This window comes from Pinus tabuliformis, chromosome 8 (genome assembly GCF_031772625.1).
Source record: "Pinus tabuliformis cultivar Carrire ecotype Pingquan chromosome 8, CPIR1, whole genome shotgun sequence".
In the NCBI taxonomy this organism is placed as follows: domain Eukaryota; kingdom Viridiplantae; phylum Streptophyta; class Pinopsida; order Pinales; family Pinaceae; genus Pinus; species Pinus tabuliformis.
The window spans coordinates 1,333,066,926-1,333,139,014 of record NC_142294.1 but is presented as its reverse complement, the minus strand read 5'-3'; the positions used below and the strand labels follow the sequence as shown (position 1 = coordinate 1,333,139,014).

Below are 72,089 nucleotides of genomic sequence, written 5' to 3'. Positions count from 1 at the left end.
GCGCAGTTGTTCGATATTGATTTTCTGTTCCTGGAGTACTTGTTCAGCGCGGCCGACCCTGGCACAGAGCTCCATTGTGGCGTTGTCCTGGAGTTGTTGCAAACTTTCGCGTGGTAGAGCAGCCACGTTTAGTCCCAGCCCTGTAAGTCGTCCTAGCACAGCTCGGTCCTCCGCATTTGCGGTGATCAATGCTCCTATTGAAATCATGATGGAATGAGCCATTTGGGCCTTCAACAATGGTTCAGCGGCAGTCATACCAGGAACCCCCTGAGTAGCACTAGTGCCTATTGGTGTGATCCTTGTTCCAAGTTCCTATAGCTACGTGCGGAGTTCCCCCAACACAATCTGCTACTCTGACATAGCCTCGTCGACTGCATCCCGAGCGGTGTCCCGAACGGTGTTTTCTATGTCATTTAGGTCCCCCTCGGTTAAGGTGGTCACTCTGCTGTCTGTTTTGGATGCCTTTGCCCTGTTTCATGGCTTCGGCCGTTCTGGTTGCGCTGGCCATTTCAAAGGCGAATCCGTGCCAGTTGCTGGTGGTTCGTCTGCGACCGTCTTAGTAGGTGCCTTCTAACTGCTTTTGTCCGTTGTTGATGCAGCCCCTCCTAGTGGTGTCTTTCCTGCTACCGCCAGCACTGCCTCCTGAGTGGCCTAAACTTCCGCGGTGAGCTGTTCATTTCGCTTTTGTTGTGCGACATGCTTAGCTTCCTCCTTTTGATGCGCGCCCTGATGTAGATACAATGTGTGTCTACTTTAAACTCGACAATATGCTTCATGCTTTCATAGATCCCGTCGGACAGGCGGGGTAGCTCATTAATCCATTGGCACACATTCATGTCCATCAATATCCAAAAGATTTTGATGTTTTGAATTCATCCAGCGTCCCTGGTCGCCCAGAGGGAAGCATATCTAGCGGCTTCCGGCCACTCTGGGTCCAAGAAAGGAAACTCGCTGTCTTCGGGTAAGTCAGTGGCGACCAACATGATGGACAAGAGCAGCCACGCATAATGGAAGGTCTTGCCCTCCTCCTGAACCTCTCGATAGTTGGTCAGAAACTCTTCACAAAAGAACTGTGACCAATTGAACCGTACTCCAGCTGCACATTCCTCAGCGAGGGCAATGACTACTATCGGAACCTTAGTGCCATGGCATTTCCTCATTACTTTCCCTGCCAGCAACTGGGTGGCGATGCAGACTACATTATCTGAAATGCTATCAATGATATACCCTCGCTGCCCCTTCACGAGCTTATACTTCTTTTTTAGGTTTTCTATCATCACGACATCGCCACTTCTATCAGCAATTTCCTGAGGGTCTCTTCCTTCGTAGGGAAGGTGCGAAACCCAATGAACAAGTTCAGTTGTGATGCGAACGGGTTTGCTAACCCATAATATTTCCTCATGAACCAAACAGAGCAACTGATTTATGACCAACATTATGATAGGGGGCTGGAGAAAGTGAGGAATAGAAAAGAGACAGAGCAACCTGGCTTTGTCCACCTTCCACAGCCACTCCTTTGGCTGTAGCATTATCACCATCCCTTCAACACTCTGCTCCATCAATGCGTCTGTCGCCAAGTGGGGAAATTTTACTGTATCTGCGAGGTCCCAGTCTTCGAATTTCATTGTCGCAATGCGGCCAACCACTGAGCTTTCCACTGGGACTGCTTTTGGAAGAGACGGGGTAACGAGTATAGTGTCGACTTCATCCAGGTTTGTAGGTACCTTTGCCTTCCCCTTGCTTGGAAACACATACTTGGGTCATCGCACTGGCTGGATGGGATCCTCTTTAGGGTTTACTTCTTCGACATATGTGGGAGAACCTTCTGCTTCCTCGTTGCTTTCAATTGTGACAGTTTTACCCTTTTCCTCCATTGTGAACTTGCTAAAGTGCAGGTGTCGTGGCGATATTCTTACTGATTCTGGAACTTGAGGGTCCTTCCTAGTCTTCGATGTCCGGGGTGATTTAGGGAGCTCGGCTGCTTACGGCATGGCTGTCTGTGGACTATCTATGGTAGGGTTTTTCGCTTTGAGGATTGCTTCCCAGTAATGTTTTGGCAATGCCTGAAACCACAGACTTTCTTCGAGTTGCTTGTCACTCATCTTGCGCTTATCTCGGACCCAGGGCGGCTTTCTTGCAGGACGATAAAGCATGGTGGTGTGACCCTTACTATGATTATATACGATTTCAAATTTAAAATTGGTTGTTCGCCCTTGCGGCAACTCATAAATGTGGTTTTGGCGGTTATTCTTCTGCCTTAATTTCCCGCCACCCACTCCAATGTGCCTTAAATGGGCCATCATATCATGAATAATACCTGCAATGGTCGCTTTCCATCTTTCCTTCGCAGCAGCAAATCTCCAAGGATGTAAGTGTGGTCTTTGTATGTCGAGCAGCTTCGTAGCAGCCTATTTTATAGTCTCGTGCCCTCTTCCAACTGCATGGGGCGCTGGGACTGGGCCTCCTACGAATAGTCAGGTGGGCAAACCCCTTGTGCGGGTCTTTCATTTCTCGACTAGCTCGGGTTGTGAGCACCCTTTGTGTTCCCTCAGTTTTGCTAACAGATTTCAGTGTGTGCATCCTTGTCCTCCCAGGTGCAAGCGCAACCATGCTAGCGGGGTCACTGCTTGTAGTAGGGTAGGAGAGCCAGCCATGTCCGTTCCCTTTTCTAGTTCCTTCGCATAGTCCATGGTGGTGACTTCTAACTGCAGTTTCTCAATTGCTTCATCTAGCTTCGCACTCTGTGCTCGGAGTCTGGCCCCTGTTTCTTCTAACTTACCAAGTTGCCTTTTACCATGAAAAATGGTTGCCTAGAGCTGCTGAATCCTTTCGCGAATGTTGTCACCAATAGGGTGAGCTGTATCTGTGCTGGTTTGTTTGGTCGTAGAGAGACTTCCCTGCCCGGTCGTGCGAGCCTTCATTCCGCGCAGCTCCGGTTGGATTGAGGGTCACCCGATGTGCACTCATACCCTTCATTGTTGATGAATGACCGCTCTATACCCACTTGGCTGCCGCGCACGTCCTCCAATTCATACCTGGAACCGCCTCCTGCATCTCAGCTTCTGCGCCCCCCCTCCGGGTGCATGCGACGCGTCTTCCGGCGCACCAGGCTGTTCCTGTGCTACGCATAAAGCACCAGTCTGCCCTTCATTCGTTGTGCCATTCTCTGCTAATTGTTGTCTTTCCTCTGTGGTCACGCGTCGCAATGATCGGATCATCATATTACAGTTAAGTGTCGTAACTTCCTGCAACCGGTTCTGCCATCACTCAGTCTCCTCATCGGAATCCACTGTGCAGGTGCTCTCGCGCTCCCATGAGATTCTTCCATCGTCTGTGGACTGCACCCGACCTGGGTCTTGCACTGTTATCTGATAGAAGCAATCCAGTTCATCGTCACTTTCCTTGTCGTGCATGGGTTCGATGTAGCGCTCTCCTTCTGCTGGGTCCAACGGAACTACTACCTGCAGTGACTTCTTTTCGAACGTCATTTTCCGCCTCTTTAAATTAATGATCCCTTTCATGCCCGTTACCCAATCAATTCTGAGCAATGCAGGGTAAGGATTACTGTCATCCACAATCTCTATGACTTCAAAATCGGTCTGTGTACTTACGCCTTCGATTTCCACGGTCACTCCTTGCAGTTGACCCATTGGTAAGATCTTTTGTTGGTTGGCCATTCGTAGCTGAATCGGAGACCATTGTATTGCGGGCTTGCCCATGCGCTCCCATGTTTGTTTAGGCAACACGTTCGCATCCGAGCCCAAGTCCAGGATGACCTGATCCATTTCATATTCATCGATTTGCACTGTCAGTCTCATCTCTTGTCCGGTGTGCAGAGCATGTCTTCCTATTTTCTGGACTACATGCGGCTCGCCCAATCCGACACACCTAGTGATCAGCGCCTGTAGTCCTTCCACGGCTTTACTATCACGCAGCAGCTTCATGCAGGTTTTAAGAAGGGTATTAATCATGGAGGGGTCCAATCCTGGCTCCGTTTGATCTCTCCTACCTGGAGTGGAGGCTTCCACGAAGCTCCTCTGAGCTTCCGTCGACATCTTCATCCCTTGTTCCTACTCAGAGTCAGGTTCCTTTGTAGGTGCATCGCGCCTTTTTCCGCCATCTGCATGCTCTTTTCGCAGGTTACCTCCTATGGTTGTGCCGCTCCTCAGTACCATATTTATACTGGGGTCCTCTTTGCGAGGTTCTGATTGCATCATCTGAACAGTCTGGGTTGGAGTAGCTGGTAACACTCCCTTCTCACGCATTTGGGCAATTAACGTTGGACAATCTACCATTTCATGATCAAACTGCTCATAGTAGGGGCACGAGATCCTGGTCGGGATAGTGCAGTCACAAGCGTAGTGTCCCGGCCCTCCACAGTTATAACATATCAGCTATCCATGGCCTCACGCAGTCAATGCGCGGTCCTGCAGCGCGCTAACTAAGGTAGCCTTCTTGATGTTATCATCTGTGATACCCTGAGCGTCCCATACAGACTTTATCCCAAACCAGAACTATCCTGGTTCCTCATTCCCTACACCCTTAAATATTGGCAGCTTAACTGCACCTGCCATCCCGTCCTTTGGGGGTGGTGGGGTTGTAGGTGGGGTCGGTGTTGAAGTGGACGGATTTGATGTAGGGGAAGCGAGTGGTGGCGTGGATGGAGGTGGTATCAGTGGGAAGCGCTCTCTGATCAACCAGACCACACTTCCTGGTGAGAACCTCGCAAGCTCCTCCTTGCTTTCTCGTGAAATAGAAGCCAAAGGACTGTTCTCTACCCCTCTCGTTCCACGATAACCTCTTCCACTCCGCATTACTCCAGACATCAATAAACGTGCATAATCTGTTTTTCACACAACAGCATCTTAATCCAAGTATTCAATGATTTGATAAACCTACCCTGAGGTCCTTGAAGAAACCGCCTTTTTGCTTCACTATAGCTCACAGTTGTATCTATCACGAACTCAGTGATAAATCCTCCTATTACCCGATCCAGCCAATGATCTACCACACACACAATTTTATCTTCTGTGGCTTCTAGCCTGCGCACCAGTTCCGGAGTCCACACAATAGGCTGGTCCAATCTGCACCTTCCCACGCTGTCAGTTAGCCTTGCGATCCACTCGTACAACTCTACCGGAAATGATGCGAAGAAGATTTCATGAATGTCTATGAATATATAACGGTCCAGCCAATCTTCCTCTGATACTCGCGGGTTTTTGTTTTCCTGAACTGTGAGCTCGTGGAGTTTTAGATCCCACCACTCTTTAATCTCTTTCTTTGTAGGGTTCCAGTGTTCCCACATCAGACACCCCTTAGGCAGATCCCGGTCTCGGAAACGGAACCATTTGTTCGCTTATATGGGCCTAACCCAGGTTTAGAAGAATTATTTAGCCAAGCAAATCCTGTAGCTACCGGCCCTTTCGGCAACAATCCGTGGAGCGCGGACTAAGGTCTCGCCCGAGGTAGCAGGGGAGGGTGTTGGAACCAGGTTTCCGCACCCTTGGGATGTCTAGATGTGGTCTAGAGGGTTCGCGCACCATTCTACAGCCTCCCGCTGCTCTGTATTCGCGAAAATCCGGATCCGTAATAACTTTAACCTTCTATTATCGCGCTGTTTACATATCTAATCTATTTGATGAAGTATTGTAAACCAGATGTACTTAGGAGGGTCTTTAAGAAAACATTTAACAGATTTAACCCGTTCACACACTCAGAATAAACTCATATTCACATACATCTATAACATAAGCATATGCACATAGATCAAATAGTTATATTAACCATTCATACAGTTAGATTTGCGATAACTTAGATTGTAACATAGAATTTGTTAGAGTCGGTCTGGTTATCCCTCCGTCAGAGATCAAAACTCTTTTTTGCATTTCATGTTTAGGTGTCCCATCAGTTTCGATCATTTGCATTCGTTAGGAGCATGCCATAAATCTGACTGAAAGGTTTGTGTTACTCATTCCCCTCATGCTTGGCACTGCTGGCTCGGGTCCATTTATAAAAATCAAAGTCTTGAAAAGTCATTTGCAGTCCTGTTTCAGTCTCTAGGTCATAACAGTGTTCTCGGTCATTAGGTCTAGGGTTGAGTCAATTTGGTTTTTGCAAAGTCTAATAAAGTCAGCAGGCCAGAGGCGGGTCCCTGATGTTTTGTTATCTCAAAGATTTTTATCATTAGATGGATTGATTATGACTTCTCTTCAAAACTTTGTTTTGAAGATAAGTCGACATTTCATTTTAGTAATAATTTTTCAAAAATTTCAGTTTTTGAAATATCCAGGTGCAGCCCTGGTCTCCTTTGCCAGATCATATCACAGCCATCCCTACAAAAAGTATCAAAGAAAATCATTGTTTCAACCAAATTTAAGAAGGAAACAAAAAAGGTCAGAAGTCTATTAATCCTGAAAAAGTGTCAATTGCAAAACATTACAAAGTGGGTTATGGAAAAGGAAAAAATCAAATGGTGTCTATATAAAGGTTTTTCAATTAAATTTCAAACCATTGTGCATGCCAAAGGTCGAGAGAGTCATTTCCAAGTTAAGTTCGCGCGTTTGGGAGAAGATTGTCCTCATTTCCTCTACGCGGCGCTTATAGCAGGTTGCGCGGCACACACAGCAGTTTCAGACAGTGTAATTTTAAACCAGCGCGGCGCATATAACTTGCGTGGCGCACTGGGTGATGAGCGCGGCGCACACAATTTGGAGCCCGAATTTTGTTTGCAAACTCATCAAATCGCCAAATCTTTGCATAAATTCGCTAGGTAGGCTCTCATCCACTGCAATTGCTTTGTATTTGATGGTGAATGTGGTGGGTTCATGGATAATGGCCGTTGAGACAAGATTTTGAAAACCTCCCTTTGCCAATATGAAAAGATTGCTGTAGGTTTTGAAACAGTTTTGTAACCAAGGTTTGTTCTTTTCCCCATTTCCCTTTGTTCCTCATTCCCTACCACTCATTAATCCTACACTACAATCAATAAACCCCTAATCCCTTATCCCTATAAAAAACTCCTTAAACCTATTCAATATCCCAAACCCTAAAACCCTATTTCCATATATATATTCCCCCCCCTTCCCCAATTATATTTTATTTCAAGATTCCTTAATTCCCTGATATTTTCCCCTTCCTAATATTCCCTTGTGCATTTGTTTTCCCCTTGGTCACAGCATTGTTAGAGCAAAAAAGCAGTTCACATTCAGTTGCACACCACAGTTTCATTCAAGGCAGTTTGTATATCAGCAGTCATGTCATCTGGTCACTCATCTGAATATGAGGCAGAGACCGAAAGTGATTCTCCCTTGAGAGAACAGGAATCCCGGAGGCCTCGGAAAAGTGGCAAACATGTCAGGGAAGAACCAATCACCCTTATAGAGCTGCATGCCTGTCCTCTTGCTATGCAGTGTTTTGAGCATCAGTCATGCTATGAGTTTTGTCAAAAGGTGGCTGAGGTCCAGTTTCATTATGAATTGGCTCATCTCTTTGTCTTGCATTTGCACGGAGACCAAGTTACCTTGGCTGGGATCACTTTTACTCTTACACCGGAAACTGTTTCATTAGCAACAGGCATACCAAATATTGGTGAAACATGGCACAAGAAAGAACAAATTGACTGGCAGCATTATGAGCCATACATCAAACCCAATTTCTTGAGGCAGCTCAAAAGAGTGTTCCTGTTCAGGTACCTGAAAGATGAATATGCTCCACTCATGAGATTGATCATGAAATATTTTAGCTGTGAGGGGCGATTCTCTCATCTTTATGCTTATCACATCAAGTTACTCATGCATTTCACCAGGGCGCGGGTGATGAACATTCTGTATTTCATCTACTGGAACACAGAGAGGATGACCACCTTTATACAGCATAAAACCCCTCAGTAGCAACTTAACAGTGTCTATCATTTTGCTCTCATCAAGATTTTGGTGGTTCATCAACTTGGATTGCAGGGCATCACTTGGGATGATTTCATCTCTCGTGATTTCTTCAGAGTTTCAGAAAGAGTATCAGAGGTGAAACACGAAGGTGAACCTTCTCAGCAGTATGAGCATCATGAGACCAGGCCTATTTTCATTACATATCAGAAAGGCACTAGACCTTTGTTCACAGCACCTTGCGCGACGCATAGGATTGGGAGGTCCAAATGACAAATGGCTTGCAGTTTTGGATTTTTCGTGAGAAATCATGAATTTTGGTACTTGGACAAGAAATTTGGGCAAGTTTTGGGTCCTCAAAAGGTCAAAAAACATGCAAAAAATGACTTCACTGCCCCTATTTGGACACACAGGAAGCAGTCTTGGGAGAATGCACTTTTGGAGGGGAAAATGGACACCAAATTGAAAACTTCCACTTGGGTTAGAAAGTAGACAGGTAGGGCTTTCCAACAAGCCAACCTGAGCTCAATTTTGACTTCGGAAAGTGCCTCAAAATCAGCAGCAAAGTAGCGCGGCGCATATAGAGATCAGCGCGGCGCACAGAGGTTTTTGGCCCAATTTTTCATCTTCTAGCTCAGAAATTTGACCAGTTTGACTAGTTTTGCTTCTTAATGTAATTTTTGACTTATCTTGATGTAATTGAGTGAACATGATGTAATTTTTGCACTTAGTTACTTGTTCTATAAGATTCATTCACCAAAGAGTGAAAATTTAATGAATGAATCAGTTTCCTACCTTATAGAGGCAAGTTGTTTTGACTGCCTAGATTATAGTGCTTTGTTTAGAATTGGTTGAAACAACTCCTAGGATGATGAGCTCGACCCCTAGAGGCAAGGGAATGGTTGGCTTGCCTATATTATGTAATTTTTAAGTCATTTTCATGGTTGGACTTTTGGGAAAAGCTTAGACTCTATTGTACATTCTATCTCTGCATTTTTGGCAAAGGAAAGACCAAGGTTTTGCAGCACTGTTTGGAATTCATGTGACTTTATGTTTTGATGGTGTGCCTCTCTGAGTAATTGTAAGTTGATCTAGTGTTTTGTGTATCATCTTCATGCTTCTTCTTCTGAATTTAAGACAAATGAGTAATTAAGGTGGAATTCATAGCTACTATGCTCTGCCTTTGAATTTGTTTAAATTTTCATGTTTTTTTCAGTTTAAGGAGAATCCTTGAGACTCCCTTTCTCTCCTTAGCTCCTTACCTATCTAATCTACCCACCTCACTTGCTTTAAGGCATCAAGACAATTGCCTTCCTTGCTCCAATCAGATCTCTGCAGAAACTGTGCCTCATCTTCGAGCCCAAATTTGCCTTTCCCATTTTTCTAACAAAACCCTAAAAACCAAAAATCAAATCAAACCCCTGCACTTAATACCTAGCCTAAGATTAGTTGCAAATCTAGTCATCTCGAGCCTCATCGATTACCTTTTGCTGAGATTGACCTGGAGAGAGCCCTCTCCTGTCCTCATAGGGCTAGCTATGAGGCTGAGCGTGGTTTGATGTGCACCTAGAACCTTGTCTTTCCAGCCTGAGACAAATCTAGGCTCTAACAGAATTTACAGAAGAAACTTATCTTTATTTCCACTTTAGCCCCAATAAATCCAAATATGCCCTGCGCACTCAGCTGCAAGGGTCCGTGCACACAGCTACGGACTCTTCCAGGCCTCTGCACACACAGCTACAGAGCCTCTATCCACTACCCAAACTCCCAACTCGGACTTACAGACGCTTTCAGACTATTCTTCTCAAAAGCCCATTACAATTTAGATCCAAGATCATACAATAGAACTTAACTACTTCTACCCATAGAGCCTCGCTCTATTTATACCTTTCCCTGGATCGCGATCCACGGGCGTGTTGACTCAATTTACATTTCTTTACATTATTTTTGGGTGGACTACCCTTTGACTTCAACTTATTACAAATCGCGCTTCGCGCATCCCGCAGAGTCTTTACCCTATCTTTATCCAAAACTTCGGGCTTCATGACCATTGCGCGGGGCTTTTGCTACCCAACATCAAGTGACATGGTCTTCATTCTGCAATATCCATAGATGAAAAAGCATACATTTTGAATGGAATTTGACAAAAATTGAAGAGAACAAAACTATGGAGTAGTGGACTTTCTCTTCTCAGTGTTACAAATAACTTAAATAAGATTACATTGGAAACATCAGTAATAAATGGCTCGAATTAAACTCGATTAACTAAAACTGAACTGGGACACTTGGAGGGACGGTTTTGACACCTAACAGGTGGTTGGGATTAGATTCTCCAACACTCCCCCTTAATTTCAACCACATAAAAATTCAATTAAGATATCTACTGGTCTATGTCTCAACTAGGTTTACAATTTAAGAATTGACTTCAACTTTTCTTCTTCTCTTTTTCTAGATCCCATAGCCTGTAAATTGTTTCAACTTTTTCTCTTTGTTGTATCCTTCAAACCTCTATTTCTTCATTTGTTGGTGCAGATCTTCCATTCTTCTAGGATGTCTAAGAATATCCTGGACTTTTTCAAAAAACAACTTGTATGTGGGTTGTTGCCACATATTACCTTATGTAGTGTTCTTTTCATCATCTATCTGCTGCAACATATAAAAACATATTTCTTTAGGACTCTGATACGTGAAAATTTCATTAATTTGTTCATCATCCAAGCTCTCTTCAAGGTTCATTTCTGCAGCTTCTCTGCAGACTTTCTCAAGGCATGGTGTTGCAAGCCATGATTCAAGGAAATTCAACTGTTCTTCGTAATCATTTTGTGTACCTGCACATTGGAAATGAACATTAGAATTAAAAATATTTGCAGAACCACATTGGTTTTGTTCCTTCTGCTCTATAATGAGAGCTTCCTTCTGTTGCACTTCTAGCTTTGCTTTTTCCTTTGTTTCTGTTTTCTCTTTGTGGGCTTCCTTCTTTGCCTCTTGCTTTGTTTTTGTCTCTTCGACTTCCTTACTAACCTGTTTTGTTGCAAACATTTTGTCTTCCACTTACTCAATTGGGCTTTTCTCACTGAATAACATCATGTTTATATGATGTTTTTGATGCATCACCTGCAACCATTCATCATTAGCCAACAATTCTTCATAAAATTTTACATTGGCATTCACTGCTCCAATGGCAGTTTCACTGTCATCAACAAGATCTGTTGTTAGATTCACTAAACCTTCATTACCAACCTCTGTTGCTGGATTTACCAAATCTTCATCAACAAGCTCAGTTGTTGGAATCATCATATTGTCATGAGCAAGCTATGTTAATGGAATCAACATATCTCCATCCACTTGTGATTGTGTATAGTGGGATTCATGAATATCTACATGCTCCTTCTCTCTTTCTTCTGCGACTTTTTCAGAGACATCATCCACTCGTGGCTGAGCACAGTGGGATGCAACAAACTTTTCATCTCGTTGTAGATCTCGTGCTGTAGATCCACCTTCATCTTCAACTTCAATGCTCCTCCTTGCACCAAAACATCTCTCAAGGGTATTCAAGGCCTCCTTAGTTGTCTTGGCTTTTGAAATAAGGGGAAGAACGTTGTCATGGACGGATTATTTTATGCATTTCAATGCAAAGATATCATTTTTCCTCTTCACTTCCAGATCTTAAAAAATCTCAAACATCCCCTACTTTCTAGCCTCTTGGCTTTTCCCATTTATGTGTGTTGGCTCACTACGACTCAACAAGAAAAACAAACTATAGACATCGCATCTAACTATAATAAAAAATGTTTTTGCTCCTTGGCTTCCACAAACAAACGAGTCTACAAATTGTTGTTGGTTAGCATTGACTAGCGTTGTTGTTTTGTGGTGAGTGTCCAGGTTGAGTAAAATTTTTGCTATTGCAAGAATTGTTGTTGGTGACCAGCATTGTTGTTTTCGTATGAGAATAATTTCAAATGGTATCCCTTACCTCTGGTTGCTATTTTCTTTGTAACTACATTATGGGTAATATAATCTTCAGAGTTATGTTCGTTTCTCGCTGATACTGTGGTTAACATTGCCGCGCAGTGCGTTCTCCTCAATCAATTTTATATCCAGCCATTCACCTTTGGACAAGTAAAATGTATAATACTTTTCCAGCTCCAGTAATCATGGCATATATCTCTCCATTGCGCATGAGAGCGCACGGTCTCTATGTGATCGAAATACCCAGTCGATAGTGGACTGTCGAGGGCAACAACTTCATTGTAGAGGGTGATTCCTTAAAAGATCAAAATTCTGCTATACTGAAAATTTTAAAGAATGTTAGCAAAGCGTTAGATCGAAACTCTGAACCAAAAATATTCTTTTGAGCAAAAATGTTGGGGTAATTTCTTCATCTGGCAGTAGGCTGACTTACGACTTCAGTGATATCAAGCATGTTTCCAACAGTTTGCATTCCCTGTCGCGAAAATCAGAAATCTGAAATCAATGTCAAGACACAGAAGCAGGGCAAGATCGGGATTTGAAGGGTTGAGGGCGCATGGCAAGTGGAAAATACCTGTACGCCCTCTTCACGCGCTTATTCAAATTACCTTTGTAGAATTTAATTTATGTTGTGTTTTAGGATTGTGTTTCTCCAAATCTGACATTGTTAGGTTTTTTTTTTTTTTTTTTTTTTTAATTAAGTACGTATTAAGCGAAAATTTTGTTTTGGCTCCTTTCTACTTATTATAGCTCCTGCATAACGGGATTACACAACCGATATTCGGTTGACTCATTATTAGTTTAGTCCAACATGAAATATGGTTTCATTTAATAAAACTTAACTTTATAATATTTTTTTTTCAAAAAAAAATTATTGACATTTATTTTTATTTTTATTGGTTGTGAAATTAAGAGTTATTAGCTTTGTTACACAGAACCGTTTGGGAGAGGTGGGAACTTTTTTTTTGTAAGCTTAGGTAGGACCCTCTCATTTTCGAGTTTTTACATGTCCGTTATTCACCCCATTTCCGGGGGAGGTAGCACAAGATTTGAACCCAAGATCTCCAGTTCGGTGAGACTTCATTTCCATGGCCATTGCCACTTGAACTACCCCATGCGAACCCAAGGGAGAGGTAGGAACTTTGGAGTTGTATGGGAAGGTTACCTTTTTAGAGGGAGCTTCAATGGGAACTTGGGAAAGTTCCAGGAGCTTTGAACACTGTTTTTTTGGACTTCCTGCCACTTGAACTACCCCATGCGGACCCAAGGGAGAGGTGGGAACTTTGGAGTTGTATGGGAAGGTTTCCTTTTTAGAGGGAGCTTCAATGGGAACTTGGGAAAGTTCCAGAGATTTGGATACTGTTTTTTTGGACTTCTTGCGTTCCCTAACGTTGGGGAATACAAAGGCTGTAGAGAAGTATGTTGAACTTCCCACAAAACATGAGCCTATGTTGAAACCTTCAGTGGAAGAAATGCCAAAGACATCTTTAACACCAATACGCTATATTCCTATGTTGAAACCTTGTTTTTTTGGACTTCGTGCCACTTGAACTACCCCATGCGGACCCAAGGGAGAGGTGGGAACTTTGGAGTTGTATGGGAAGGTTACCTTTTTAGAGGGAGCTTCAATGGGAACTTGGGAAAGTTCCAGAGATTTGGATACTATTTTTTTGGACTTCCTGCGTTCCCTAACATTGGGGAATGCAAAGGCTGTAGAGAAGTATGTTGAACTTCCCACAAAACATGAGCCTATGTTGAAACCTTCACTGGAAGAAATGCCAAAGACATCTTTAACACCAATATCCTATATGCCTATGTTGAAACATTCACTAGAAGAAAGGCCAAAGACATCTCGCTGAACTTCCTACAAAACATGAGCGTATGTTGAAACCTTAACTAGAAGAAAGACCAAAGACATCTTTAAAACCAATATCCTTAATTGAGAAACTTGAGCAATCTCTTGATGGGTTAAGGAAGCTTGTGGAACTTCCACTTAAGCTCATGAATATTTTTTTTTTGTTTATGTATATATATCGCAGAAGATTGTGTGTGCATATTGTATGTGGGAGTCAATGCTTAAACATTAGAGCTGTTTTTTCTCCTAAGAATAACTAGAGAAACATGTAAAAGAACTGATAATAAATATGTGCATATTGTATGTGGCATTTAATGCTTAAACATTAGAGTTGTTTTTCTGGTAAGAATAACTACAGAAACATATCAGAGAAATATAATGAACTTGACATTTTATATATATATATAAAAAAGACTCAAAAAGATCAAAAAATATATTTATATAAAAAAAATTATATATTTAAATTGTTTTTAATATTTGAGTATTTTGAATCAACATTAATTTTAATTATTATATAAATTATATAATTAAAAACATATTCTTAATTTTTTTATTTATTATATAATATTACTGCTCAGAGTTAGCCGTTTCCTATAATAATTAGAGAAACCTCTGACTATTCTTGAAACCCATACCCAAGTTTCTAAAGTTCTCACTTTCCAAAAACTCAACAAAAGTTATCAAATTATTAAACACTGCATCGTAATTAGTTACTTTAGTGACTTGCAGCCTACTATGCTACTATGCTCCTCACTGCAAAACAACATTAATTAACATATAACTGGAAATTGTACGACTTGGTAAATAAGAAAAAGATGATTAGAAAGACGATATGTAAAACAACTTTACAGACTAGGACAAAACAAACAATTTAGAGAGCAACAGTGTAGACTGATATTCAATTATATTGGCGGTTGTACAACGATTGTCCGATACAATAATGATGTACAGTCCAAATTATCCAAACTGTGGTCGGAGGCACACAATGATTGTCTGATATAATAATGATGTACAGTCCAATTAACCAAACTGTGGTTGGAGGCACATAAAAAATTAATTTGCAACCATACTGTGCAATCTTCTTTTCCATGGCAATAATTGAAAAAACATTAAATGAAATTAATGTGTATATGAAACAATATGGTTTGAAATTATTATAATATATTTAATAATTTTCCTATTATTATTAAATTAATAATATGAAAAATATAATTTATATAATTTTATTATTTAATTTAATTTAATAATATTTATATTCATATTAAATTAATATTCATATTTAAGTTAAATTAATTTAAATTTAATTTATATGAAAAATTAATTTAACTTAAATATAGATATTAATTTATGTTAATTTAAATTTATATATTCATTGTATAAATAATAAATTTAAATTTAAATTATTTATGTTATATTAATATTTAAATCAATATCATTATTATCCATTAATATGAATATAAATTTAGTTTATTAATTTAGATTAATTTGATTATTTATGATTGTATAAATAACATTGTGTATGAAATAATTTATGTTAATTATTGATATGATGGTTTGAAATTATGTTTTTTTATTATTATTACTTTTTGGTTTAAATACCTATGGTTTATGAGATTGGTTTTTTTAGCCATTTATTTTAAAATCTCAATTCATACATATTTTACATTAGTAGGGTAGTAAGGAGACAATTAAATAATCCTTAACTTTAGCTATTTCGCTGAAATTTTACCTTGTAATTTTAGTTATGCAACAAAAATTTTATGAAATTGAATTTATAACAAATCCAACCTTGCAACAAAGGGGGCAAAATAGTTATAATATCAACAATGATAACTCTCAAAGAATACATATATATTGACATGAGCTCCCCTGCGTGTTATTAATCTTTCACAACTACCAAATTTTTTCTTTTATAATCGTCTAACATTCCACAACTTGCATATTCAATTATTATTTTTCTTAGGAACCACATTTCAACATCTAATTAAGGAGACAAAACAGTTATAATATCAACAAGGACAACTCTCAAAAAAGACATATTGACATGGGCTCCCCTATATTTTATTAATCCTTCACATGTACCAATTTTTTTCTTGTTGACATCTTTCAACTAATAAAATTTAATTATCAATGGCCTCAAACCTTCACCAAAACATTATTTTTCTTACTAACCACATTTCAACATCTAATTATTTATTATTAACATGCCTAACTCTTTCTATCTAATTTAATCGTATTTAAATTAAATCACAAAAACTAACTACACTTTATTAAAAAAATAAAATAAAATAAAAAAACATTTTAATATTTTCTGTGTAAAAATAATTATAGGCTAAGCCTAAAATCCTGTAATTCATAACCTCACTCACTAATCTTTCTCTTTTTTAAATCTAAATTTCCCCGTATTTTGGTTTCATAATTTTATTTCTTTTTAATTTTATATAGGATCCTCAATTTTTTGCAAATTTACTTTTTACTATTCTCTTCCTTTCATGTTTCCTTGTTATTTATTGGCTTTTCAACCATTCATGGTCTTTATTAATTGGTCCCCCGTCTCGGTTTATATTCTTGTTTAGGTTAAATTGAATATATTCTTTAATCCAAATGTTCCTTTTGGCCATTGAGTGCACACTAAAAGTTTTATAATCTCGTATATTTTATGGGTCGATAATAAATGATTTATTTATTTCTATTTATAATTTATTATTCTTCAATTTTAATTAAAATTTATTTTTATTAATTAATATTTTAAATTTATTTATTCATTTATTAATAATTAATTTATGATAAAATTTATATTATTAAATTTAAATATTTATTATTGACTTTTAATTTTTTTATTATTAACAATTGAATTCTGATATATCTTTAATACATATTTAAAATTAATTATATATATATATATATATATATATATATATATATATATATATATATATATTCTAATTATTATACTTTATTTAGTCTCCAAAAATAAATGTAGTACACACCCTTACACACAATTATTATGCATAACCATTCTATTAGAACAAAATCTTAATTTTTTTTTGAAAAAATTTAATTCTATTACAACGAGATTTTTAATTACCAAATGGAGTTGTTTTTAGTGCTATTTTTTGGAAGGTTTTAAGGTGGGTTTTTCCGGCCAAATTTCTCTAAAATGTGGCAGGAATTTATTGAAATCACAAGTTTGATGGGTAATCATGTGCAATCGAAGTGCCCTAGGGGTTTTCCAGGGTGCTGAATCCATATATACAGTAAAAAAACTAATTTAAATAACACAAATCAAGATTTCGCCTCAAATTTTTCCACCTGATTCCGGCACAGAAAATCTCCATTACCAAATATGTGTTAACAAAGTTTTATTATTTCAACAAAATATAGGGTTTTCTACAATGTTATTTTCGGACGCTGGTGAGAAAACAGTTGTTCCATTTAAAGAGGCGTTATATGTGATATCAAAATTTTAGATATAAGTATTTATGTGTTTATGATATTATAAATTTAAATAATTTTTTGTTGGGAAAAATAATTATGTTTATAGATATGTTGATTTTGGTACAATTTTTTTATAATTTTAATTTAATTATTAATAATTATTAGCTAGTAAAATTTTAAAATATTCATAATAGTATACACAAATATTTAGATTTATCTTCAAATTAGTTATGTATTTTTTGTTCTTTTTATTTAATTGGAAATTACAAAAATGTCATATGAAAAAGTGTGATATAAAATATATTATAGTTTGTTGGGCATGTGGTATTTATAAACCAATACCATGGTATTGTAGCAAAACCTATTTGAATCTTCATAATAAATTATGGATAAATAGAATCTTGTTCCATACTTTTTTAAATGTATATATGTTTAACTTATTATTAATTCTTTTTTATAGTAATAATAATAATAATAATAATAACACTAATATAAATTATAATTTAATTAGTTTTTATGAAATTTTTAAAGTTTGTTTTATGTTTATTTTTTTCCCCAACCTTTTATGTTTATTATTACAAACCATTTAATTTATATGACTATACTTATAATTCATTTCTAATTTGGAAAAGTGTAGTATTATAATTGTAAATGAATTTTTACACTATCTTTGGTGCGAAAATTAAGGAAATGTTTAAACATTAATATCATCTTATTAATGAAAGAGAAGCATATATATTAAGACATTGCCAATGAGATAAGACATTGGCTATGGGACAATACGATGTTTTTTTATTTAATTTTAAATTATTATAGATCCTTAACTCTCGATGTACCAAGTAGAGAGCGATCAAATATCTCAAGATGCAAACATCCCTTTGAGTGCAAAATTTGAAGAAGGATCTTCACGTCAAAAGATTTGATTTGCTCTTGGTAAATCAAGAGTTATGGTCAATATATGCTAGTTTTGAATACCAAAGTAATAAGATGTTTTAATTAAAAAATTTAAATGTTACATGTCAATGGCATGTTAAATATTGAAGGATTTACAAATCTCTGTGATACTTTGAATTAGAAAGAACCTATTAATGAAATAAAAACTCCCCAACAACGATTTATATTACTATTTTTTAAATGTTACATTGGAATGAATTACACATGTCCCTCATAATGAAATATATATATATATATATATATATATATATATATATATATATATATATATATATATATAAATATATATATATATATATCTCTTAACTCTAGATGTACTAAGCTACTAAATGGATCAAATCTCTTTTCACTTTAAAAGAGGTTTGCATCTCAATAAATTTGATCCCTCTCAGCTATTCATGGATCCGAAGTGAGATGGATCCAAGATGGTTTAATTATTAATTATAATTAATTTCCTAGAGACATTCTACAATTTAGTATGAAAGAGATGGTGTCACGTAGCATTACATTTAAAAATAGTAAAATAATAATTTAAAATAACAAATTAAATATCTTAATAAAAAATAAATTAATGTTGGCCATAATTACAATATTTCAATTTACAACTTAATCTGATATAACTTTATATAGAGATATAAAGTAACCAAAAGTAAAAAATAATAATTTAGCTTTTATTATGAAAAAGAAATGTAATGAGTAAAAAAATATAATTTACTTTTTACTATAAAGAAGAAATAATTTTTTTTTTCACATTACAAGAAATAATATCATTGATATTACATTCTATTAAGAATTTCTTTCTAATTTAATGTATGAGGGATATTTGTAAAATTTTCAATGTTTAATATGGATTTGATATGTAATATTTTAGTAAATATTATAATAAAAATAATCAAATGTATATATATATGAGAAAAAAATATGAGGGTATATTTTAACGTCTTAATGTGCATAAAGAGGATTATAGATAAAATATTTCAATATCAATTACATATATATTATACCAGCTTAGATCCATCTTAACTCTGGATCTACCAAGAGCCTAGAGGGATGAAACCTCTTTTCATGGTAAAAGATGTTTCAATCTTAAAAGATTTGAAAAATATATATATGTGTGTGTGTGTGTGTTAACTCACCATAGATTGAGTTGCACATCATGCAATACCAATAATATTATTTTTACATGTTATTTGCCAACTCCATATTAAATAGTGAAAGAGCTAAATATCTCTCTTTTACTAAAAAATAAATAAATTATTATTATTATTATTATTATTTACTTTCAATTACTTTATCTTTCTATATAAAGTTGATGTAAAATTAAAGTGGAAATTGAATTATTTTATTTATGGACGATCTTGATTTTTTTGTTATTATTTCTTTTTAATTTGTTAGCCTAAATATTATTTTATTATTTTTTTAATGTAACATGATGTCTCCCTCATAATGGGTTGTAGAGTGCCTCTCTACATAGTTAGAACACCTTTAGGCACACTAACAAATTCTCCCTCATATTAGGCATTGCGCCTATCGGTGCAATGGCATCTTCCTCATACGATGTTGTAGAGCACTTTTGGGTGCACCCTCATTATCTGTTGTAGAGTGCCTCCCTACATAGTGAGATCACTCGTAGGCATAAGAGAAACATCTCCCTCATATTAGCCATTGCGCCTTAAGGTGCAATGACATCTCCCTCATACTATGTTGTAGAGCGCCTTTAGGTGCAATAATATAAGTGAGATGTCGTCACATAATATTATATAATATTATATTAAAAATAATAATATTAAAATAGTCTTAAAAATAAGAGTGACTAAATTAGTAACACCATCACACATTACACATAGTTATACATCAACATAGATCCATCTTAACCACTATTCTAAAGACAAAAATAGATAATATTTCTTGAGGTGGATCAAATATATTAAGGTGAAAACCAATGTTTGAAAGCAAAATTTGAGAAAATGTTTCCACCTCAATATATTTGATCTTCCTAATTTCAATTCTTTTTAAATTTATGTTTCAATTTATATTTTTGTTTGTTGCATAATGTATCATGAAATGACTGGCACGCCTAACCCGTGGCTTGGATAGTTGTGACCCATGAGCATATTAGACGTCAAAATCACTTAGGATCACACCTGCCTTGGACCAGGGTAGCCCTTGGCATGGTTAGATTTTTCCCACAAAGTTTCACCTAACAATATTTATTAGGTGGATGATAGAGATTTAACCTCCATAGAATATTTTAGAATATTCTTAGTATATACAAAAATCAAAGGTTGAGATTTATTACAAGAGTAGTTATGTGTTTTCCCCTTTTAATTAAATTCATTAATTGAAAAAATTCTCATATGAACAAGTGTGGTATGAAATGAGTTATGGTTTGTTGGGCACATGGAATTGATAAGCCATGGTATTGAGTCATAGTACTATAACAAAGATTATTTATAGATTAAAAATCTCCATATAAAGTGGGGGATGAATCTCCATGTTTAAGAATTTTTTATATGCCATTATGTTTTGGAGGGTTTTTTGGCGTGTCTTATTTTTCACAATGATGCAAGAGCATCCGAGCACCCTAAATCAAAAGTCAAAGTCAAAGATGAAAACAGGGAGAATGTGGACAACCATTGTCACTGGGAGCAAATTTTGTTAAAACAGAGCTAAAGTGATGGAATTGATAAAGTCTCTAGAAGACTTAATTAAATGTAATTATCTGCCATAGTGAGATTTAGGGGTTGTTGAGCGATTTGTGAGAGGAAATCGTGGATCTGAGATGATCAATGACTTTGTAATATTCTATAAAGAGTTTTTGTTGTGTGAGACATATAGCTCAGAGAGAGATAGAAAATACATAGTATAGAAAGAAGAGTGAGGATATAATGTAGTCGAAGGAGAAGTTGTTACTAAGGCTGAAATGCCTTAGACTGTTACTGAGTTCTGTATATAATATAAATATGTGTTTTATTAGTATTTTGGGTGTCTGTATAATGTTTTACCTATAGTTAGATGTATGAGTTAAATTCCATGTAAAGGTTTGTTGATCGACCATTGATCACTATAAGGATCGATGGCAATCCAATACTAATTCGATATCAGAAAGCATGATGTTGTATGGAGTGATGCGAGTGTAAAGGACGAAGTTCCTATGAACTTCTCCTTAAACAAATATGGAAGATGACTCTGTGTTTAACGTAATTCCACCAATAAGTAGAATATCAACGGTGTAGGTAGAAAAGAATGGGAACCGTCGGATCGTTAGATCAACGGATATTAACCATGGAAGAGGAATGGTGGAGGAACCATCGTAGCTGTCGATGGTAGAAGATCAATGGTCATCACGTCGTTTAAAAGTGCAAGCGTTAAGTAGCAAGGGCGATATTCATAAGGTGGTAAGCGTATTATCGGGTGGCCTTAAAACCATAAGTGGTATTCCAAAGGATGGACCTGATAGAATATGAGCTGAGATTTAAATGAGTTGAAGTCCAGAGGTGATCAGACCATTCGTTGAAAGGGTGATCAGATGTGTATCAGGTGCGAACAAGCACAACTATTAATTCCCAAATTGGACCCGATGAGGTTTTATGCAATGGGTTTAAACTCTTGTTGAGATCCAGCGATCTTGACCATTCATCACGGGATCAATCGGACGGTGATCACATGGAGAAGTGCGTGCGGTTATTGGCCTGAGCAGAACCAAGAAGTTTATGGATGTGGGTTTATTCTATTTGAGGTCCGGTCGTATGTATTCGAAGTGGGACTGACATTCGTTGGTAGGTTATGTATTATTCCGATGTTTGGTGATTGGTCAAGTTTTTGTTAAAATCCACCAATGTAAAGGCTTCCGATATAAACATGGGCCCATAACCCACGGGTCCATGTCCGATTATTATAAAGATGAAGCTAAACTGCCATTAAGCAATTTTTCTTTCATCAAAGTGGTATCAGAGCAGAAGAATATTCTGCGAGCAAAAGAAGGAGGTACAATTGTGTTGAAGACTCGAGAGTTATGGTCTTCTTACTGTCGTATAGATAGCGGCAGAGGAAGGTCAGAAGAACGCAACAACCTAGAGCATGGAGTGCTCAAATGGTTCCATAGAAGAGAGAACCAGAGAGGTGCCAAAAGACTAAGCTCATAGGAGAAAGCTTAGTGAGGCATGTGTAGTAGGGTAGCCTGTTATTGCACAGGTTTTGTTGCAGCTCACAGAAAGATCATAAAGGAAATTCCACAGAGAATGTGGGTAGAATTGCTAAGGGATGAAGGAGAAGCATATGACCAGGAGGTCATAAATTTTTGTACCTCAGGAGTCTAATGTAGGAGCATCCAAGCACCCTAAATCAAAAGTCAAAGTCAAATCTAAGAACGGGGAGAACGTGGACAACCATTGTAATCGAGAGAAAATTATGTTAAAACACAACTAAAGTGATGGAATTGATAAAGTCTCTAGAAGACTTAATTAAATGTAATTATCTGCCATAGAGAGATTTAGGGGTTGTTGAGCGATTTGTGAGAGGAAATCATGGATCTGAGATGATCCACAACTTTGTTATCTTATATAAAGAGTCTGTGTTGTGTGAGACATATAGTTCAGAGAGAGATAGAAAATACATAGATATAGAAAGAAGAGTGAGGATGGAATGTAGTCGAAGGAGAATTTGTTACTAAGGATGAAATGCCTTAGACTATAATTGAGTTCTGTATATAATATAAATATGTGTGTTATCGGTATTTTGAGTGTCTGTATAGTGTTGTACCTATAGTTAGATGTAGGAGTTAAATTCCATGTAAAGGTTTGTTCATCAACCATCGATCACTAGAAGGATCGATGGTGATCCAATACTAATTCGATATCAGAGAGCATGATGTTGTATGGAGTGATGCGAGTGTAAAGGACGAAGTTCCTATGAACTTCCCCTTAAACAATTATGGCAGATAACTCTGTGTTTAACGTAATTACACCAATAAGCAAATGATCAACAACGTAGGAAGAAAAGAATGGGAATCGTCAGATCGTTTAGATCAATGGATGTTAACCGTGGAAGAGGAATGGCGGAGGAGCCATCGCAGCCGTCGATGGTAGAAGATCAACGGTCATCGCGTGGTTTAAAAGTGCATGCATTAAGTAGCGAAGGCGGTCTTCATAAGGTGGAAAGTGGATTATCGGGCGGCCTCAAAACCATAGGTGGTATTCCAGAGGATGGACCCGATAGGATATGAGCCGAGATTTAATTGAGTTGAAGTCTAGAGGTGATCGGACCGTCCATTGAAAGGGTGATCGGACGTGTATTAGGTGCGAACAAGCACATTTGTCAATTCCCAAATTGGACCCGATGAGGTTTTATGCAACGGGATTAAACTCCCGTTGAGATCCGACGATCTTGACCATTCATCACAGGATCAATCAGACGGTGATCACGTGGAGAAGTGCGTGTGATTAATGGCCTGAGCAAACCCGAGAAGTTTATGGATACGAGTTTATTCTATTTGAGGTTCGGTTGTATGCGTTTGGAGTGGAACCGACGTTTGTTGGCAGGTTAAGTATTATTCCGTTGTTTGGTGATTGGTCGATTTTTTGTTAAAATCCACCAATGTAAAGGCTTTCGATATAAACATGGGCCCATAACCCATAGGTCCACGTCTGATTATTGTAAAGATGAAGCTAAACTGCCATTAAGCAGTTTTTCTTTCATCACACAATCAGATAGAGATTTGTTGGAACCACAAGTTTGAGTTGTGAAATCTCAGAAATTCAAGTGTCACATGGGTTTTTCACTGTGCCGAATTCATATGTGTGCAGTGAAAAACCAGTTTTAAACAACAAAAATCAGGATTGGATTAAAAAAAAATGTTCGTTAAAAACTCCAAAATGTATAATGTTACAATGTCTTTTTCATTATAGGTTTATTTGGATATTCATATTCACAAAGTTTTGATTGCATAGGTCCAAAAATATGTGCATTATTTTCTATACCAATGTAGATCCATCTCAACTCGGGATCTGTAAGTGTCGCCAGGGATCAAATCTCTTGAGGAGGTGAAAACCTTTCCTCAGGTTTTACACTAAAAAAAGAGATTTAAATATTGAACTTGACAAAATGTTTGCACCTCTAGAAATTTGATCCCTTTCGGGGCTTAATAGATCCAAAGTTGATATGGATCTATCTTGGTTTATATGATAGATACTACCATAACCACATTTATATTAATATAATTGTGGTTGTTATACACGTATATTATTAATTATTCATATTAACATAAATATTATTAATAATGTGAATAATAATAATAATAATAATAATTTCTAAAATATTTCTAGACATTAATAATAGCACATATAAAAAAAATATTATAAAAAATAATTAAACACAATTTAATATAACAAAGCTTGAAATTAAATAAAACATATTAATAAAAATTAATAACTTAAATATATGACATTATTTATTATAGAAAAAATGATAAAACAAACAATCAAATTAACAAAAAATATCAATTAATCAATAATAATTGAAAATAATTTTAGAAATTAATAATAGGTCACATAAGGAAATATCATAAAAAATAATTAAACACAATTTAATAAAAGAAACTGTGGAATTAAATAAAACATATTAATAAAAATGAATAACCTAAATATCTACAAATATATCATAAAATAAACAATGAAATAAACAATCACCAAAATACAATCGAAAAGAACATAATTAATTTTTATTAATAAAAATTAATAACCAAAATACAATTGTTAACCAATGTGAAATGTTGCTAAAATAATGTTGGTAATTAGAAATATCAAATAATGTTTGTAATTAAAAATATTAAATAATGTTGGTAACTCACACTATTAGTAATAATACTATTTGTTAAAATGGAAAATATTATTATTCATAAAAATTATAAATAAAATTAATTTAACAAAACATAAAACAATATAGATAAAAAATATAAAATTTTAATATAATTACATTAAAATTATCTTAGGAGAATTAAAAAAACCAATATAAATACAAATACTGATGAGTAAGTATAAGCATAAGAAAAAGTAAATGAATTGAACATAATATAAATTTGCACCTCAATAAGAACTGTTGTGAACCACTAACAAGCATTTACGATATTTAAGAAAGGGTGATTCTCACAATCTCAGTGGCAATGCCACAAAAAAGTGAGCTGCAATTTAAAACATTATATGACAAATAACAACAACAGAGAATTTCGTAACATTAAAAGAAATAACAATAAGAATAACAACCCATTCCAAAACAAAATTCAAGTCTCAACACTCGAACATAACATAGTTATTAGATAGCAGCCTCTTCCAAAACACAACCAGAGCAGTGGCAAAAGCAACACCAATTCAAATCAACATGGTAATGATCACGATACTTCACGCTTTGAAGACAATCCATTCTCATTTTCCTCCCTGATTCTCTTTGTTGCAAATGATATAAAGTTTGAACATCTAATTTCATTCCACTCAAAACACGGATATGCTCATCGACAAAATTAGGATGGAAGCCATGTCTTCTATCAAACCTTGCACGAGTAAAGGTAACAAAACTAATGGTTTTCCCAATAGAACTAATCGCTCTGATGTAATAATTACCATCATTGTTCTCCATATCTGTGAATCATAGACAAAAATATACAATTAAAATTAGTAAATTGAAAGAAAACAAATTAAGAAAAACAAAACTATTTATTTATGATTTTGATTGTTTCATATTCAAACATAAATATAAGAGGATTAAAAAGAAGGAGAGGAAAAAGTTCAAACTACAATTCAATCAATCAAACAATAATTGCTCCAAAATAGTAAATTTACTTACTTCAATAATGAATAACTGTATTGAAATCAAGAAAAGCAAAATAAACAACTCATGAAGGTGCATAAAAGCAATTGCAAAACATTATAACAACTAAAGAGAAGTAATCTTAATTTCTCTCAAATGCAGTCACAAAAATAATTCAAACAAAGCAAAGAATTTTTTTTTAAAAAAAATCATGAATAGTAAAATGTATTGAAGATAAATAACCCAAAAAAGATATTGACGTTAATTGCTCCTCCTCTTTCTTTCTAAGAGTAACACATGCACTATCTTTCATTTTTGCATAACATTGAAAAGAAAAAGGCAGTGAAATCTGCAAACCATCTATTGATTTCACTCTCACAAAACATCTATTGATTTCACTCTTGATATAGCTGTAAACGTGAGACCCTACCTCTCTCTGTCTCCAATATCTACAGTGGCTTGTTGTAAAGTCATCCCCTGTGATTTGTGTATTGTCAATGCCCATGCCATTTTCAAAGGAATTTGTCTCATATTTTCCCTAAGAACAGGTGTAATCGGTACAAGAATTGGACAGTCCTTATCAAATAGAACACCACAATAATTTTCAAACATAACTGCAAAATTTTTTCGAAGTTGTGGCAGCTTTGAACTAGGAGCAAAGAAAACATTTTCAATATATCCAAGTGCACCATTAACTAGACCAACTTCATCTCACGAATTACGTGTTAACATCACACACTCTCCACGACATAGCAACACCTCATGCTCTGACATATCATCATCACTATCACTTATTTATGTTCTTCTATTGATTTCTGCAACACATCTCGCAATAGGAGAATTTATTGCTTTAAACATTTTTCGATTCTGCAAATTGATAAGATTATTCATCGCAAATAAGTGAACAGAAGAATCAAACAAATTCCTTTCGTGTCGATCCAAGAAACTATCAACAGGCGTCATAAGAAGATCCCAGTGACCAAGAAAAGGCTTTGCATTTCTAATATTAGTTAAATATTGTGAAAAAATGCTTGTTTTGGATCATCTCCTTCCTGCCTATAAATTTTTTCAAGACCCACTACAATGTTGAAGCTTTCCCACAAGACTTTTGAAGCTATTCTACCTGCATACAAGGGTTTTTCCTTAACGGGAGGTAGTTGCACAAGTCACTGACAAGAATGATGGACAAACCAACAAAAGGGGAGTCCTTTCTTTTTTTTCAAGAAAGGCTTCTCGCAAATGAGAATCTATTTGCATGAATAGAGTTAGACCTATAAATATCATATCATCAATCAATATATATATCGAACATGCAACATTTCTTCTTGGAACACTGCCAAAGCCTTCCCCGTAGTGACGTCATATCTTTTATAGGAATTTTTAAAGCAGAATGTATCGTTTTCCCATGTATGTTAAAAGAAGCAATACCAGTTGGAGCAAGCAATAATAAAGGACTTTTTCCATTCGTTGTTGAATTACAAAGAGCATTAGAAATACACCCAATGAGAGAAGACTTTCGTGTTCCAGTAGTACTTGGAATATTATTTTTCAAAGCACCATCATTTTCACCATTATCAAAGCATCGAAAAATAATTGCAAAAGAAGCTACTTGTTTTTCCGATAGAGAGGAAGGCGACAAATATATCTCCCTAACAAAACCCACAATTCAAAACACATGCACACTCCGCATATTTTACAAAATTCACCCCTTCTAAAAAATCATTTGATACCATCATTTCCTGCCAATTATAATCAACATCAAAGTCCCTTCTACCAAGATTATAAAGGTATGAAATGTTTACACAACTTGGAGGAACTAACCACGAAAAAATCTTCCACTCTTGAAAATCTCGATCAACATTTTCATCACCTATAAGCAGCTCCACATCCTCTTCATCAACTTCATTTGGAAAAGGGCATCAATAAACATGCATGGCATGATATCTACAATTCCTCCATTTCTCAACAATACTTTTAGTAGACAAGCCAATATATGAACCAACATCACGAAACTACTTGTATAAAATCAAATCACTCCAACAAAATGTTTCAAACTACTACTACCCCTCATGAGGAACACAATAAAAATGTGGCCAAACACGAGTGATAGCATGCTTATCACGTGGCCTCCAATGCTACTGCGTGCGCTTCTCCTCAAAGCTCCACAATCTTGTTGTTTTTATCAAGCATAAATGTTCCAAGAAAATAGGTTAGCTTTGATAAACATCAATGAAATTGTTTCCGCACAAAACTTTATTAGAATGTAGGGAAACCCTTTGGTACACTTTCTTACCAACCTTCAAGGAGAAGAATTTCCAACTACACACAATAAGAGGCAGCTTTAGCAACAAATGAGACGTCTCTTGAGCTCCAACATCACACTCAACAAGAAACTATACACAGATAATATAGGAGCCTCAGACTCACTCCCACTAGCAGATCTAGTCCATATTTGATGATAAATTTCCGATCTTCTCTCTACCATTGAAGCATATTTTGCGATATACTTCAAAACCTGATGTCCAGAAATAACTGGCTAACAAGATGAGACCATTGTCCACTGTGGGATGGAATCCCACATTTGTTCTACAGTGGTTGTTTGTCGTTGGTCACCCAAACAATTGTCCGTGATGAGGCCGTGAAAAACCAAATACCCACATGTCATTTATTAACATTGTTACTATTGGGATTGAAGAATTCCAAAGTGAACTTCCCAATGTGGGACTCATTTCATGTCAAAGGGGAACCTAACACTATATTTTCTGAAGCAACATCACCTAGTTTTATGTGAAGTAGCAGAACGAGGAGCAGAATAAAGAAGGACAAAACCTGTGAGACTAGGTGTTAATGCAAATTCTAGTGGCCATTAGGAAATCAGTAAGTTGCTTTATTTCTAAAACATACACTGAAACATAACAATCCACCCGTAGTGTGCATTAACGTAGTCGCAAGTCCCCGACCTTTTATCTTATAATCTATAGAATTTGAATGAACCAATATGGTGATATTACATTTGTACAAATCAATATGCTATATGAGACTTGTCTTCAAGTGTCAATTGGCTAATTTTCCTAGAGGATGATTCCTAGAATTACACTTCTACCTCCATTTCCATTTCTTTGGGTTCATTCATAAATCATTTTGGTAGCTTTTGAGAAGAAATCCATTATAAAGAAATTAACTTTTCCATCCAATTTAAAAATGTTTAGCATACTTAGGAGGGAAAATGAAGTAGAAAACATTATTAATTTTTTATTTTAAAAGAAATTAAAGTCAAACATAAATTAAAGCAGTTGAATTAATGAAAAAAATATTATATATATATATAAAATCGCGACGACCTTAATGCGTTTTCCTCATTTATCTAGTGAATTAATTTCATAAGATTAATTTCATTTGATATCAATTTACTGCAAAATACTTTTTGCATTGCGTATGAAAGCCGTAGGAGAACTCTTAATTTCCCTACCTTCTATGTTTCAACGGAAATTTATACACAAAGGTTACAATGACATGGTTTGTTCGGTGGTTTATTCCGTGTACAACTCATCTAACCGACCATTGTACTTTCTAGCATTGATATAAATTTACTGGAAAAGGCCAATTCTTTTGCGAGGATATGAAAGCAGTGGACGAAACCCTTAATTTCGCAAATTCCCATTTATCTCCACAATTTTTAAGCATGGCATCTTTATTTTGAATGTGGTGTTTTTTCTCACATTTTGTTCTAAATTTTAAAAATGTAGATTTGAGTGGTTAGGTTTGTAAAATTGAAAGGTTTTAGAGATGTTTTCAAGATTTGAATTTATTAATATATAAAAAGTACTTTTTTATTAATCAATATAGATTTATTTTAAACACTAATCTAATTTAAGTTGAGAGAGATCAAATTTCTTGAGATACAAACTTATTTTAAAGTGCAAAAAATTAATGTGTAATTTTTTACTGTTTAAATTGTATTATTGAATGTTATATATTTTTAAGTATACATCAATATTAATTCATATTAAAATATTGTATTCATAACCTACATTGGATATTTTATTATATATCCAATATTAAAATATTTTCTAACATATATCTATATATATATATATATATATATATATATATATATATATATATAGATAGATAGATATTTTCACATCAGTTAATTAGCATAGATCTTCAAATAATTTATTTAAATTACATGTTAACATATTTTTGGAAAAATATAAGGTTTAAACATCTTACTCACTTATTTATGTACTTCTATTACTTTACATGAAATTATATTAGATTATATGGACAACTAAAAACTATTAAATATGCATAACATATTATTATTATTATTATTATTATTATTTTTATTATAGCAAATATTGCTTTTCTATTTAGAGAATATTTTATTTTTATTTTAATAGGGACATATGTCAACTCCAAGTTGAGCATGGACATACTTACACATTGTCTTCACACTGGGTTGTAGAATGAGCCTCTCAGCTCAATAATTTATGAGTAATTGCACCAAGAGGGGCAAAATAAAACCTATGTAGAAGGAAATAATTCATACATTATTTTGTGTCATATTCTATGGTGAACAAAGTTCTATAGGTTGAATAATCACTAGCATGCCACAAGCATAAGAGTTAACTACCAGGCCGCAGAGGAGAGAGAGGACATTTTTTTCTTCAGATAAGAATCTAAAAAAATTTAAGGGGAGAGCGACCAAAGACCTTATTTAATGATCTAAAGTACCCCACATCGAACTCCACCTTAAGTGTACATATGCCCCTTACGTCTAACAATACCCATTTATGGATAGCATGAACATGCAATATGAAATCATGTTGTGGTTGACATGGTCATCCTAAATTAAGAAATACAATTCATTTTTTTTATGGTTCTCGTTAAATGACCAAACCAATTCATAAATAGTTCTTCTATTATATATACATTTAAGTTCCCCTTTGAGGTATGCATTTATTATATTGAGTGCTTGCAGGAAATATTTTCTGTCACTACCATGATGAAATGGAGTCTAGGTATATGCAACTCAATGAGACCTTCAGAGAAGTGTTGAATTTGTATAGATTTAGATACATTCATAAATTCAACACTCTTCCCTTATTTACCACATACTTCTGTCAACACTTTCCATGTTACTTCTAGCTCAATTTGAAAGGTATGAATCTAAATTGGAGTAGTAGTCAACAATTCCTTGTTGGTGACCTTATCTGAAAATTTTCAACTTTAGAGGATACTCGAGTACAGATGAAAGAACATATTAATTATTGAACATACACATGTTGATCAAGGTTACAATTATAGGCTATGGTCTTAGATCTCATCTTTGCACTTGTATTTCCACTTGACACATTCTTTTTTATGAGATCTCTATCAAAATTGGTTAAAAATGATTTGTTTACAATTGAGGTCATAAAATCTATTGTATTATGCATAATGATCCACTATTTTATTTATAACCCTTTCATTTCCAACCAATACGCACAAATTGTCCAGTTATTGGATCTAATTCATAGTTCAAATAAGGAAAATTTGTTTGTCGAGCAACCTTAACTTCTTTATGAAGAAGAATTAGTTGAAAAATCCATCTTGATGTTGTTTGTAGATTCCTCTCTCATTCTCTACTTATGGGACCTAAACAAATTTCATAGTAACACATGGCTCCATGCAATTTGTATAAGTTTTGGCCTTTGAAAACATTTGTGGCCCTTCATTGTGGGCATTCGAATATATGACATTTGAAAAAGATTTGGGGCATATTCCATGCAATTTGCACAAGTTTTGGGCTTTGGAAAATTTGTGGCCCTTCATTGTGGGAATTCAAATACATGACATCTAAACAAGATTTGGGGTGTATTACAGTGAGAAATTTTGGCCTCTCTTTTTTCCTCTTTTTTGTTATAATAAGTGTTTGAGGGAGAAAGAGAAAATAAATGTGTTGTAAAATAATTGGATTGAAATCATAAATTATGGAACCCAAAACTCATATAGAAGATCATCACAATATTTAGAAGTTTTTCATTCTTTTCTTTTAAATTTGAATTAGCTTCTCTGAACTTAATACCAGTTCGAACTCCTACAATTTTGGTCAGGTAAAGAACAAATTCCTGGACTTATTTTTGAAAAATTTAAACAACAGCTTTATAAGAGGTTGTTAAAGTATTTCCTACCCATAAGGAGGTGATTGGTGCTTCTTGAGGATTAAGTAACACCATGTAGGATTTCTTTTGCTAATATGAAAGGATCCATTGGCAGCAACTCAAATGATCTTGACAACAATCTCCTTGTGGATACATGCTACTTATGATAATAGGAACTTAGGTCACAACTTGACTATTATATCTACACAATGATAAGAATCACTGACTGGAAACATGGTAAGGAAAAAAATAAGAGACAAGGCACATGATCTGATTTGCAACTCTGTATCCATTTAGATTCCTTGCACTTTGTTCATCAATGCCACATAGTATTGACTCTTAACAGATATAAAAATCCTATATACACGACAATACAAATATTTTCAATCAGAAATGAATTCCCCAATGAGGATCAAATGATACACGACTACAATTCTATCTGTGAGACCCTAAAAATAAGAGAAGGAATCTAAAAGATTGAACGCAAATTACATTTCATTCATCTCTAGATATTCACACTATGAAATGATGAAAAAAAATCAAGGGATAGATAAGAACCTTTGTCAATATCCTTTAACTCTTGCACTTGGCATTCTGACTCTAGACATGGGGTTTACTCAAAATTTCAACAATTAATTTATTGGCCACTTTAATTGTTTCTAGAAAGTCAATTTATGCCATGCATTTCCTAATTGAATTAAAGCATATGTTAGTAATAGGTTTCACAGAGATCATACAAACAATGTCATGAAAGATGTTCAGTAAACCAACAATGATATGAAATAATAATGTTTTGGCATCCACTTAACTAACAAGGAATTAAGAGAAATATCATCTTCATTGAGACAAATGAATGGTAGTGTTACAAGAACATCAAAATGGAGGAACAAAGCACAAAAAAAGTAGCATTGTTATTTTCTAGGTAGAGATATTTATAAAATAAAGACATTTGCTTCCAAACAAGTTAAAATGAAATAAACATTAAGTAACCTATATTTAGTAAATAAAAATAGTAGATATGTTACTATGGGTGAATAAAAATAGGAGAAGAATTTACTATGACAACCCCTTCTATGGTTGGAAAACAAGTGCATAACGTTGGGCAACAAAAGATATTAGAAGTGAAACTATTCATCAACAATTTTATCTATTGCCAGGAAATAAGGGAATCTACATACATAAAATTCAAATGAGAGAAGCCATCAATAAACATGAAATCATTAAAGGATTTGAAAACCCCATGGAAAGTGAAAGACAGGGATCCTCATAACATATTAAACATAGAAAATTGTGCTTTGTGAGAACTACATGAGAGAACAATTTACAATATAATCTAGAGAGAAATAATGGTTGTATCCTTCATAATTGCAAGCCACATTGGTCCACAAAAGGTCATTTCAAATCCATTTTCAATCAACAATGAAACAATTCCACTCGCAAAAAGATATAAGTTCAATTTTTGTTGAGGCGTTGCTTGCCCTAGGTGGGGAATCCTACCAAAGTAAATGAGAAGTCAATGGTGATTCAGTTCCACTTCTAGAAACACTTATATTCAACTCTTGTTGATATTCTCTTTAAGTCAGTGAGGAAAATTCCAAAATCAATGGGAAGAAAATGCCTCACCGAATATTCTGATTTGGTATTTTGGTTTTAATCATCTTGACAAGTACACTCACCTATGTTAACTACACATACAATTTGCGTACAACTTCCATCTCATTCTAGAGTATAGAATAGGATAAGACACAATTTCCATTGGAAATAAAAGGTTCCAGAATTAGGTCTAAATGAAAGAGAATTTAGTCCCGCAAAGGGTGGGATCACATATATATTCTTATTACACGATAGTAAATTCTTTTTGAGCATGAGAGCTAAATGAAAAACAAAGGACACATCAACCATAATAAATCTACAACCACATCTCAATTTCAATCATTACTAATATGTTGTGGCGATCAACTGAAAGATGATGAAAACTATAAAACTTGAATGAAAATTTTGTATCAATTCTCATTTCAAATATAAACATGTGTGGTTAGCTGATCAATGACTGCATTTTCACTCCACCAAATCATGAAAGATAAAAATGTCAAAATGTGAACACAGAGAAAAATGTTTACCCCTTACATAGGTATTCCTTTTCCATATAAGGCTCCAATTTTATTGGCATAATTATATTCCCATGGTGTATTCTCTTTTCTTGTAAGATTCCTAAATATTATCTTTTCCCAGTTTCGAAAAGATGTCTTTAGCTATGACCTAATTTTTTTTCCTGAAAACATACATGATAAGGCATATCCACATCAACAACCTATAAGACGTAGCCACATCAATAACCTATCTTTCTAAAAATATAACATGATCAGGCATAGCCACATCAGTAACCTTTTCTCTCGGAAAACATAGCATGATAAGGCATTTCCACATCGCCATTGGGGTCACAGCAAGAAATGTTTTTATGGGGAGAACAATGTATAACTACAAAATAGCTATAGCATTTCATGTAAGTTATGGAAGTTGATTCTTACATATTTTATGTTTTTATATAACATTATCTTCCATATTAGTTAGTTGTTTCCAGGCATATTAATTTAGAGAGAGCCTTTCACTAATTTCCTTTATTTATAGCAAATTCAGAATTTATGGACATTCACTTCTCAGGATAATTCATAATTGTGTTGTAAGTATTCAAAAGTAATTTCCTATATTATAGTGATTTAGAATTTATGGCCATTCACTGAAAACCAATGCATTGGTTCCCAAAGCTCAAAACTAACCATTACTCCCTCAAAAGGGTTTTAATTAACCAGTCACAATGTGTTCACCCAACGAGTTTTTATTTTGCAGAGTTACCAGAGGTAAGCCCCTGTTCCAGCATAGGAAACACCACCACATTTTAATTCTCACGTTAAATTTGTGAGTTTGTGAGTATATGGATTATAAAGAATTTCTTTTATTTACCAATTATATGTCTGAGGATCATGCATGAACAAACCAATATGTTTGTATATGTTCATTTCAATGAATTTGGAAGACAACCAATCTGTACTTAATAATCTTTAGATATGATAGCAAGCAATATAAAAATTTGACACATTAGCCTAACTGGGGCTAAGGTGTTTTACACAACTCACCTCTAGATAAGTAGTAGTTCAAACTGTATCCATGATAAGTAGTAGTTCAAACTGTATCCATGATATGGGCACTGCATATTTACAACTTGTATCCAGGCTTTTGGTGTTATATTTGAGCTCCTATGTAGTTTTTTCTTTCTTGAAGAAAATTTTATGAAAGTTTCATTATGGTTCTAAACCCATCCAAGGATTGAGCCTCTATTTTATATTTAAGTGAAATTAATATACATTTATAAACTACATTTTGTATAATTTGACCTTTGTGTATTAATCTTTTTGAGTTTTCCATAAAATTTGAATTCTTTAGAACAAATGCAAAATATTTTGTGAGGAAGAATAATGGTTTTTTTAAGGCAATCTTGTTGTGCCCCGAAAATGAAATGTAGTTGTTGAAATTGGAAATGTAAGTATAAATATATATAAAGTTGTTTCCAAATTCTGTGATAATTCAAGAATTAATGTTTCATTTATATGGATAGGTTATTCCTGGCATGAATTCACACCTCATGAGTTAACTTTTCTCATCATAAGGCACATATTAGATGACATTATCATTCTATCTATGGACTTTTTAACTATATTATTGTTTATAATTTTCTCATGATATTTAAGCGTAAAGAGAATTAGACAACCAAAACCTAAATAATTGTTCTATGCTATGCTATGGAGTATGGATTATCAACTGGAACTGAGCATAATGATTTTCTCATCATGGGGCATGAATTAGATGGTCGAATTATTCATAAGTGATTACATTGATACAATGAACTTATTTGATTGTTTTAAACCCTTATGGTGTTTGTTAAAAGGAAAGGAAAACAAAGACACACTTTCACATGAATTCTGTATGCTTTAGGATTAATATGATCATTTTCTATTGTCTTATGTTGGTAAGAATTTTGATTATCATTGACCAGTAATGGCAAGGAATATTTTCCAAACAATATTTCCAAGCCCCACAGATCAAACTCGTAGGGGGAACATACGGAGACCAGATCAAAATGGGATTTGGATTAAGCAAAGCATGAGGTTGGGAAACTTGTTTTCTATTTTAGGCACTCATATCCATTTCTCCATAATGCAACTTAGTTAGAACTAAACTCATAAAGCTAATGCAAGACATTAAGAAATATTTATTACTTTGCAGAAATACGACATCAAACATTGATGAATTTTCACACATTCTAGGAATAACCTTTATGGAGATTGCAATTGTTATCATCTATTTATAACATTTTCAAACCGTGACATTCACCATTTCTACTTATGGAAGAATATAAACTTGACAATAGTTCTCTTCATATTCAAAAGAGTCTCTAGCCAGTGTTGAGAAAAAAAACATATCATGGGAGAGACCAAGGGCTTGAAGATGGATTAAAATGATCCAATATAATAATACTTAACGCTTTTCCTTATTTCCAATTAAGAACTAGCATACTAACATGTCCTACTCATAATTTCTTTATTTTTCCTAGGAATCAAACCTGGGCCAAAAATAGTAAATTCCCACATGTTTACCATGAGACCACAACTCAGCTGACATGGGACTAAACTTTTTACCAACTTATTATCAGATGGATCTCATGGAAAGCGAGTAACTGGAAAATAAATGTGGTGCATATGACCAAAATGACCAAAATTAGGATTTTAGGGCAATGATCATCGACACTAGTATCTGTATGTGGAGGTTAAATTATGGGGGAAACTACATGAATTACCCTATGTTGATGGTATTAATGAAAATTGGCATTATAAAGTGCAAGTAACATGTGATAAGCTAGGAAACTGTTTGCATATTCGAAGTTGTAAAAAAGAGAAAAAGAATTTGTGTGAACAAAGTCGTGAACAGATGAAAAAACCATGAACAAATGGAAATTCGTGTAAAGTATTAAGGATTATTAACACCACTATGGAAAATAGATTTTAGAAATGGAAATTAATCCTTTTCTAAGCACCATACAACAATTCGTTGGTGTTTCGGATGATCTAGAAAAGCAAGAATGAATAGGAGGAAGAATGAGAGATGAAGAATTTAATAGTTTCAATTTGTTGGAATTTTTTTTGAAAAAGAGACACCCAAAATTTTCTCCTAATTTGATATGTTGTGGCCATTGAAATCTGACACAAATGATCCTCAGGGAAAAAAAATTAGAAAATCATGTGACTACTCTAGATTCTAGGTATCGAAACTTGACAAATGAGGATTCAAGTGTGGTTTATGTTCTTTCATTTCTTACCACAAGTATTGTAATAACCCGACCATGAATGAATCAATTTGTTCATGTAATCTCATCATGTAATTGAATTATAAAAATAAAATGGGTTGAGTAGGGGACACAAATTCCAAGAGGTCTAGGCAGGTCAGTTTCTTGGGAATTTCATCTTACTTGGTGAAGGGAGAAAATTCTGAAGCATATGACAACCATTAAAGGATGGTTGTTGAGCATTGAAAGAAAAGGATGGTATATGGAATGGGACTTTTGTTGGAAATTAAATGGCTACAATGTGAGGGACAATCCCATGGTGTCTTGGAAAGCACAACAAGGAAAAACAAATAGTAAAATAGGAATATTAATGGGAGACAGAGTGCTGGCAAGGAACTGCACTGCAACTAAAAACAGAAGGAGAGGAGACTCTTTAGGGATATTTTTAATCAAGTAACACACGAGCCTCATGGGAAGAAAAAGAAAAAGAGTAGACATAGGAGAATATCAAATTCAGAAATAATGGGGATAGAGTCAGAGAAGGAAATGTAGAAGAAAGGAGAGGTAGAAAGCCTCTAGTTTTTCTCCGTGTATTGTGTGTCCTTTATTAGACAACTAGAGGGTAGAGGCAGTTGGACTCTAGAAATCCCTGGGTATTATAGAGTTGATAATTAGTTGGTGGGTGGAGTAAGATGAACCTTTGGAGTCCCTATTTCAACTGGTAGATTAGTGTTTGTTCCCTTGAGTAAGACCACCTCAAACCCTTGGAATTTGGCTCGAGGGTGACGACTACAAGTAGTTTGGATGAAACTTGTCTATGGTTGGGTGGAGAGTTGAAGTCCCAAACTTAGTTTCTCATCTTCTTTATAAATCCAAGATAAGTTATTTTGTGGGTTTCTCATGTTGAAATGTGAATGATTGATATGTTGATGGTTGCATGACAAGTTTTCTCACTTACATTTATCTACTCCATGGTTAGTTAAAATGTGTGAACAAATATAAGTGTTTCATGTCCTTAATGCCCATAGATATGTATTCATATTCTATTGCGATTTGATGCTAACCCAATTTGAACCTTGCGTGGATATTCACTGCTTACATAGGCTAACTAATATATGCCACTTGGTATTGCTGAAGAGTCATTCTAATCTAGCAATGATGTTACGATTCATTAGTTGACACCATTTATGATGTTTAGTAGAAGCTTCTTGCAAATAATGTGTGTGTTAATCACTTCCTTGATAGTAAATAGCATGGAGACTCTTTCATGTTACAATGGTATAATTCCTATTTTTGTAGGTCTTATAACCACTAACATTGTACAAGGGATTGATTCACAAGCTTGAATTACTTGGTCTGTGATTCCTAGATTTAGTCTAACAATGCATATATATTAAGCACATGAAAGTCTAATATCTCTCATAGATAAACATTTTCTGCATTTTACGCTTACGCTCCTAAATGATATAAGATGCAATGTCTACACTCAATAAGCAAGAGTAGGTTACATTTCTGGGATAGAATGGTGTGCTAAGGAGGTCATGAAAGTACTATATTATGAATGAATAAATAATATGTGTGTGTGTGTGTATATATATATATATATATATCTATATATATGTATAGATATATATATATATATATATATATATATATAGATATATATATATATATATATATATATATATATATATATATATATATATATAGATATAGATATGTATGTATGTATATATATATTAAATCCTTGAGAGCATAAAGAAAAGGATTTAAAAATATCTGAACCAATAATATGAAAAAGTTTAGCATAAGAACCAATTTATTAATGAATAATGGTTACATAGAGGGCACCTCCTAATAGGGTCTGCATTTGTAGAGGTTATGAACATATAAAACTTATAATAGTTGCTAGACTATCCACCAACATGTGAGCTATGTGTTCATTTTGAGGGAAAACCCCTCTTGCAGCCTTAAAGACTGCTAGTCATGCATCAGAGGCATCTTAGCCTCGTATTTTCAATGGCCTCCATTCTTGCCTGAACGGGCTTGGTGATGAGGACTGTAAGTCCCTGTCAATAGCCAAATTCATTGGAAACCCTTAACAAGTGCTATAGACCTGTTTGGAGGCTTTCTTTGGAGCATGGAACCCCTAGTGTTTAGCTAGAGAGGTGAAGTACCTTCAAGAGTTCACTTCATGTCCTTAATAGAGGGAGAATGAAAGGTTTCTAACACCTACATGTGTGGAATTCCCTATCATTAAACAAGGAATACCTGAAGGTCAAGAACTCATTGGAATGGATTTCACCCAAGCTTGTGAGGGGTAATGTTGTGGAATGCTTTAGATTGACATTGATAGAGTGGCAAGGCCTGGAAGCATCTTTAGATGTTTGCAAAACCTTTATGACAGAGCTAAAGTTGAGAATACTAGTTTGAGGAAGCCTAGGAAATGATGGAGCTCATCTTTGGGGAGATTATAGATATATATGCCCAATACATTGCATGAGGAAGTGTCAAAGATCCTTGACCGGGCCATAGAAAGAAGCTATGGAAAAAGGAGTATTTGTGGCGCAAAGGAGTGAAGCCCCAACCTTATGGAAAAGGTTATATGACCTTATTCCCTTAATTGATCATAACCCTAGGTGGGAAGGCTTCCTATTGGAGGGGCCAAGTTGTCTTTTCATGTGATTGGTTTGGAGAAGAACAATGTGGTTGGAGAAGTCTCAGGCGGGTTTAATCTCGGAAACTTAATTTAACTATTCCGCTATTAAACCTGTGATTTGATGGACCCATGATTGTCATTATATAGATACTGTAATGGGAATGTGATACCAGAACCCCGAAGGTCATAACCCTGGAATATGACGTGTGTATTAACATATAAATTGAAATTTTTGTGCATGTGAATGCTTGCATGATCCTATAATTGCTTGTGTTGCTTGGCATGGTTGCTACTATTGACCTAGTATGCATATGTATGTATAGATACGCCAATTGGATGGGAGTATCCAATGACCAGTATGTGATATAGTGCCTCAAAATATTTGAGGTATGACATTGTATAACATTTAGAAAGAGGAGTGCATGGTAATTACTCGGATGCAGGCCCTATAATGCATCATTGTGAATATGACAAATATAAGCATGATGAATGCTAGCATAATCTAAGATCTTTCTAATTGATCCTTGAAGTTGGAGATGCCATGGTTGCTAATGACCTTGAGAGGAAGGTCACACTCATCTTGTGTTTAGAAAGTTGATTAAAAACAGTGGTGTGGCCTCAGTAGAGAGGACGATTTTAAATAATATTGTTAGTATGGTCAAAGATTGAACTCTAATGGTTTCTCTGGCATAATAATGATCACGAATAATAGTAATACACGTGTTGCTAAGTTTTGAAAACAATATTATGTATGATAATTGGTGTTTTGGTATATGACATATGGTTGATGATGATCTTAACGATGTGTCACAGATGCAGGATTACATCATTAGCCTAACATGGTAAATATGAAAATTGACATATGTGTTATTAACTTATTTTATGAACTGACTGTTAAGTGTATGTGGCAAAACATAACAAGACTTAGTGGCAGGAAAAAGAAACATGTATCTTGGCATGGTGTAGTAGAATATGAACCAAACCCATAGATAACAAGAAAGAGTGAAATAAATCAAAAGGAAAATAACCTTTAGGGATTTGGAGGTCAAGCTTAAAGGCTTAGAGGCTGAGCTAAAAATATGCAGGAAAGAACTTGGAAAACTCACCAAAAATCTGCAAGAACTAGCTGAGTGGAATGCTAGGTTGGAAAATTAGTTGCGAGAGGTAAACTGTCAAGATGAATCCTCCAAAAGAAAGGATGGTAAAAGTAGAAAGATTCCTTATTAGACTGAGAAGGATGTGAAGATAATCTATTATTGGTGTTGTGGAGAAAAGCACTAGAGAAAGGATTGTCCCCATGATAAGAGAGAGAGAAAATGACCGTTGTGAGCCACAGGGACACCCAGCAATGGTGCAAGATGCCAAGAAGGAAAAGGGGGCATTGCCTCAAACCACTTGACTTGTAGATATATATACATGTATGAGGTTGGAGATTCCCTGTGAAATTTTTGGGAATATAATATTTCAAGGTTGTGTGAGACTTGTGAAGAAGACTTGAACATATCTAATTGATAAGCATGTCTAATAGCTGAAAGTGCCATGAATATTGAAATCATGGAGATTGAGTTGAGTTTGGGAAATATTTGTTTTATAGTTACATGTTATGGCTTAAATTATTGATTTCTTGATTTGATATGAATTTTTTTTTAGACTTGTGTATGGTAATGTTGGTTTTGGTTTTGGTTATCATGTTGGTTTTTAGTCTTGGTTATCATGCTGGTTTGGTTTTATTTATGATGATGCTTTACTTGTTTTTTTGGATGACTGTTGTTGTGAATTTTATTCCCTTTCGAAATATTTTCCTTATTTTCCTCTTGCATTGGTTTTCAATCTTTAAATTTCGAATTGCATGCTTGGGGATCTTAGAATGAGAAGGTTGGAGTGGCTGGAAGGAAAAAAAACCTCGAAAAAGGGTAGGTGCTTGATAGGCATGAAGGGGAAAATGTCGAGTAAAGTTCCAGGTGAGATAGAATGTTATTGGGCAATGAACATGAAAATAATGGCAAGGATGAAGACAATCCTTGTGTGAAGAGATTGTATAATGCATGATTGGCTCTATGAATAGATTGTATAACACATGCTTGGCCTCAATCAGGGAGTCATATAAACCATGGATCTATTTGGGAACAAGTTAATGGTTTTTGTGGCCATGATTAAGTAATGTAACAACCTAATGGGATAGTTAGGTCCACGAGAATAATGGACGGAGACATGTACAACTAGGAAAGTGACAAGAAGGGAGTTATCTTAACCCTTCACTATACCTACACGTGTACTTATATACTACATACATGATTATGTTGATGGATCCTTATATCTTGCATACTTGATTATGTTCGAAAAGTAACTATGTTGATGAATACTTATATAATGCATATGTGACTATGTTGATGGATACTTGTATGATGCATCCATGATTATATTGATATAGGGTCATATATTATATACATGCTCATGTTGATTGATGTATATGTTTATACCTATGAAAATACCATTGCTACTGATAGGGTTATCATAGGTCATTTGAATGAAAGGATGATTGCTAAAAAATTCAACTGATGATATGGATAGCATGAAAATATTCCTGCAAAAATGGGAACCTTATTGGTCATAAAGGTGAATTCTGCTAATTTATAATTATGTGAACATGTATTTTATATTATGCCCATTTCAAGTTTAAGAACATGGGAAAAATAAATTATTCATTATGGCCTGGGTCACATACATGGGACGAGATGGTCTCTAAATGAAAGACAATATGGTGATATGCCATGAGAGATAAAGTGGTCTTTTGATTATTGTGATGTTGTGTAATGTGATATTTGTTGTGTATATGTGTTTCTTTTGTACATGTACATGTGTTGTGCATGGGAATGGGGTAAAATTGTATTATGCGAATTGTGTCGTACCATATGTATTTGTGTTGTGCAAATGTGTTCAGGATAGGTAGGTATGGGACTTTCTAGGCTTGTGTGTCAGGATAGGTAGGTATGGGACTGTATAGGTCTATGTATTGTGTTTGTGAGTCAGGACTATTGGAAATAATACTTAGAGGGAGGGGGTGAATCAATATTAGCAAATTAATAACTATTTCGTTTGCATACTCAGATTTATATACGCTACTTTAGTTAAGGGAACCCATGTGTACACGCAACTGTGTCTAATGCAACTAGCATATATCCAGTAAACTTATGATTCAGTTAATCCAATAAATTTTGATCTTTAGTTAGTGCATCAGAACTTCATTAACCATATGAATAGTAAACAGGTGTAGTAAAATAGAACAAATCATCACACACAAGAAGCACACATTAACACCATGATGTAAGGTGGAAAACCAATGTGGGTGAAAACCACCTGCTGCAATTTGTCTCTATCTTCCTTTAACAAGAAACTTATTTTTACAATATTTCTGTACTGGAGCAGTCTTATACCAGTACATAGGCTTCTACCTACAGAAGGCTACAACCTTGTCTCATTCTCTAGCTTCTCCTGGAAGGGAGCTGCAACCCCCTTAGCTCTTGTACTAGTTGATGTACTAGTACGTAGGTGCTGACCTATAGAAGGCTACAACCTTCTCTTTCTTCCTCCAGGTACCACGTTTCATAAATTTTTAGACTGGATACTCCTGAAGCACAAAACCATAATCTGAAGGCCACGTTTCATCCAATTTTCATACTGGACCCATCAATATCATTGAAGCACAAAATCAATCACCACTTGCATCATCAATCTTTGAATCACCCAATACTGAATCACTGAAACCCTGTCAATAAAATGCAGTCACCAAAACACAGAGTAGAACTCAGAACTCTGCAACAATATTCAGAACCAATTGTATCATCAGAAATCATGCATCAGAGTGCATACGATACTTGGAAGAGCCGAACCAGCATGTATACACAACTTCACCAAAGCGAACCAACGTATATGTCATCAATTACTTACTTATAAATTCGCTGCACTTCCTGACTTTAGACATACCAAAATCATTACATATACAAGGATAATACATATGTTAGCAACTAGATCTAGTCCATCAGATCACATAAAGATAATTCATTATGATCCTGATCCATTATAGATCTCATCCATCAACACTAAAGCTAAACACAATCAACCAATGAATATGCAGAACACTGACACCAGTAAACAGTCACCAGAACTCGGACTTTGCATCAACAACCAGAACCACCTGTAACTTCAAACATCATAATTTATATGGTATACACTATTCAGATGTATCTAACCTACGTATGTACGCACTTTTATCAAAGTCAACCAGCGTATACATCTGTAAATATTCATTCATGATTTGCAGCTATTCCAAACTTGAGTTATACCCAAATCATAATATTTACAAAACATTACATGTGTTAGTATACAGATCTAGAATAAGCGTGATCAAACCATATAGAGATGATTCATTCCAAGCCATTAGATCCAGATCTATCCTTAGATCTTGTTCTCCATCAACCGCTGAGATTCCTCCTTGGCTCAGATCAAGCAAAGCATCATGAACCCATAACTTGCATACTAGATCTCATATTTCATCAGATATTCAGGACTTTATATGTGTCTTTGCCTAATGATCTTCTCCTCCTTTTATAGTATTAGGCCTTACTCAATGCCATGGTCCAAAACCACTTAGAACCAATACCTTGGACCAAATACCTGGGGTCAATACTTTGGACGAGATACCATGGTCCAAAACCATAGGTCCAAATACCATGGACTAAAAATAAGTTTTCCCACATGTACGCGCTTTTCCGTGCATGAAAGTGCGTGCATACGCATATGCGACTTTTTATCGGCTATCTCGCGTGTATACATGACCTTGTTAAGAGGAACCTACGTATATCTCTTTTTCTTCATTCTGTGAGCCTGAGCTGTGATCTGTCATCTTAGTAAGTTGCCATCAAGGACAACACCTATATCATAATGCCAACAATCTCCCCCTTTGGACTTGATGGAAAAGTTAACTTGCCATACTGAGAACTGTCATCTTAATGAGTTGTCATTGTACATTATATCTGAACTGATTCCTTTGAGCTGTCATGTATTCTGTCACATCTGATATCTCTTTTGTAGATTCATCTAGTTATATATATATAAGTGAGTTGTTCTGCTAAAAGTGGGTTGCCATCAAGTACAACACATTCATCATAATGCCAACAAGGACATGCATGGGACTATCTGGGCCTATGTGTTGTGTATATGTTAAAGTGTTTGAAAGATACAAGTATGGGGTTGTCTAGGGCCTTATATTGTGTAGTGCCACACAAAAAGGCATGAGACTGCCTAGGCCTACACAACATTCATATCGATAGAATACTACCTAGGTGGTAGTGCCCATAATTGTTAGATTGAAATTGGGCTTAAGTGCTCATTTGAGGTCGATGAGTCACTTAATAAATTTTAGGTCAAAGAGAAGAGAAGTGAAGAGAAGAAACTGGATACTTGCCGACAGGAAACCGATCTAGTGTGTGTATGGGATAAAAGTGAAGAGAAGCCATTGGATGATTGAGGATAAGTAACCGATCTGGTGTGTTTACGTGACAATAATGAAGAGAAGGCATTGGATACTTGCTAATGGGAAACTGATCTGGTGTATGTATGTGATCAAAGTGAGGAGAATGCATTGGATACTTGCCGACAGGCAATCGATCTAGTGTGTGTACGTGGTCAAAGTGAAGATAAGACACTAGGTGCTTTCCTGATAGACTACGAATTCAATGTATGCAAAGAAAACATCAATAAGTAAACCAAGATAAGTATCAATATTTCATGATTTCATGATTTTGTTAGGAATTTAAATTCAATAATTTGAATTATAATGGTTGGTACATGAGCTAACCTGATTTGGCTATAATAGGAATTAAAGGAAAAAATCCAAGTTCACCTCACGAGAAAACTATTGATGAGGTATGGCTTAAAATTTTTGAATTTTCTTAATGATGGAACTTATGGATTCATTTGTCCTATGATGCAGGAAAGCATGAAATCACCCAGATGGGTGGAGGGACTTGGATGCAAGATAATTAGCGTAGTTGAAATACGTCAAATGTGTAGTGGCACAGTGATTAAATATTTCAAGGATGGGGCCACTACGATACACTAACACCAATGATTTCAATTGATTACCATGAAGAATGCTATGACTGTATGGTAGCTTTGAAGGCAAGGACGTGCCTTGAGTTTGAACTCCTTTTGACACGAGGAAGCCTTTCCAAATGATGGATCACCGAAGGGATTGCAAAGCAGAGAAGGGGATGCCTAAACTTAGAAGGTGAGTGACTACATAGAGAAGGGTAACCAGATTTCCCAAGGGACTGAGAAGCAGAGAAGGCAAGGCTGGAAAATGAGTTGGGATTCTTGGTCATGATATGGCTTATTAGAATCATAAGCACATTGGGGTTGTATCAAGAATCAATGAGCTAGGAACTATTTTCTAATGGAACATGAGTACAAGGAACAACAATGTTGAATATTGGAGGAATACTTCCCTCTAGAACGAAGAAAAGAATCCAAGTCGAATTTGGTGTAGCAAAAGCACTAGGAAATTGCAAAGAACTACATGAAGTGGTTGATCTGATTAACATTTTCTTTATAATATGTTAGTTACTAGGCACACAACTATGAATAATAAAGATGTAAATATAATTAAATGTTGTAAAGAGCTATAAATATAAAGCTCCAAGGACAATATGTAGTTGTTTTCATTATTTAGCATGTTTATCTATGTAATGGACAGAGAGCATCGAGGATGGTGTTCCCCAAGGGAGAGGGGTCTGTAACAACCTAGCCAGGAATGGATCATTATGTAACTGAATTATAAAAAAATAAATGGGTTGAGTAAGGGACACAAATTCCAAGAGGTCTGTGGAGGTCAATTTCTTGGGAATTTCACCTTACTTGTTGAAGGAAGAAAAGTCTGAAGTATATGACAACCATTAAAGGATGGTTGTTGAGAATTGAAGGACAAGGATGGTACTTGGAATGGGACTTCAGTTGGAAATGAATTAGCTTCAATATGAGGGACAAGCCCATGTTGTCTTGGAAACCACAACAAGGAAAAACAAACAACAAAAGAATAGGAAAATTAATGAGAGACAGAGTGTTGGCAGGAAACTGTGCAGCTGCAGAAAGTAGAAGGAGAGGAGACTCATTAGGGTGATTTTTAATCGAGGAACACATGAGAGTCATGTGTAGAAAAATAAGAATAGTAGACAAAGAAGAAGATTGAATTCAAAAAGAAACGAGATAGATTCGTAGCGCAAAAGAAAGGAGAGGCAACAAGACTCTAGTTTTTCTTCGAGTATTATGTGTCCTTCATTAGACAGCTAGAGGGTAGAGGCAGTTGGCCTTTAGAACTCCATCTACATTAGAGAGTTGTTGATCAGCTGGTGGGCAGAGGAAGATGTACCTCTGGAGTCCCTGTTTTAGCTGGTAGATTGACATTAATTCTCTTGAGCAAGACCACCTCAGACCCTTGGAATTTAGCTCTCGGGTGACAACTGCAAGTAGCTTGGCTGCAACTTATCTATGGTTGTGTGGAGAGTTGAAGTCTAAAATTCAATTTGTCATCTTCATTATAAATCCAAGATAAGTTCTTTTGTGTGGTTTTCATGTTGAAATGTGAATGATTGATATGCTGATGGTTGCATGACAAGTTTGCTCACTTGCATTTATCTACTGCATGGCTAGTTAAAATGTGTGAAAAAATATAAGTGCTTCATGTCCTTAATGGCCAAAGATAATTATTCTTATTTTTGTGTGAGTTGATTGTAGGTTTCAACCCTATTCATAAATTACTTGCATATGAATTCTAAAAATAGAAAATAAAAAATTGCGAGAGAATAACACATAAAACAAATATACACAGATATTTTTCCCTGGATCCCAAAACCGAGACTACTAGATCGATTTTTCATTATGTTCCTTTCAATGTTAAAATACATATATATACATGTAGAAGCATCCATAAACCCCAATCCATTAACTTTGGATTAGAACACAATCGTAGTTCCCTTGACTGGATGTACAAAATACCATGGACCAAAAACCATCATGCCCAAAACCATGTGCGAAATCCATGCACAAAACCATAGGTAGGTTCACCACAGGTTCGCCCACCTAATATATGGTCCAAAAAAATTCCCCAGGGTGTTGCCCCAGACCTCGTAGAGGGGGGCTACTGCCCCCCCGTTGTGCCCGACACAACGAAGGGGGAACTCAACCCCATCCCTAACCCCCATTTTAACTACTAGGGCTAGTCGTGGAAAGAATATAACACAAACCAACATTGATTCTAAGCCAATTTCAACCTTGAGTGGAGTTTCAATTCTTACATAGGCTAACTGATATATGCAGCTTGGTATCGCTGAAGAGTCATTGTAATCTAGAAATGAAGTTACAATTCATGAGATGACACCATTTATGATGTTCAGCATAAGCTTCTTGCAAATAATATGTGTGTGTTAATCACTTCCTTGCTAATAAGTAGCAAAGAGAATCTTTCATGTTACAGTGGTATAATTACTATTGTTGTAGGTCTTACAACCACTAACATTGTACAAGGGATTGATTCACAAGCTCGAATGACTTAGTATGTGATTCCTCGATTTAAGCACATGTAAAGCCCATATCTCTCATAGATAAATGTTGACTTCCTTTCACCCTTAAGCTCCTATATGATATAAGATGTAATGTCTACACTTAAGAAGAAATATTAGGTTACATTTATGGGATAGAATGGTGTGTTAAGGAAGTCCTGAGCATACTTTGTTGTGATTGAATAAATCATATATATATATATATATATATATATATATATATATATATATATATATATATATATATATATATATATATATATATATATATATATATATATATATATATATATATATATATATATATAGATATAGTACATCCTTGAAGGAACAAAGAAAAGGATCTAAAAAGATATGAACCAATAATATGACAAAGATTAGCATAAGAACCACTTTTATTAATGAATAATGGTTACATAGAGGATTCATGCTGACATGGTCTGCATCTGTAGAGGTTATGCGCATATACAAACTATAATAGTTGCTTGACTATGCACTAGCATGTGAGCTATGTGTTGATTCCAAGGGAAACACCCCTCGCAACCTTAAAGACTCTTAGCCATGTATCAGAGGAATCTCAGCCTTGTAATTTCAGTAGCCTCCATTCTTGCCCCAAGGGCCCTGGTCATGAGGATTGTAAGTCCCTACCAATAGCCAAATGCCTTGGAAACCCTTGACAGGTGCTATAGAGCCACTTTCAGGCCTTCTTTGGAGCATGGAACCCCTAGCATGTGGTTGGAGAGGTGAAGTCCCTTCAGGAGTTCACTTCATGTGCTTAACAGAGCACAACTAGAAGTTTTCCAACGCTGGTATGCATCAAATTCCCTGTCCTTAAACAAGGAATACATAAAGGTTGGGAACTCATTGTAGTGGATTCACCCAAGCTCATGAGGGTTAACATCGTGGAATGATTTAGATTTACATTGGTATAGTGTGAAGGCCTTGAAGTAGCTCTAGATGTTTGCCATACCTTTGAGCTAGAGCCACAATCGAGAATAATCACTTGAGGAAGCTTTTTCAATGATGGAGCTCATCTTCAAGAAGATTATAGAGTTTTATGTTGAAGACATTGCATGAGGGAGAGTCAAATCTCCTCGACTGGGCCATAATAGGAAGCTAAGGAAAAAGGAGTCCTCGTGGCTCAAAGGAGTGAAGCCCTAACCTTATGGAAAATGTTGGATGACCTTATTCCCTTCATTTATCATAACCCTAGGTGGGAAGGATTCCTATTTGAGGGGAAAATACTCCTTTACATGATTGGTCGGGAGAAGAACAACATGGATAGAGAAGTCTTGGGCGGGTTGATTCTCGAAAACTTAATTTAACTAAGTCACTGGGAAGATTTTAATTTGATGAACTCGGGACCATCATTAGAAAAATCCCATAATGGAAATTTCATACCAGTAGCCTAGAGGTCAGAACCCCAAAATCTTGTAACCTATTTCAAAGAGGAGAGTCAGGACATAAGCACAAGGATGACATGACAGATGACGTGTGCCCAATGATGTTTCTATTGGTTGGTGGGTTAGCCCACAACCCATGTAAGCCTAGACACATAACCCATAACATTTCTAAAGGCACAGGCATTGGGGAATTGGGATGATGCCATCTCGGCACTATAACCCCGACAAGTACACCTAGTGGTTTCAAATGGGGCACAAGTTGTAAGCATCGGAAAGGAATAGAACAAGTGGAGCCCACTCGACTATGATAGCTTGGAGGTAATCACTTTGCGTGATTAAAAGAGTCATGCTAAGAATTGGGATGTAAGTTACCGATCCACAAAGGAAAGCATGCATCAATGAAAATGCATCAGGTGGACCCCACACAACACATCATCCCACAAGATTCACCCCAGAGGATAGGAAGAGGGAAGAAAATCAGGCACCAGAATATGGGTGTCGGCCCACATGGCAGCATTTCAGTGGGCCTCAAGATGGTAACCTTGTTAGGCCTTGGGAACCCGGAAGAAGTTTCTTGCACTGTTGATCACACAGACTGACGGAAGAGAGTTGCTCTGGGGGCACACCTCCAAAACTGCTAACCGCTCAGGAGTGGTGTCAGAGCCAGATTGTGGAACCCGATGGTTTTGATTAACAGAAGATAATTGACACAAAACGAAGGGGCTGGAGGACTTTTCTCTCTCTTCCAGCAGGACACATGGTATAATTTGCTTGGATCCTAGGCATGGTTTGAATTTCAAAACACACCCACTTGTATAATTTGACGGTTTTCACACTTCCCCAGCCAGTTTCCACAATTTGAACAAAGAAATTTGAAGGTATTGTAAAATTTCAAGTTGTATTTGATGGGAAAATCACCCCGTGATGGGAAAATTTCCTTTCAAATTCCATCCCTTCTTCGAGTACCCAATAATGGTAGGTGATGTCAGCATGATGTCATCCCGCTAGCCTGAGCCCCGAAGAAATCAACACTGCTCTGGAAGGATTTGTCGAGCTGACTAAGCATCTGATGACATGGGAACTGTCAGAGACTACTCACCCCTGTAGGAAGTTGATTGGCCGATGGACGTTATGAGTGTTCCCACTTGATAGCTTGGCCTGAAAATAATATTGTGGTGGAGGTAAGTAGGCACAGGTAAGGAATTCTCTGGGAGATGAAGCGTTGGGACATAGAGGAATGACAGGAAACCTCATGGCAAAGACGCAACCAATGGAGGTAAGGCCGGGTGATCCCCATGGGACATGTCAACCCGACGTTATGGTCTCGGTAGGTGTGAATGAGGCCTAAGATTATTGCGTCGGAATAGATGGCTATGGGATAAGCGCTATCCCTCGGTCACTTCGCATAGATGCAGACCAGGGGCACAAGGGAGTAAGAAGAGGCTAGGGATCTTGGGGCTTAGCACTCGACCTTTGGTCATTTCACGGAGAAACAAGACTAGTGGTGTCGAACCCATCACAAGGGTAACTCAGCCCACGAAGGGCTTTAACATGCTAAGCACGTACAATCTTATCTAATGGTCACTCGGTGATCCTGAGGAACCACTGGGATTGATCCCGATGGTGGAAGGAGGCATCAACTTGAAGGTAGTTGTAGAAGGAGGTCAAAATAAAACTTGTTATACCCCATTCCTTTGCCTAGAAGAAGGGTTTGGGTACGTTACAAAAATTCTCTACATTGGGAAAACATAACCATTTCATAAATAGCCCATTCCCTCATCATCAATTTCCTAAAACGATTTCCTAATTGGTGTTTTTCTATATTAACATGTGGTAGGTGCAGGTAAATTCTACATGACTGAATCATGTGCTCTTAAATTCCATGAGATTTTCCATTTAAATTTCCCTTGGAATTTTTAGTTGGATTTGCCGTGTTTTTCAACCATGTCATCCCATCCCAAATGATATTTGCCTAATTTTATTTTTCAACTCACACTAGTAAATCCAGTTCCATTTTGAATAATGAAATTTGCAATTCACACTAGTTTCTAGTGTGTGTTATATTTGGCCATGTTTAGTCCTTTAAAAGTTGGAAGGATTTCAGAAATTTTCCTTGCGAGGTTTTTTGTGGGAGAAAAAAACTCACCATATTTCCATATCTAGAAAAATTATGTGCTTTGTATCTAGTTTACATTTATTAAAGAAGGGATTATTTGTGCACTCTTATATAAATGCATCTTCTGAATACCAACTGATCATCTAATGAGTTCAATGGGAAGATTCAAAAAAATACTTGCATCACGATTCAGTATAGACAAGTTACCTGTTTCAGAGAAACCCATTGAAATCCTTCAAATTAGATGAAGTTCGATGTCTTTCAACTTTGATTTTCTTAAATTTACCTATTGAAACAATAGTAGTTAAGAACACACCCCTCTTTAATATATATTAGTTCCTGGAATTCCACCCAAAACACTGAACACAACAAGAAAAATTGAATGAAGTCCTTGCCTCTATGCCTATTCAATGCAGAAGCAGGAAGCCTATGCATACATGAAGTGAAAATTGATTACATGGAGATTGTGGAAGTCCACCCAAAACACCAAATGCAGCAGGAAAAATTGAATGGAGATATTGAATGAAGTCCTTACCTCCATGCCTATTCAATTCAATTCAATACCGAAACAAACAAACAACCTAGGCATACGTGAAGTGAAAATTGATTGCTGGGAGACTATGGAGGTATAGGCAATGTTGACTGTCTAGGTGCTAGTCCCAAATGGCAATTTCTAGTTGGTCCTAGGAAGAAGAAAATTGAGCGATTGGATTGGCTAGGGTCCCACTGCAAGCTCACAAAAAAATTCCTATCGGCGTAAATATTATTATAAAGTTTATTTTTTATATTATATATAGGTACATAGTCTAACTTATAGATGAAATAGACTTTTTCATTAGAATCTGGAAAAGAATTTCAAGAAAGAATTTTATTTTTTGTTGTTTAGAATGTATTTTTGAATGCATAAATGGATTGAGTATCCTATAAACCCTTGGACACTTGAGTTTTACATCTTAAACAACTTAAACTCAAGTTTTTAAAAATCTTTAGCAATTTTTAGTTAAAATTAACGAGAAAAAATGTTGTGAAAAAGGTCATTTCATCTATCTATATATATATATATATATATATATATACAAACTACTATAACACTATCTATAAATAGAATTCATTTAATTATGCCGAATGCATTTTCTCTATGGGATTTCTATGTCCAAACACTGTTCATGCGAGCCAATCTGAACGACCCATTTTCGTCCTCCTCTGGCAGATAAAAAACGTACGTGTGGAAAGGTTTTTGTTGTGGTCGTTGTTTTGTTTATCATTGATGGCGAGAAACTTCTGTGGTTTTTCATCTTCACTGTCCATCTCATGGACCTCAAGCAGCTTGGGCAATATGTGAGCCTAATATTTCACTGCGGTTTCTTGCGCTTCAGTGGTGTTGTCTTGAGGACAAGAAAAATGAAGGGAAGGTCAAGGGCGAGTAGAAGTTGGTTGTATGGTTGGGTACTCAAGCAAATGAAAGTGTTTTGAAAGGCATGGAACTCAAATGTAGCAACAATTCACTTCATGTCAAGGTACAACAAGTGAACCATGTGCGGCTCCATGATGCAGATCAAGGAACTTTGACATTTTAGCAAAAACAGTAATAGATGTTGTAGTAACAGTGCCCAAAAACCAATTTCTAGGGATAAGGTGGTCAAGCTCCACTACAACTAGTTGGTGAACATGAATGTGGAATCCTACCTTCCAGACACCAACTTCAAAGGAATCTGTGTGGGTAGCGAGGTTCTTACTACTATTCCCAATGTTGCCTTAGATCTATTGTCTACCGTGAAGTTCTTGCATTCTACTCTCGTGGCAGCCAATCTGGACAGGCAGGTCAAGGTTTCCAGTCCTCATTTTTCTAACATCATCTTAGATTCCTTTCCACCCTCTCAGGCCTTCTTCAATGGGAGCTTTAAGTCGATTCTTGTGCTCATGCTCGATTTTCTATAGAAAAATGATTCTTTTCTCATGCTTAACATATATCCCTATTATGTGTACATGCAAAGAAATGGAGTGGTGGGATTGGACTACACCTTTTTTAGCCCCTCCCCACTAACAAAGAGGCAGTGGATGCCTATACAATGCTATATTACACTAATGTTTTCAATGCCATGATTGATGTTGGATACTTTGCCATGGCCGACTTGAATTTCACAAACATTCCAATGGTTGTGTTTGAGACAAGATGGACCTCAAAGTGTGTCTAGATTGAACCTCCTACCATAGATGACAATGTCGACACTTATCATAGTAATCAAGTTAGACATGTCCTCAACAACACAGTAACTCCTAGGGATCCTGACATACTAGTCAATACATACATTTATGAATTATTCAACAAGGATATGAGATCAAGTCCTATTTATGAGCAGGATTGGGGACTCTATATGCCGATAAATATCTAGTGTACACATTACATTTAATAGATGTTGGTACAATTCTTTCTAATGACATTGCCATTCAGACTTCTGAATATCAGTGGAAGTGGTTGACCCTAAACTTGTCCAAGTTTCTTTGGATTGGGCATGCAGTCCTGGACAAGTTGATTTCTCCTCTTTTTTGTAAGGTCAACCTTGCTATGATCCTAATAATGTTAAACAACATGCTTCCTATTCCTCTGATAGTTACTACCACAAGATAGGCATGGAAATCATATCTTGTGGCTACCATAACCACTACTGACCTAAGGAAGTTGGATTTTCCAATCCTTGAAAATATAGTGTAGACCCTAGTGTTGTTCAATAGAGAAACATTCCTAGTTAAGTCTGCTAGTCATATGCTCTTGTTTTCACTAAGAGAAGCTAGGTGCTCTCTCAGTGCAAACAAAACTGATTATATATACAAGATTGATGATAAAAGAAGACTGATTAGATACACATACTAGATCCTTTAAGTGCAAAGAGGTTCGTATTGATTTTTTTTCCTCGAGGTAGTTAATAGTGGAAGATAGGAAAAATAAAATTGATAATATATATACATTGGATCTTTTATGCATGGAGAGATTTGTACTCAATTATTTAATTTTGTTGGGAATTTAATAAATCAAGGGAATATATAGGTTTTCACTCAATTATTTATTTTGATCCACTTAGACACTTAATAGATCTAGGGTTCCTATGAATCTGTGTTAATAATTTCATTAGTTTAACATAGGTGGCTTTTAAGTATGCTATGGAGTTATCCAATGAGTTCATTTCTTTAATTTATTTAACTTTATGTGTAATGGCATATTTGAGTCTTTTTTTCCACAATTTACTTTCCTTTGAAGCAAATTTCTTTCCATGTATTGTTTATATTTGTTTGATATAATACATATCAGATAGTTTCAAAACAAAATGAACTACCTATCTACAGAGAATTTTTTGTGATCTCTTTTCTTTCTCGAGCCAAGCTGTCAAAGAAATCAATAAAAGATTAATTGATATAATTTGTTTGTATGTTTTGTCAGTCATGGCTCATGTATTTATCCTGCAAGGCATGAACTTTTATGAGATTAAAGTTGATTGAATGTTTTGGTATTGATCATTTCTAGGTCTTTTCCTAATCAACATTTGTCCAGTATGGGAGAGCTTTATTACTTTCATAGTTGTTGTCCTTCATTTATCTGGTTTTCGTAAAATAAGATCTAAAATGAATATTAATCTTGCTTTTACGATTTTATTTATAGTGGAAACTCAACTTGTTGTTTGAAAAATTGGTTACAATATTGGTGCAAATGGGACTTTGGCAAAGGACACCGACACCAACACCATTATGTTTAAGCAGTGGTGCAGTGCAACTTCACTTTCACATGTTGGCCTATATTTATTTCCCTTCTTCTTTGGACTACATTATCTTTCCAATGAAAATTCAATAGTGCAATGGATTGGAATCATTGTTTCCCTTAGGACCAACAGGGCTAATGGAATTCAATTAGAACCTGATACACGTGGGTTCAACATGGCTCCCAACTCCATCGAATTAAGGTGTGATCAAGTGTCAACCAATACGAAACCAACTTAATGGACGAAATTTCCATTGAATTAAAGAACGAAAATAGCATCGACGACAGCATCTACGCTGTGGGAGACAACATCGTGGCTCCTAGCTTCGACCTTAGCTCCACTGAAGCATACGATCCCGCCATTGACGAGTGGCGCTCCATTTCCGACACTTCAGGAAGGCTTAATGGTAGGAATTTCATCAGGAGGTACTGTAGCCACAATAATTAAAGTGGAAAAATGACCAGGAACTCAGGGAAATTGATTGTAGTTGTATTTCCAAGTTTTGGTGAGCGATATCCATCAATTGTTTTGTTCGAGGAGGAATGCGAGAAGATGCAACCAGAAACATGATGTTTCCAAGAAGTAATTCTTAAGTGTGTCAAAATGCATTCCTTGGGTTAATTATATGTTAGTAATGGTTGCATATTTATAGGGAAAAAATGAGCTGCAGGAAGGAAAACCATTCTAAGAACAATGGACATTACTAGGAGTTCAGAATAGAAAAATTAGTTGGGATTTTTTTTTCATTGTTTATCAAGACAATAATTTCAAGCATACATTATGATAAGTTATTGGGAATCCTCGACATTGGGCATTACATTATGATAAGTTATTGTGAATCCTCGCCATTGGGCATGTGAAATATTCCTTAAGCCATGGAAAAAAAAACCAAAGTTTGTAGGAAGCATTATCACCCACCGCACCACATCACTAACTACAATTTTTTTCAAATCAAAATTAATTTAAAGTGTAAACATAAATTTAGCTTATAACCAAAGTTTGTAGGAAGCATTATCACCCACCGCACCACATCACTAACTACAATTTTTTTCAAATCAAAATTAATTTAAAGTGTAAACATAAATTTAGCTTATATTGTCTATTAACCTATGACCCGTTGGGTTCATGGTTTGGTACAGTGGAATACACAAGTGAAATCTGAGAGAATATCATTGATGCATGGGAAGCATAGGTAGTATGTGGAACAAACTATTTCAACATCTTAGATATTTTATATTTATATGGGTCTTTAAATATGTAAAACATGAAACCAAAACATTGCAGGGAACTATAAAACTATCATCATCAATCCAGTGTTTTCCAAACTCATAATAGATATTACAAATGAAAAATACATTTAATGAGAAGAGAGAAAAATGACTAAAAAATTGAAAGGAAAAGTTTGTCGTTACCAAAGCTCTCCATCACCTCACACTTGGGCAAGCAAGCGCACACACATAGAAAGAATTATGACACTGAAGCTAAAGAATTCTGGGGTTTTTTTGTCAAGTTGAAAGCAACTTTCAATGCCTAGAAAAGAACTATGAGGGATTTTTTTCAAGCTCAAAGAAACTTTCAATGCCATCTTGAGGGAGAAACTACAATAGACGTTGATTAAAATGGTGTTCCCAAATGGTTGGAAGGTAGTTGTAATAACTTTCCTATATGAACATGGAAAGCATAAAATTATAACCACTTAGAGTTATTTTAAAGAACTTCAATGATATTATCTAAAGCATCCCTTTGCATTCCGCATTATTCTCACTCCCTCCTATCGGTGTTCCTTTTCACCTCTCGGTCCAATTGCTAATTTATCGTTATATTAGAACGAAATAATAAAAGAAATTTTTAATTATATTAAATTGAAGTAATATAAAAAAATGATTTTTTTTCTTTATTAAAATCTAATCACACAATTCTCAATAAAATACCAATATTTATAAAAATAACCAATATCCCTACCACATACCACTATGCAATCTTTTTATTATTATTATCCAATTTTAAGGTAGCAGCCAAGCCAAACACCTAATTGGTGTATGAGAACCCCTTGTTTGTGGGACAATGGACCCACCTTCGCGCAACAATTTGACTGCTAAGTCTACGAAGGCATACATACTCTACCCCCCTCTTGTTTTTGAACCTATGACCTCTTAGGAGGAAACATGTGCTCTTAACCATTAGGTCCACTCAAGCTCTATTGAATATTAAATTTTATAAAACATATTATATAAACCAAAGATTCTACTTATTTAATATCCGATGGCCTTGTCCCATAATGTCGTCGAGCATGCAGATCAAAACAAAGGAAATGCTTGGAAAGGGGACAATAACAAAAAATATTAGCATGCTGTCACATTTAGCTTATAGAAATCGATGTCACGAAACCACCATCTATCATTAAAGCGGTGAGTTGGTGTGGTTATGTTCACCTCGGGTCATTGAGATGGAAAGGTGATGACCAATGTCGGTTCTCCATCCTATTGCATATCTACCAAATCATTTTATCTGTTTTGTTATTGTTGTACCTCTGTAGATAATTCGAGGTTAGGAATTATGCTAGAGAATATAAAATGTTTTGTTGGTTTTTAAATTTTTTTGGATGACCAATCTCTAAACTGTTTGAATAGGTGCAATTCTTAATTACTTATGAATAAATATAAGGGTTGATTCTTCACCTCTAAATAGTAATTTATCTTTGATTTAGATGTGCAAGGTTGAAACTTTAGAAACTATATGTTTGTTAAACATCAAAAAGATTATCTAATCATCGTATACAATGTATGTGTGTAAAATGTTGCTACAACCAAACAATATATGTTTAAGAAAATTTAAGGGAAGATGAAAATTTATTGATGTAGAGGAGTTAAATCAAACAAACGATTTAATCAACTAATCTCTGTAATAGATTATAACTTCATGGGGGATTTTATACAAATTTAAACTCAATATTATCTTACCCAGAACTCCCATAAACTTCAAAACATATGCAGATAAAACATAGTGAAAATAATAACAAAGAAAGACATACAAGAACACAATTTAAGAAAAATATTACATCTGAGATCGGATTCCAAACTAAATAAATTTATAAAATAATATCTATTTTGAAAACACAAATATTTCTAAATATAGAGGGAAAAAATAGGAAAATAAAATTGCTTAAGCTGTTTGGCACTAAATTCGAGGCTGTTGTTGATGACTAGGCTTAAAAAGATGCTCTTTTATTTTTCTTTTTTTCCTAATTATGTGTCCAATTCTTCCTCTAAACTTGCCCGTTGTTGCTGAAAGCTTCAAAATTACTCCTATAAAATGTATTTGCTAATGAAATCAATGAGTAAACATATTTTCTCCTATCTTTCCTCATATGGAATGGTGGCTTTGATTAACTTTATGTAAGTCTCATCTACTTCAGTGTAGTTCTGAAAAGTGGGTTTGACTACAAACAAATGTTTGATTTCATGCTTAATCAACAAGTCAAAAGTCAAACCCTCAATGAAAGTGTTCCTTGTAATAGTCCCTCTGACGTTGGAAACTATTGCTTTGTCTGTGGCTATTGAATACAACCTTCACTAGTATTATTACCCTTAAACCTAGCAGTCCCTTTTGATGCAACACATTAAACTTTCTGTGAAACTTTTGGAGGCTGGCTTCTAAATTGTGGCATTTGTTTTCAAGTTGCAGCATTAAATTCCTTTTGATGTGAATCTTTCTAACCTCCAGAATTGTTTCAGTTCTGTCATCTATGTGATATTGTTCGAGCTATTTTTTCTTTTTGAATTCAAAATCTTGATTAATGTTGTTGAATCCTGTCTTTTTACCCAATTATTTCTTAAATTCTGCTATTAATTCCTTTGATTTTTCTAGTAATGTTTCTTGTTCAAATATGTTGGACACCTAATCCTCTAAGGGTTGGTGTGGAAGCTGAACAGCCAAAAGGAGTCGAAGAGACCACTTGGAATATGAATCCAAGGGTCACATCATGTACTATAAATGTATATCATTTGTTAATAATAAACGTACTCTCCTGTTTATCATTCATATTCTGTTACTACCATGTGTGTTTAACATGGTATCAGAGCAGGTTATCTCCTACCTTGCTCAATTGTGAGCCACTTGTTTTCTGTGGCCTTTTTATACATCTCAGTCTCGTACCTCTATTCTAGACTGCCATCTCTGTCAAACCTCTATTGTTGAATGAGTTGGTCAAGAATTGAACGTTATAACATACCTTGAATTTTGTGAACTGCCTTAAAACGCTGCTCTCTGTACCTGTCAGTTTTTCCTATTCGCCGCCTCTCAAAGATCTGAATGTCCATTATTCTTCATATGTTCATTCTTGCCTGAACTTGAGCGTTTTCAATGTACGCCTGAGCTAACGCTCCATTAATTTGGCCTTTGTCAGAAATCTATTTTCTTATTGTTGTCAGGGATGGTTTCTATTATAGATTTTGCCTTGAACAACAATACGTCTGACCTTGTGCTCGTTGGCCTTCTCTTAGTGCTATCGATGTTACTCTCTATCTGCCCTCTACTCATCAAAAATGCTACCATACCCTGTCTGTTTGTCAGCACTGATGCCCTCCATCATTTCTCTGTTTGAGAGCCAATACCTAATTCTTCCTTAAAGAATGCTCTTGCTAACATCTGTGCACTTGATTGTTTCTCTATGCATATACTGTATGAGGTCGATTAGGGGTTCATCTACATGTCATTCTAACCTATCATTCCAGAATTCTCCATCTTCCTGCTACAAATCATTTGTGTGCTTTTCTGTTAGCGCTGCATAATTTTGGTGTTACATTGAATCATAGCCTGATCACTGCGTTCCATGCGTAGAGTTGAAAGGATGCATTGCATGGTATGTAAATTTTATGTTGGGAAATATGCATTAAGGCTGGTTTGAATGGTTTGTGGTATACCTTACCATTGTAAAATCTATTTCGGTTACCATATTCTTACTGTTGCAGCATTCGGCTTAGCACCATACCACATCGTATATCATCATCCCACCAAACCACCGTTTCTCTCTGTCTCATGTGTTTTTTAATATATCTAACGTTGTATTACACCGACTCCTCCTCTCTCTAGTTTTACAGTCTATCCAAGGCAGTATCATTGCAGTTACATCATACCATCAGCCATAATCTATTCATTTAACATTGTCATGACATTAAGTTGAATGTTGTCATTGTCCCAGCATTAAGTTGAAAGTTGTCTGATACGTTGTGCCTCCCCACGGCTCTCATGCAACTGTATTCATTTAACATCATGTATAAACGTTGTGTATGCATAGTTTCATGCCACCATTGGTAAATCTGCCTCCCATTGTGGTATGATGAACTAAATTATTTAAAAAAAACGGCTATCTGAGTTTGGAGAATCAGAAGCACCGCAGAACAGCTTCGCAGCGGCATGGAAAGTAGAGAGACTCTACATTACGTCCAAGGTGGAATCGATTGAATTGAGTTGGAATGCATAGTTACAAAGATACTCTATAGAAGCTGAAGCGATTGAGTTGAGTTGGAATGCATAACTGCAAACATGATCTTTGTATTCCACAAAGCCCAACCTATTGAAGATTTGATGCGGATGAGGAAGGAGGCACTGTTGATTAATCCTGTGGTTCTCTTACGTTACAACTATTGATTCCCATTTTGAAACAATTCTTGGACCTGCATATAACATCTTTGGTGGTGGAAGGCGTATTCGTGTTTTGGGCAAGAATTGATTATTTTGCACAGGAAATGGTTATATTCATATGATATTCATGTCACTGTACGTGGAGCAAAAGAACTGTTGGGGACCTCCTCCGCGTGTTGGGCTGAGCGATTTACTAAATGGGCACATTGGCTACTGTCCTTCCACATCGATTGTAGAACTTGTTCACACTTGTTGATGGTCTTCGTGATTTGTTGATGACACATTTATGATTTGTTGTATTTTCCTCCAAATCTAATAAGCAATTATATATAGTCATGTTTCTAAAGGCTTTGTGGTCTTTAGAAGAAGCTAATAATTGATATCTAGATTCACGCTGTTGCAAAAATCATATGATTTTTTTCTTTTTAGGAATTGTAGGATGTATGATTTGATTGAGGGGCTGCCAGATGCATTTTCACTTCAGTGCCTAGCGCGTGTGCCATTCACATTTCATCCTCAATAAACCAACTGGAGTTTACAAATGTTGGATTGATAGTCTGCGCAGAGTGAGTATCGGTTTGACAAAATTGGTACATTGGTATGTAAATCAATGTTAAAGTCGCACACTAGACCCATGGAACGTGCAGTACTGTAAACTTCTGGTGGTGCAATATATGGTGAAGGTCAAGTTATTGGATCGGATGCCCGCTTGTTTCATTTGGTGAAGTAATGACAATGCCTCCTCAGGAAAGCCATGCCTTGCATAGGCTGCCATCATAAGATTCGATGAGCACCCATCTCGTTGAATCATTCGATTGAAAACTCTGTGAGCGTCTGCCAACTTTTCACACTTAACATACATTTTAACAAGTGCATTACGTAAAAGATTGTCTGCTTTAATTTCAATCTGATTAATGTGAGCATGTAGTATTTTGGCTTCTGGTAAAGCTTTGTCCCGAATGCAAGCCTCCAACAGAGAAACATATGTAGAAGAATCCATAGAGTTGTTCGTAAAGTGTAAAATATTTAGGGTTTCATTCAAGCAACCTTGTTTACACAATATTCTGACATCGATCAAAGGAAAACTATTGCCATTGGCATTGTATTAGAGTTTGGAGTGCATTGAGGTCCTCACTGTTTTACTATTTTTTTTGAGGTTAAAAAAAAATGGCTCCAAATGGTGCAATATTAGAGTTACTGGACAATCTAATACTCTCTACTATGGATAATACAATCAAAATCAGCAAGGATTTTCTCACCTATATTCACAGTTGTTTACAAGATGTACATGACAAGATTGAATTTTTGCAGCTTGAATCTCAGCTACAACAAGCAGAATTACAACAATGCAGTCGTCATTCTGAACCTGTTTCTATTCATAACAATGAAACAGACTCCCATAAACAACAAGTCAATAATGTTGCAAATTCAGATTCAGTGCCTAATGCAACAACATATTTGCATGCAAAAGAAGAAATTTAGCCTGCACTTCCCAAGTCGGTCATCAGACCTTGGGAAGAGCTTGTCCACAACAATCATAGAACTGGTCTTGGATATGACAAGGACGTGTCCTTTCATATTCTAGACTACTCCAAACCAATCCAATTTCAAAGTGCTGGATTTCTTCAGGACGGTTCATCTTCAGCTGCTCCTCATGACAATTCACCTCCAGCTGTTCCAGATTCTTCCCCTCTTCCACAACAATAGATTGTGAAATGCCAACATTGTGACTGAGTTGGCCATCTGAAAGATCACTATTTTGATCTTCATCCATGTAAGCACTATCATAAAATGATTCATTCTTCAAATAGATGCTTCAAAAACAAACCTGCTGCAAGAACACAGATTCATATTGGATGGATTGCTTCTTGGTAATGGGCATCAACAACCAAGAAGATATTTCAGTCATATGTCTGAACTTGTTCTAGAGTATTGAATATTCTAGAAGTTGAGTTTTCTCCATCATCTCACCTTGTATCTGACAGGGGGAGAAATGATGGTCATCTACAAGCTTCAAAGTCACATCAAGCAAGCCTAAGCCATAACCTGCCATACCAGATTTAGAGTCGTTGCTAGAGAGAAATGTGCCCCTGATCATGCCTTCAGTTTGTGACACCTCTTCAAAGAATTGGGGACACTTCCTCTAGCAGAATACTTCATCTTCTTGCCAATTTTGAAAGAGTTCCAGGAATTGCATTAAGCATTCCAGAGTTATTGGTCATCCTTAAACCATCACAGGTTGAGACTTCCCTTTTCAGGTTGAAGTTCTCCCTTTTATGCAGGGTGAAACCTCCCTTTCATGGTTGAAGGTTTCCCTCTTCAAAACATCAGAAGCACTTCCGCTAGCAGAAGACTTGAGCTTCATGCCAAACTTGGAAGAGTTCTGGGAATTGCACTAAGCATTCCAGTGTTGATGGTCATCCTTAAACCACCACCCTTCATAGCAACATTTCAGAGAGCACATTCAACCTAGTGTTGCCATGCATTTTTGCACGTTTTGTATTACAACTCTCTTCTTGGACTCAAACATAACCCTTCAGATTAAGGGTGGAATGTTGGACACCTAATCCTCTAAGGGTTGGTGTGGAAGCTGAATAGCCAAAAGGAGTCCAAGAGACCACTTGGAATATGAATCTAAGGGTCACACCATGTACTATAAATGTATATCATTTGTTAATAATAAATTTACTCTCCTGTTTATCATTCATATTCTGTTGTTGCCATGTGTGTGTTTAACAAAATAGAATTTCAATTGATGGCCACAAATATGTCATGGATTCATCTATGTCTTTCCATATATTTTCTTTGGCCTATGTAAGTGTTTGAGCAATTGATGATTCATTTTCCAAAGTGTCTATTCTTTGAGTCAACCTGTGACTCTTTTGATTTCTACCACATATGCATTGTCAATCATAATTTTCTATTCTTGGAGGTTGTGAAGACATGCTTTCAATTTCTCAATTTCCTATCCCCTTAATGATATATCTCCCATGGCCTTGGCTAGATCAGTTACTGGATCAATGGACTGTATCTCTTCTACTATAGTAATTGTTGAAGTGGAAGCCCCTGCTGTTGAAATACATGTAATTGGAATTGTTGCTAAAGGAATAACTACTGCTTGAGTTGCTTGATGTTCTTTCTCCTTTAACAAAGTTTCTAATTCTGTATCAATCTTTTGTATCTCTGTATTTTGTTTAATTATAATTTTGAAAATGTTCTCTTTTTCCTTCTTTAGTTCACCAATGTCTTTAGTCTAAGGATATTCAGTAGTAAGAAGTTTTAATTGTTTTCTTAATACCTGAATGTTATCATTTTTCCTCTTAATGATTTCCTCAACAACTTTAACATTTCTGGGATCATATCCCAATTTAATTACTAGATACTCCAAACATTTTATCTTAGTATCCTTTGCTAGAGAAGAAATATTTTCCATCTTTAACTGGGACTTCATATTACTCAATGAAACCTGCAACTTAGATTTTTCCATGGTTGAACTGGTTAAAGTTGAATAGATCATTTCCACATCTTGTTTATGTAAATCAATATGGTAAATAGGATGAATATCCTTTGAGTCAATGGAAAAGATTGTTTTATTATAGTCTTTAACAGTCTTGGGAAATGGGATTTTAGGTTTAGGGAATGCCATTTGCATTAGCCCTTTTTCAGTGTTGAAGGCAAAAAGTAATCTGTGCTCAGAAGCTAAAGTTTGTTTCTAGAATCTTGTATAAGTGGTAGGCTTCAATGCTTCATTTTTCCTTTTGATTTCCTCGTACCTAGAAAAAAATCTTGGTTTAGTATGAGCATGGGGAAATTCTCTTGTCTGGGATGTTTCCAATGGATCTTGAGAAGCTAAAGATGCTGGTGACCCTCTAAAAATTTCTTCAATTCGAGGAAATCTAGTAGCATGAGGACCTGTCAAGACTAGTGTAGTATTTGTGCTTTATTCCGAAGAGGAGTCCTCAAGAGGATTCTTTTTCTTCTTCTTGTACATCACAAACTTTTTTGTTGGATTTTTGTAAATGAAGGGGAAATAGTTTCCCTTACTCTCTTTGCATGTTTTTCTTGGGGAGCTTGAGTCTCATGTGTTGTAGGGGTAAAACTCTGCTCTTCTGCTTCCTACAATGTGTTCTCTTGCCACTCCTCCTGATTCATATACTGCTCAATTTGTAGTCTAGGAGTATGAGCATAAGGAATAGTTTTATGTTCTACCCTTAGCTTGGAAATGATCCCCAAGGGATCATAAGACCAGGAAAAACTAATTTTATATTTCATTTCCTTTAAGAGAAGAATTTCCTCCTTTGTTGTTGTTATGGCATTACAGATGAAAGGTCCAACTTGAGTTTTTATTTTAAATTGGGACTTTCTCTTAGCTGACGCAAAGTGCAGCTCATTCATATTTATCATATGTCTGATGTATTCCAGTGAAAAAATTTGGATAGGTACAAACTTTGGCAACCTATATGGAGGAAGCTCACAATTATACACTCTAATCTTTGTATAGTTTTGGTATAGATACCAATCTCTTGTCTTTGTTTGTTCACTAAGATGAAGAATCCTTTTAATATCAGCAGAAATTGTAAGGATTAAATAACTATTAAGTAAATAGGAAACTCTGTATCGAAATTGATTTGGGTAGTCACTGAAAGAGAATTCATTTGTATTTTCCCTAACCAGTGAGGTCCAATGAATCACAGATTACAGTTTCCTTGTTCATATAACTTTTGTAGTGGAATTGAAAACATGTCTGACTGATAGAATACAAACAAATATACAAGCATTGATGCATGTGAAGGCCCCTTCTGTAGAAAACTTCATGAATTGATCACGGATAGTATGTGCTAAGAACTCACTGTAATTGAAGATAATAGAAGGGTTCTCATCTTTAGAAAATACTGAAAAAGACCCTAGGATGATGTCATCAACCCATTGGTCAGATTGATAACCTAGAAAACAGGAAATTATTGAAATGATTTGTGTGGTCATCTATGGAAACATTGAAGCTAGTTAAGTTAGATTAACTCTAAGAAATTCAACATTTTCAGGTAGAAAAATATCAAAAGTCTTAGCTCGTTGAGCGAAGGTATGATTTTTGTAGAGATCCATGAGGGATACTATAGAAAAAGGATGTGGTGGAGTTGAGGATTCAATCTATAACATTTGAAAAATGGATTGGGATGTAACTGTAAACAGAAAGTCGTTATTCTGTGGAAAAACAACCCTTTGTCTGGGAATATGAATTGAGGTAGGAAAAAATTCCACAGGCTCAATTCATCATTGAGGTCAACAAATTTTTGTTTCATCCAGTTGTGTAACTCATACAAATCAAATTCACACTGTGTCTCTTAAATCTTGTACTCTCGGTCCACTAATGGAAAATGGTCCAGGTTTATCATAGGCGGGAGCATGGGGTTTTCCTCAGTCATTCTGGATTTTCCATTCGAAGAAGACATTGGAAACAATACAAGGACATGAACTGATGTTTACTAGGTAATTAGCTGGCTTGCAGGTGTTGAATGCTAGGTTGTTTTGCTGAGGTTGTACTGGAGCTTAGTACACAACTTTCCTTAACATAATGTGTAAAAGGGATAAAGGAAAACTATCAGTTTATTATATAAAGAGGGGAACTAACCATTTCTGAAATTTGATATGGGCGCGGGGTATTTATGGCGACAACGAATACGGTTGGGTAATGATTTTAAAATTATGTAGTGGGCAATGGACAGGTGGCAGCAGCGGAGTGGATATGGCGGGATCAAAAACAGTAAAAAAAGGTGTGGGTGGTTTCGACAATGGTCGGTGGCAGATTTTAGAGTGGGGGTGGTGTTAAGTGGTGTTCAAAGGGGGGGTCTGAACTTCCTCAGTGATTGACATGTTGCTATAATTGTTTGACTTAAAATTTCTGCCCCCCCCGTTAAATGTCAGAGAGGTGGGGGGGGGGGGGGGGGGGGGGAATTGCTTTCTCCAATGTTGGTCGGGTGGAGAAGATCGATATCACAACACGATAAAGATGTCATTTCAATTTAAAACTTTATTACAACTTGCTAACCATGGTCTAATTGTGATTAAACTAATTAAAAACAATTAATTAACTACCTAATGCGGAATTTAGTCCGGCGCACATATTTTGATTTTTCTTAGAGATTTATTTCTTTTTTTTTATCAATAATTTTCATTTTCTATCCCTTTTTATTTTTTCTTTCTTTCTTTTTCTTTATTTTTTTATTTTTTTGACATATAAATGTAAAATGCAGAATATTGTTACAACATTGGGTGCAACTGGGGACTGTGTTTCCCTGTAAGATGCATAGAACATGCAAATACATGTGCCTTCTCTTCGAGTTATGGAGTCTTTTCCGTGCAAATCACACTTGCCATGAAAATGTACATAAAATCAGAAATGTACAATGAATTATGGCTGTAACATTTTTCAGTACCCAATATAGTGCTTGAGATACTGTCCATTGATAGGCAATGAATAATGTCTCTCTTCCATGTTCTGCAGAATGAAAGTATTGTTTCCTTTAACCTTTGCAATGTTGAATGGCCCTAGCCAAAGGTTATCAAACTTTCCATGTTTCCATTTTTCTTATCTTCGGGCATCCCATTTCAAAACTAGATCTCCTTCCCTGAAATCTCTTTCTCTAGCTTTCCTATCAAACAAAGTTTTCATATTGTTTTGATATTGACAAAGTTTGTACTGAACTTTCTCTCTATCTTCATTTAATTCTATAATCTGATTAATTCTCCTAGAAAAATCATCAAGTTCTTCATTTGACTCTTGTAAAAACTTCATGATAGGGAAAGCTAACTATGTAGGAAGAATAGCCTTAGTTCCATAGACAAGTGGAAAAGGGGATTTACCTATTGCTCTTTGGGTGAAATTATGTTGGCCCAAACTACATACTTGAGATGTTTGTCCCAGTTTCTCTTATGATTTTCAAGTACCTTTTTGATGAATTTTACCAAAATCTTATTACATGACTCTTCCAATCCATTCCCTTGAGAATAGTATGGAGTAGAATGATGCAATAAAATCTGATATTTCTCGCAAAATTCTATCATTTTAACATTACTAAATGCTCGTGCATTATTTGTGACTCTCTATTAAGGACATCCAAATCGAGATAATATATTTTCCTCAATAAATTTAATGATAACAACATATGTAGCATTTTTTATTGGGATAGCTTCTACCCATTTTATAAAATAATATGTGGCATTTAAGATCCATCTGTGTTGATTGTTGGATGCTGGATGTATCTCTCCAATGAAATCTAGTCCCCACTATAACAAGGGTGCGTGAATCAAAACTAGAACAAGGGGGATTTCTGCTAATCTTTGTCTACTAGCAAAAATCTGACACGGAATGTAGCTTCTGACCTTTTATCCAACCTATGAAAACAACTTTGGCTAATAGAAACTTACTCTCAAAATCTTGTGTGTTATTACTCTCCAACCATAATGACCCCCACATATTCCTTCATGAAATGAATCTATAACTCCTTCTATTTCACTCTTAGTCAGACATAGAAGTAAGATGTTTAATGGATCTTTACAATAAATGTTAGCATTGATAATACAATACTTCATAGCCTTTAATCTAAGAGTTCTGCATTGATTTTTTCGAAATCAAGAGGGTATTCAAAATCACGAAGAAAGTGTACAATATCAGCATACCATTCAAATAACATAATTTTTTTCCTCAATATGAAGTGGAAAAGGAGCTAAGTCTTTAGAAGAATAATGTTCTTGTGGATTCTTCTCTCCTGATATTTGCATGTTGGTGTTTATTCCCAGAACTTTACAATTAGATTCATCCAATAACTTGGCTAAACCCTTTCCTTTTACCAGCTTAGTGGATTTGATGTCTAGATCAAATTTAAGAATTTTAGCTATCCGTATCCCATCTATATCAGCTTGGGTCAAAACAGTTTTGACAACATTGTTTGGGACATAGGAAGTAATAGGGGAATGAAGGACATAAGTTCTGAAATCTTTTAGAGCTTGTACAAGATCATAGGCTTGTTTTTCAATGATGTCATATTTTAGCTCTGAATCTCTCATAACTTTACTAAATAAAGAAATTTGCTGGTCATCTTGGTTATCAATCTTTTTCTATAAAACAACAACGAAAGTGGTGTTAGAGGAAAAAGAGAAAATGCCGAAGGGTTTTGTAAAATCAGGGCTAGCTAGTACTGGGGCTTTAGAAATGGCCTTTTTGATTTGTGTAAATGCATATCTTGCCTACACTATACATTTAATCGCATGATATTTATTTAACTTGTCAGTAATATCTTTAATAATTTCAGCATACTTTGGTATAAATCTCCTTAGAAAAAGCTTGAATTTCCTTTTTATTTCTGGGGAGACCAATTACCTCAATAACTGAGACTCATTTTGGATCAATTAACACTACTTGTTTTGAGATGATTTGGCCAAGTAACTTTTCTTTCTTTATGGAAAACAAAGATTTTTTTGGATGAGCAAGATTTCGGGCTTTTTGCACATGTCAAAAACTTTTCTCAAGTGCTTTAAGTGCTTTTCATCAGAATTTGAAAACACAGTTAGATCATCCAGATAAATAACAATAAAATTATTGATTTTACGAACAAAAGATAAATCCGTTACCCTTTGAAATGTTGCTCCTGCATTGGTTAAGACAAATGGCATCCTAGAATACATGAATGTACATGAGGGAGTTGTGAATGTTGTTTTCTCTCTGTCTTCTGGACTTACCAAAATTTGGTTGTATCTAGAGAAACCATCTAGCATGGAAATTATATTAGAACTTGAAACTCTTTGCATTAATTGATCCATTTTAGGGAATGGCTAATTGTATTTTAAGGATGATTTGTTTAGATTCGTAAAATCCACGCACAACCTAAGTTCACCATTCTTTTTTCTTATAGGAACTAAATTAAGCTAACAGGAACAATAGTCTTAGCATCCAACAATTTCTTTAGTTATTTTTCTATGGTCGAAATCAAAATTGGATTAATTCTTCTTAATTTCTATTGGAATGGTTTGTCTTCTGGTCTTAAAGGGATCTTATGCTCTATAAGATTTGTATCATAAGTTTTGAGCTCATCATAGGACTAGACAAATACATATTTATATTTGTTTAATATATTGATATACTTGTTGGCATTGTGGCACTGATTTAGAGCTATGGCACAGGTGTTGTCCTTGATGGCAACTCACTTTGGTGACAGATCTCAGTACAGGCTCTCAGAATGAAGGAAAAAGATATATACGCAGGTTCACCTAGACGAAGGCGCGTATACACGGGGGTTAGACGTTACAAAGGCGCGTATGCGTAGACACGCACTTTCACGCAAGGAAAAGCGCGTATATGTTGGAGAACTTACTTTTGGTCCGTGGTATTTAGTCCTTGGTATTTGAACCTATGGTTTTGGACCATGGTATCTCGTCAGAAGTGTTGATCCCAAGTATTGGGTCCATGGTATTGTTTTATTATGGTTTTGGACCGTGGTATTGTGAAAGGCCTAAGACTATAAAAGAGGAAGGAGATCATTTGGCAAAGGATCATCTGAATTAATTGAATATCTAATAAGTGTTAGATCTGAAATATTGGTGATTGGGGTTATGGTGCAGATCTGGATCTGAATGAAGGAGGAACCTTAGCACAAAGAGAAGGATAAGTTCCATTGATGGGTCATAATCTTAAGGCTTGAATAATAGTATCTTTGTATGATTTTGATCTGTTATATGTGGTGCATGCTTGATCTATAAATCTGATAATCTGGGTTAATTAGTGTCTGAATATTTGAAAGAGTGAATTATCCTTTATAGATCTGTACGCAGGTTCAGTGAAGCGAAGGTGCGTATACACGCTGGTTCAGTGAATAACAACAACGTATATGCAGGTTGGTCCAAACACAGAAGCGTATGCACGTAGGTTTCAGGTTATTGAAGTAGCGTACATCTCTTGAGTTGGGTTCTAGCTACTTCTATTTGATTGGTGCAGTGTTCTGGGTTCAGAATTTGGTGTGTGGTTACTGTTATTGTGTTTTGGGTACAGCTGTCAGAGAAGTATCTACTTGATTCAGTTCTAATTAGTGAAAAGGAGATTGTTTGATGCAGAAATTCTTGATGATTGATTGATGTTCATGGATCCAGTCTGAAAATTTATGAAACATGGTCCCTGGAAGAAAGAGAAGGTTGTAGCCTTCAGTAGGCTAGCACCTACGTACTAGTATCTTGGCTAGTGCAAGAGCAAAGGGGGTTGTAGCTCCCTTCCAGGAGAAGCTAGAGAACGAGAGAGGGTTGTAGCTCTCTGCAGGTTGCAGCCTGCGTACTGGTAAAGGACTGCACCAGTACATTGTAAGAAGAAGTTTCTAACTAAAAGAAGATAGAGACGAATTGCAACAGGTGGTTTTCACCCACATTGGGTTTCCATCTTATATCTTGTGTTTTTGTGTGTGATTGTCTTCAACTCTGTTTTACTGTTTCTGGTTACTGTTTATTTGATTCTGATACACAGATTAATAAATTATAAGT

At 35.7% G+C, this 72,089-nt stretch overlaps 1 pseudogene; it reads left to right on the top strand.

The window, feature by feature from the left end:
• The first annotated feature begins 53,651 nt into the window (after positions 1 to 53,651).
• Positions 53,652 to 54,886, top strand: LOC149240393 (glucan endo-1,3-beta-glucosidase 3 pseudogene; annotated as a pseudogene).
• Positions 54,887 to 72,089: the final 17,203 nt, after the last annotated feature.